General features: G+C 34.8%; 3 protein-coding genes across 4 annotated transcripts; all 3 read right to left on the reverse strand.

Moving 5' to 3' along the window:
* Nucleotides 1-3,350: 3,350 nt before the first annotated feature.
* On the reverse strand, nt 3,351-12,216 carry LOC128985945 (uncharacterized). The gene is made up of 7 exons (XM_054405951.1): nt 11,573-12,216; nt 9,134-9,778; nt 8,442-8,606; nt 6,747-6,989; nt 5,040-5,288; nt 4,200-4,392; nt 3,351-3,507 (listed from the first exon to the last, which is right to left on the reverse strand). Exons 1-7 carry the CDS (start codon nt 11,610-11,612, stop codon nt 3,468-3,470), a joined length of 1,575 nt encoding a protein of 524 aa, XP_054261926.1. The 5' UTR covers nt 11,613-12,216; the 3' UTR covers nt 3,351-3,467.
* On the reverse strand, nt 12,136-17,022 carry LOC128985322 (uncharacterized). Its single transcript, XM_054404714.1, has 2 exons — nt 16,101-17,022; nt 12,136-12,167 (listed from the first exon to the last, which is right to left on the reverse strand). Exons 1-2 carry the CDS (start codon nt 17,020-17,022, stop codon nt 12,136-12,138), a joined length of 954 nt encoding a protein of 317 aa, XP_054260689.1.
* Nucleotides 17,023-20,606: 3,584 nt separating this feature from the next.
* On the reverse strand, nt 20,607-54,340 carry LOC128986099 (uncharacterized). Of its 2 annotated transcripts, none has more exons than XM_054406228.1 (20): nt 54,139-54,340; nt 51,982-52,288; nt 51,246-51,332; nt 48,537-48,803; nt 46,426-46,663; nt 45,084-45,195; nt 44,243-44,454; nt 40,321-40,451; nt 38,804-39,032; nt 37,261-37,411; nt 35,526-35,645; nt 34,675-34,800; nt 32,937-33,046; nt 32,070-32,275; nt 29,751-29,916; nt 27,564-27,663; nt 23,828-24,022; nt 23,453-23,683; nt 21,742-21,926; nt 20,607-21,087 (listed from the first exon to the last, which is right to left on the reverse strand). In XM_054406228.1, exons 2-20 carry the CDS (start codon nt 52,250-52,252, stop codon nt 20,994-20,996), a joined length of 3,231 nt encoding a protein of 1,076 aa, XP_054262203.1. In that variant the 5' UTR covers nt 52,253-52,288; nt 54,139-54,340; the 3' UTR covers nt 20,607-20,993. The 2 variants fall into 2 exon arrangements, with proteins under 2 accessions (XP_054262203.1, XP_054262204.1); XM_054406229.1 differs by having other exon boundaries at nt 54,135-54,340.
* Between the last annotated feature and the right edge of the window lie 7,365 nt (nt 54,341-61,705).

Consider the following 61,705-nt stretch of genomic DNA (forward strand, 5'->3'; position numbering starts at 1 on the left):
TATTTAGATCTCTGTAATGTATTTCCAGGCGACATCGGCTTAATCACAGTTCACAGCCCTAGTGAAGTGCCCATGATACATAACTCTATCGAGTATTCTTTACGAGAGTGCAAATACGTCCGATTACAACTTGTACCAAAACTTATCACCACCAAGGAAGATCTAGCCGAATACCAGCCCTCTCAGAGAGGATGTTTATTTTCTTATGAAAACAATTTGACGATGTTCAAAATTTATTCAAAGAAGAATTGTGAGATAGAATGCCGTGTCTATTGTTCATTGAGAGAATGTGGCTGCGTACAACATTATCTTCCAAGACCCAATGATTCAGTCAAAGTGTGTGCAGGAATCGACTGCCACCCTTACTGTACCTGCGGCTGTCTACCTGATTGTACCTCTCTCACTTATGATGTTTTGTTTGAGGAAAATAGCAGTCTTTTTGGCAACAAGTGTGTGGAACAGTACAAATACACATTTATTGAAATTAACATAATATAATAATAAGGACAAGGAGGTGTATTCGACAATTCGCTACAGCATTCTTAGCTTTGCTGAGTTTGTTGCCTACAGTTAGGGATGATTGGGGTTGTCAACGGGTTCAGTCTCACGTTACTCTTTGAGCTCCTTTACTTGTTAACTTTGCGTCTTTGGTCCTCTGTCAAAGACATAACGGCACAACAGAATTAAAATAAAATTTCTACAACATTTAGTACAACTGCTGATAATTTGATTTATAGATTTTGAGGTACCTTACTGAAAGTGACTCTTATTGTAATCTATAACTCTTCCTTTCAATCCTCTACATTTCCTTTTATTTTTCTCCTTTACTCAAATACATTTGTACTAAGCACAATCTTTTTCATATATTTCTTATACTTTGAACCATGATCAATTTAACATGGTATAAAGATTCCGTTTTACTGTGTTTTTCAATAAAACCAGCGCTACTGATAATTATTTTGTGGTGTTTCTGTATATTTGTGGACTATTCAGTGTCATAAAAATTTACGGATTTTATATAGAAGAGCTGCACAATTCAGTACCTTTTTAATGAAATTGAACCTTGTTTAAGATGAGGAACTTTGACCATTGCCTCAAAATAGAGTAGGATAATCTACTCTATTTCACCTACCTAAAAAAGTGTAAACCTCCATTGAGTGGTACCTCAATTATAATTACCCTTCATTTGTATTAAGCTGAAAAAATGTGTATGTCACTGCTTGAGGATTACATTACATTGGTTTTGCCTATTAATACAACAATATCCAATAGTCAATAGTTTTTTGTCATATGAAAAAATAGGTAATACAATAATTGGTAGTATCAAAACATTTTGTATGACTGTTTAAAATTGTTGTATATGTCAGTAACTTAAAAAAAAGATTGTACACATCTATATATTAATTTGAAACTGTTTTTCTTTGTCATAGCTATTTTGAGAGAACGGCTGGGCGTAGAAACTCGGTAGGGGTGTCTAAAGAAAGGTCTTGGTCTGTAGATGAGCCATCAAAAGAGAAACGTGGTAAATTCCCTCGGGGCTCTGCCCCAGTGGCCTTTAAAGTCCCATCCCATGTTATTCTTATGGAGGAAAACAGAGTTTTTGTCACAGCTAATTTGAGAGAACGGCTGGGTGTAGAAACTTGGTAGGGGTGTCTAAAGACAGGTATTGGTCTGTAGGTGAGCCCTCAAAATAGAAAAGAGGTAAATTTCCTTGGGGCTCTGCCCCAGAGGCCTTTAAAGTTCACTCTGCAATTTTGTTTACATTATAATCATATGGATAATTTTACACTACTTTTAATGAACCAGCTGTTAATATTAAAATTGTATTCAAAGGTCTACTGAAACTGTCAAAATTAAATGTTTACATTATTATTTATGATTTTAAAATGATTCTCCACTGCATGGTAAGTTTTTTATAGTTTCAACAAAATGATGAATTTATGATACGTTTTAAATGTTTTGTTCAAAAATCTATGCTTTATTGCTCTTAGAAAATGTTAAATTATGAAATAAGTGTGACATATCATTTTCAAAGGAACATATAACTATTCCTTATCGGGTTAGCTTATGTATTGTAAGGTTGGCACTTGCCTTTTTTTCCTACTTTCAATCACCATTTATTTTTCAATTCAAGAGAGAACACCACAAATTCATTTATTGGTATGAAAGTTTTCGATAATCGGGTGGAAAATTGTGTCATAGATGAGTAACTTGCATTGAGGATGAGAGCTGTGTTCAAGTTTTGGAATAGACTAACTACGGAGTATGTTTCATCTATGGTTTTGGTGAAGTAGGTGAACTAATGTCAATTCAGGTATTTTTAGAAAAATGTGCAGGCCTACAGGGTTTTTACTTTGATGTACACATGTAGCTAGGTCGAACAACGCATCTGAACCTCACTACATACAACACATTCGGAAACACAACAGTGTCATCACATCTCATCGCATTTGCATAATTTGTTACCAAGGCTGGACTAGGTTATGCATTTGGTTCCACAAATGTTCAAGATTTGTGATCAAATTTCCTACAATTATGGTTCATTCCATCCACGAAAAACATGCTTTATGTGGTCGATATGGCCAGGCAAAACTACCCCCTAAGTTAATGAATTATCAAGTAAGAACAGGATGATTAAATACATGGGTCGATGTGGCAAGAGAAGGAATTAAAATTGCTTAGATTGAAGTAAGAATGTTACTGCTATCTGGAGAATCAGATATTTTTATCAAATACAGAAAAAACTTATTTAAATGATGATAAAATTCTGTATTTTTATGACTAAAGATGAAGATTTACTTATAAATCTGGATACAATCTGAATGATTTTTCTAAAGCAGTTGGAATTAGTTGTTAGTAATAAATATTGACTCTTTCCGTAAAATGATAGACTAATTATATGAACTCATTCTCCCAGATAGTGAAAGTGGCTTTGACATGAAACAAACTCATGAACAAACAATTATAACGACTCCTAAAAAACCTTTTGGGCAACATAAAGCCGATAAAAAGGTAGGAAATATTGTGTTAAACGAATTCAACAATCACGTTTTTTAGGGAACACAATCGTCATACTTATTATTATGCTTATCCTCCCTTCATTTGACTAAGATTTTAATGACTTCACTCTATCTATCGCAGTTTGCTGAATTTACATAAAACCTCAAGATTAACCGTCGATTTCGACGGGGTTCCACTAGTTGTTACTGATTGCATTCAAAAGTAGTTGACCAAAATATGTTTGGTAGTCGTCTTGTTAGTAAAAAATTAGCGTCTAGAAAGAATATTTGATCAGTGTATGGAACACAAATTCAACAATAATAACTTTTAGAATTCTTGTGTATTTTAAAATAATAGGCATGCACCATAATGTGTGATAAGATTATAATGTAAAAAGTACAAAAGAGAATGCTGCGGGTAAATATATGTCGAAGAATCCATTAATCTTGAATTTCTTCAGAGTTTCTTCACTGGGGAAACTGCTTCAACTTTTGTTGACACATCTTTCTGCAAAGAAACCAAATTTCTATGTTCACCACCCTCAAAAGATAAATCAGCAGTTGAAGAAAATCAGTTGGACTTATCACAATTAAAATACAGTAGACTCCCTCTTATCCAGACTTCTCGGTCTGGATAACGGGGTTTCCAGTGAAACCGACGTCCATAAAACTTGACGAATTAATAATTGTCTAATGCTATATAAGACAATAATGATAAATTTAAAAATTCTATGTTTTGAGGGTTAGAAATAGAAAAAAAATTATTTTTTACCCCTTAACCACATCCCCATAGTCCAATCATAATCCATACTCATTCAAATAAAGTTTATTCGAAAAAAGCTATGTTAATATTGAACTTTATTTGTACGTTTAATCAAACGTTTAACGTTTAAGCTTTATTCATTAAAATTGGATAATTTACAGGAGTTATCGTCTAAGAGACGTACACACATTTGAATGGATGATGTTGACGATGTTGTTGGCCTCTAGGGACATAAAAACAAAAAAAGCATATCGATCCCAGGCACAAGTCTTTACCATAAGACCTACAGTAATAGCTTATTTCCTATGGAAAATTCTCTAAATTGTAAACTCTCAATGTAAATATGGCAAATTAAAGTTGAATAAAAAAATAGGACAAGTCAAAAGTGACCAATTTTACCAAATAAATTATATATTTCCTTTAAAATAACAACAAACCTTAGTCCTTTCCTTGACCGATGTCCAGTGACAGAGAAATGAAAGTTTTCAAGGGGTTTTTGTACTTCATTTTGGCTCACATTGTAAAACTGTGATTGGTCATCCACTTGATTAAAGTAAAATTGTTCCAAATATTCACTTTCATCATCAGAATCGAACTCTTCGTAGGTCCCATACTGCATCGAAGGTAGGCCTGTGTAAAAACCAGACTATATTGTTCATTCTAAAACCAACTTATGTTTCATTAGAGGTGATGCAAAAACCAAAACTGATTACAGTATTTCCTTGCAAACTATTGTCCAACATAACTAAACGAAACTATCATGTTAGGTAACGTTTGTTTCTTTTAAGACATGAGCCCAATTACTTGTGATCAATATTGCATTTCAGCTAGACTACCAAACATTATGGTGCATTTTAACTTGAACCTAAATAGGAATGTAAGATGAGTACCTTTTACTTTCTCCCCCTATACATAGTATATGAAGAAAGTATTGTTTTTACTCTATCCTCCTATACTAGTATATAGAGTATATGGAAAAAGTACGGTATTGTTTTCGTCCAAATTTTCGAGTTTGAGTTTTGAGTGGATATATCCGTTTTGGGTGCCCATGAACCCAAAAAAGTGGATTTTGAAGTGAGTTGTCTGTCTGAGTGTGTGTCTGTCTGTATATGTGGATGTGTACAGAGCTACAGACCACACCTGTGGCCCTATTTTGATGGAATTTAGTATGTAGGTACTAATCCGTGGTATCCCCAGGTGTAAATTAGGATTGCCCATTATTAAATCTGACTGTAAAGACTAATCATTACTCATAGGACATTTTTATATTACTGTACTTCTTTGCCGGATCTTCCTTCTACTTTTCTCTGGCCGCAAAGGTGGAAACGAGTCTACCGAGAGAATGTTAGCTGTGTTGAATGTTGTGGCAGTGTTGAAGTTTGATGCTTGCTTTTGTTGGTTCAGCCTCATAGACTCGGAGACGGACCATCCCGGCATCTCAGGCTCTCCTCGGTTGATATGAGTTGGAGGTACAGCTTGGTTTGGAAACGTCTGTGATTGTCGCATTGTATTTGAGCCTGAATAACCTAATGGAAACAGCATTGTTGTTATAATTACTGTTAGAAATAACCTGGATAACATTTTGTTATTAAAGCTTAAATGTTTTCATAGTGCTTTACTCAGAAAATTTTAACTTGAATTGTCGCTTCAAAAAATCATGTTATTGAGAGGCTGTTTTATCAATATTTATACGTGTTATTAAGATGATTACATATGCTATTAAGGACACTCATTTCACAGAAGGGACATAATGTAATTGTAGGGATTTTGAAAGGACACAACTATTTTTGAAACCTTTGGAATTTGATAAATTTAGCTTTGTTCCAACAATTGCTCAGTACATTGAGATTAGTTATTTATTAATTGCTGCATGGGGCTTTGCCGTTTTGATAAACTAGTTTTTAAAATTTTTCCCTTTCTATTTTTCCTCTTCTGACCTAGTCTAAGAAAACATTAATATATTTTTATTCACAAACATGTTGCATTAAACATATGAAGTAGGTAACCTATGTGAATAAAGTTCCAATGTAAACTTGGGATAGATTTTTGTAAAATTTTGTTTCAAATTAACATAAAGTTTTAAAGGAAAACAATATCAATTTTTTTTATGACAAGTTAAGTGAATAATAGCTGGCTCAGAGCATAAGCTAGGTGTGGGTCCATGCAACTTGTCCAAGATTACAATATTCACCTCTTTTTGCTTGAATCGTTGCATACCTTATTCAATCACTGCATTAGGCCTTACATCTACAGTGTATTGTGTATCTGCAGTATATACAGTGTATTGAGTCGTGGTTAGGCGCTCACAATGTTTACGCGAAAAAAATGACCTTGAAAACGCCGCACGTTAAAATTGGTGCGGCGAAACGTCAGAGTAAGAGAACTTTAGTCTGGATTTTATTTTTATTTTTGTATTTTTAATCAATGTGTGTGTAAAATCATATACGAATAGAATAAATATAGACCGTTAGCTGTGCTGCTGTTAGCATAAGTTCCAGCGTCCACCGCTGATAATTGATAATTGATAAGTTTGCCGTGTGGTTACCACACACACCGATGCAGCGTCTGCTGGTTGCATACGACTCCTGCGCTTCTCGCCTGCAGCGTTGTGCGCCGTAACTACACGGCACTCCTAGCGGTGGACGCTGGAACTTTCCTCTGACAGTCTATATTTATTCTATTTCTATTTGTCTATGGTACAACGAACTCAAACTGTGGTGACAAGGACTGTTTTCCTGATTTCAAGAAGGTGAGTGATGCCAATAAATACTTATCTAACTGAATTATTGACCTCACCTAAAAACCATGTCGTTTTAGAAATATAATCTACAGTATAGTACATAATCAATTAAAGAAAGACCTTGCCCCCAAGCCGGGTGGGTGAAGGAATTCTTTTTGAGTTCCTATCCGAGGTCTCGTCAGGACGACTGTGTATAATTTTTAAAAGATAAGCTACATTTAATAAATTAAATAATTATTTTTACCAGCAGTTACAAGTTTTGTAGATGTTTTAAGAGCAGTCTCCATCTTGGGTGTTGAATATTGGCAGTTGTGCGCTGTACAGTCACAGCCATTATTTGACTGCGTCACAAGTTGTTTTGCATCACAGATACTTTTTCCCTTTAGAATAAGATTTCCTTTTTGGTCTTTGGTTCTAAATACAATACTTCCCTCCTTTTCTTCCAGGAAGAAATAGATAGTATCACTAGAAAACTCATCTGTCGAATCTGTTGACACATGAAAGTAGTTAAGTGTTTATTCAATTACTTTCAAATACAAATGATTTGTAAGGTAGATGTCTGGGTTGTCATTCATAATAGAATAACAATAGAAGAGTTTAGTACAATAGTATCAGGTTATTCTAATTCATTGTTTACTGAAGAACTACCTATTGTTATTTGAACACAGATTTTCTCTGTACCGTAATCATATTTTTTTGTGTAGTACCAAAATTTTGGAAATACAGGGTGTTTCCAAAATTGTCTTGACATATTTTGTGGACTTGTTTCTTGGGCTAAGACAAACATAAAATGCCATATAAGTATGGTTCTAAAATACCTAGATTTCTGTTTGTCGGCCTGTTTGTGATTTATAAGAATTATGTTATCTCTTTATATCTTCTTGGGCATATTTCAAGATAGAAAATTCAAAATTAGTATAAATGTGTACGGTAGTTTAGAGGGTAAAAAGTGCTTTAAAAATTTTGTTTCAATATCTCAAGCCGTTTCAATATATGGCGCCCATTTAAAAACTTTAATGCCAAATTTCATGAAAACCGTGAATATTAAGAAAATTGTTTTTGAGATCAAAAAGATAGAAAATTTAAGTTATGGTAGTCCTATTAAATTGTGTGACCGAATGTAGGAAAACACTGATAACTCGGTTGTTTGTCATCCTATTTTAACAAACAAGGTCTCGTTTGATTTGAATTTAAATTTTCTATCTTATTGATCTTAAAAACAGTTTTCTTAATATTTACAGTTTTCATGAAATTTGACATTAAAGATATGGCGGTCATATTTTAACGGCTTCAGATATTGGAACAACAATTTTAAGCTCTTTTTACCTTCTACACTACACATTTATACCAATTTTGAAATTTCTATCTTAAGAAATGTTAACGATATAAAATAATTCTTAAAAATCACAAACAGACCGATAAACAGAAATCTAGGCATTTTAGTCTCATACTTATATGGCATTTTATGTTCGTCTTAGCCCAAGGAACAAGTCCACAAAATATGTCCAGACAATTTGGAAACACCCTGTATAGGCCTACTAGTATTGACATTATTCAATGTATCACAGTTTTTAAATAAATATGAATATATTTTATTTAGAATTTATGAGGAAGGACCTTCAAACTAGAGATAATTTTATAAATTTATTTTTGTAAATATTATTAAACTATTTTTGAGGCATTTAAAAACTTAAGGTCTATTATTTAAAAAGGTAATAATTTAACTTGCAAACTAAATTCCTCTTCAATATGATAAAATAACCAACATGCTTTAACATCAACATATTTAGTCATATTATAGAACAAAACAACACTACAGTTAAAGTTTGTCCGAAGCATTAAGAGGACTTGAAATGTGAGGATATTTCTTTGACAAAGTATATTTTGACCTGACTGAATCATTGAATCTATATTCTTTGACTAAACAAACATAACTTACATTCGTCTCCTGAGTCCACACCTGAAGAAAAGGATAACTTCTTATTTACTCTTTCTGTGTTCAAATATAAGCTCATTGGTCTTTCATCCTCAGTGAAATGCAAACTGCTCGGTTCCTTTTTGCTTGACGTGGCTGTACTCTTATAAAGCTCTTTTTTCTTTGCACCTGAACAGTTTTATCTTAATGATTTCTTTGTATCTAGATTTTACCGTAGATCTAACCTACTGTACGGATTATATTAATTGTTCAAAGTTCACTTTTGGTGTTAATGTTGAGTTTATGTTTTTTAAGGATTATTGTGTAAATTTAATGTCCATCATTGAATAGTAAAACTGAAATCACACAAAGTTTCTGGATCTGGAATCTGTCCACGTCTTCAGGTAGGATGAAATCTGCTAGAACTTAACAAGAGGAGAGTAAAAACCAAGCAAACACTGGGAGACACAATAAATGGGATTTTATTCGCCCCATGGCTATCACAAACTCATTCAAGTGAAACCCTTTTAAGATATAAAAATTGTTTTCATATAACGGGACTATTCCAAGTTTAGATGCATAGGCCTAGATTCAAAATATTTAATTTCTGTGGTTGTTCAAACTCATAATATTTAATGTATGATAATCCTTGTTAAACACCCATAGTATTGTCAAAATAATTTAACTTATACTACAGTATATATTGGGAATCTTACCTGTACATCCAACCTTATTCCCAGTTGCCATCAAATTGAAATCCTCTGAAAGATCATATACGCTTGCATTTTCTCTTCCTCTAGCGTCAGACTCTTTCAGTCTTAGTATCTTCTTAGCCTCAGTTAAACTTGTGGCTCCTTCACGTAGAATAGATTTAGATACATCTTTGTCGGCTAGACCATTCACAAGCTTGAGCACCATCATTTCTTCTACAAAACCTTTACTCTTACACGTTTTACAAGACCAGTTACATTTCTCAGACAGTTTTTGAAGATCGTCTATGAACGAGTCGACTTTTTCTCCAGGCTTTTGATCTCTCCCCAAGAACAAAGCTCGGTGATAAAATTCATTCTTCCTCATTGCAAAATAATCTTCAAATGCAGCAACCACGGTGTTGAAAGATAGTCTTTTATCCTCAGTCATTCCCATGGAAGTGAGAAGTGGTTCTGCTTCTTCTCCCATGCAGTAGAGCAGCATGTTTATTTGACGTTCCTCGCTAGCAGACGACAGTGCCACTCCACTGTGAAACATCTTGTAACGTTTGATCCAGCTTTTCCAACCATTAGAGTCTTGAAAATTCAAAGGCTCGGGTGGTTTTACCTGTTTTGTCAGCAGCCATGATTTCCCTTGCTCGCTTTTGGTGTCTGAACAAAGTTACAGAACACAGAAGTATTTAGAGCTGTTATAATTTTTATTTTTTAGTCATAATATTCCAGTGAATGTTCACCAGTTTCCCGACTATCCAAACCCCCTAGCTAATCCGAATCACCTCTTGGAGGAAAAAGTTCACTGTATTTCAAATTATGTATTAAATTAAAGCTAGTATATTTGTTTTGAAACATAGACTGACTAAGAAACCAAGAAAACCAAAACCAGGAATTGTACGTACATTTTTGTGGAAACCGGAAATTTTGAAGCCTATGGGTTCTTTAACCATGATCTATGTGTGGCATGTTTGTATTGACATGGGGTGGGTGTGTTCTTTCTCATAGCAATCGCAGGAGATACTCACAAATTTTGACATGATTCAAAAGATGATTACAGTGTTATTGTGTTGCGGTGGCAATACATAGTCACTTAGACTCATAAAAATACACCATTTTAATTTTTATAATAATTCAATTTTACCATACCACCTTTCCAGCCAAATTGAACAATTTGATTATCTGATCAGGGTGGGGTCCCGGTTAATTAAGTTTAGCAGGGCTCTGGTGTATATGTCAGCCTGTTTTTTTTTTTCAAAATCAAAGCTATACGTTCTTTATCAATGTAACATTTCAATGTGCTGTAAAAGTAAATTAAAAGATGAAATATTAAAACTGTTGTTATTTTCATTACCGAGTTAAAATGTTTTTACAAATGCTTCACTTGTCCGATATTACTCAATTAGATAAAATTTATTATTTTAACATGGGAATTTTGAAGCACAATAGAGACAAGCTTGGGTAAATTTATTCTAATCTAGAGCTTCCATGACACCAAATATGTTACAGTGAAAAATTCACCCTCAAAAAAATTTATTCTAATGATATCAATATTTATACATTTTTTTGTGGTATTCTCACAACTGGTACAAAAGAGGGTTTTTCTCAAATTGTTATAAAAACATGACAAAACTGATCCCTTACTAAAATCTGTAAAATATTGTGAAGCAGGTGGATTTTGAACCATTTTTATTTTCTTAAGTTAGTGATGTGTTACTGTATGGAATGCTTAAAATTAAAAATAAATGTTAGGACCTTTTAAACAAACTTCATGATGTTTTGTGATTTATAAGTGCTACTGGAGCCAACTCCGATGATGTAGTTGCGTTGCAGCAAATAATTTAAATTATTACTTACTCTGAGTTTGCTATAGTCTAAAAAGCTATTTTCCTCCCTAATTATGTTTTTGACACACTGCAGCTGGTTTCTGGTCCCTTTGAAGACGAGAAAGTCATTGTTTACAATAAGGGTTTGGTAAAATCAGTTGTATGAAAAATCACACAAGTTGCAATAACTTTTGAACCATAATTGTTACGGAATAGTGTTTGTACCATTTTGCTCAGAATTTAAAGGACTATAACATACACAATTTTTATCAACATCGTTTGGGCCATTTTCTACAAAATCCATTTTTTTGTTATTTATGGATTTTTATGGGAAAATTGCAATCAAAAATCTAAATAAAAAAAAAACGCCTGGAGATACTATGGATTGGTACCTACGCCTACATACAAAATTTCATCAAAATCGGACTACAGGTGTGGTCTGTAGCTCTGTACACATCCACACACACACGCACAGACATCACTTCGAAAACCACTTTTTTGGGTTCAGGGGGGCCCAAAACAGATATATCCACTCGAAACTGAAACTAAAAAAATTTGACGAAAAGGGTACTTTCTCTATATACTAATGTAGGCTATAGGGGGAGAAAGTAAAACAATTTAGACATACCTTGGGATTTTCCAGAAGAGTTGCGTTTCTTCTTTCCCATGATTACCGAGAACTTTACAAACACAAAGCTTTGCAATAATCTATCAAAACTGAACCAAAACACTTTGAAGAAGTACAATTAATTTTTATTGTGTGGGGTAAATGTTATTAAGGTATCACTGTTTTACAAAGTTTTTCAGTAGCTATAGGACATGTCACTAAAGGTTTTGCAGAATTAAAAACCAGTTTCACTTATTATTGCCACTTTTGTTTAAAAAAACAAATAATAAACTAGCTGTAGAAGTTCACATCATTATCTCATAACAGTCACTGATAGCATTGATAAGGTGTTATCACCAATTAGTTAGGGTTATGTCAGGAAATTACAATAGGTAAACTAAACCTCAGGTGTTTGCCAAACTGCCAGAATGTATTATGAAATAAACCATCCACAAAAGAACCTAAAATTAACAGAACTGGTTCTATAAAATGGAAGCTATGAAACTCACAAACTACTAAGAAATATTGTCACTCAGAACGAATATGACTCGCAAGATAATGCATTCTGGTTATCTGAGAGTCTGTTACCAACTAGATGAAGCTACAGTAATGGCAGCTGCAGAACAACAAACTCAGCAGAACAATCAACCACTTCTACATGTGGTACAACCATTAATGCTTGAGAGAATAGAGAGGCTACAGTACTGCATTATGTTAATTACAGTATGTTGATTGTACAAAAATTAATATTTTCACTTTTTACAACAAAATTGTAACAAATATTTTTATTGATGTAACAGACTTAAAACAATTTACAGTAAAGACCATAAAGTATATGTTACAGAATCTAAATATATAAAATTAAAAGCACTGAGACAAGCAATTTTAATTAGTTTTACTGAGTTTTAGTAGTTTCAGTTCAGTTCTTAGAATTGAAAAGTTTCACACAACAGCATTGTTTACTTTCATAACACAGCATAGTTTTACGTTTTACTGATAACAACACGGTAATGGACCATGAGGTACAAGAATGGAGAGAAAACTAAATAAACGGTATCAGCATTCTGACACATATTAATTCTTCTTGGGCTTCTAAATAATAACTACACAAAGTAGATTTAAAAGATTTATTTTGATAATAAAATCAACAGACTACAGAGCACAAAGCTACATTATGGAGATGACACGGAAGTAGTAGTGAACAAGAAGAAGTCACATGAGCTTAGCTTAGAGTAGTTTTACATAGACCTACAGAGTAGTCTTACATAGGCCTACAATGGTAAATATAATATATAGCCTATGTATATAACATCTCCCCCCTAAAAATAAGGATTGAGAGTTCATGAAAACAAAATTGAACACACAATATTTACAAAACAAAATTAGTCTTCAAACCTTATTGGTTTTTTAATTACTCTTCCAAACCTTGTTCGGGATTGAGATGGGTTAGGGGTTGCGACAGGAGTCAAGCTAGTTTGGTTAGGTGTTGAGGCAGGAGTTAACCTAGGTGGAACAATAGGCCTATCAGTTTCATCATACAACTGAGTCATTGGATCTTCACTTGAAACTAAAGGGAATTTGTTAAAGGATTTTCTCAAAAATACCCTATTTCTTCTTAGTTCATTACCATTACTAGACTTAACTATATAGGATCTTGGTGTCTGGTGTTTTCTTATAATTAATCCTGGTTCCCAAACCTTTCCTGATTTTACCATAACATTATCACCTTTTTGAAAGGGAGGTAGCTTATGTGATCCTCTGTCATAATAAGCTTTTACAACTTTTTTGTGACTTTCTAACTTTGATTTAATCTCTTTACTGTTTACACGAATAGGTTTTAACACAGAACTAGCAGTTGGTAACGTTGTTTTGACTACCCGACCTAACATTATTTGTGCAGGTGACAATTTTGTATCTTTTAAGGGAGTATTCCTGTACAACATTAGAGCTACGTTAATGTCTTTCTTAGAGTCATTACATTTCCTCAACATATTCTTAGCTACTGAGACAAATTTTTCAGCAAGGCCATTTGACTGAGAGTGCAAAGGACTTATAGTAACCAGTTTAAAATTCCATTCATCCGCAAATTCTCTAAACACGACACTTCCAAAAGGCATGTTATCAGATACTAAAACATCTGGTGAGCCAAATCTAGCAAAAATTGGTTTAAGTACATCTATTACATTTTTTGCTGTTTTACCATTTAACAAGCACAATTCAAACCATCTACTGTATGAGTCTGCAACAACCAAATAATCATTATTACCAAATTGTAAGATATCAGCACTTATTCTTTCCCATGGCCTTGATGGAACAGGATGACTTAACATAGGTTCCTTAACATTACTTCTCCTAAACTTTTCACAAGTTTGACACTTTAGAACAAAATCCTCTATATCTGTAGACATATTAGGCCAGTACAACACTTGTCTGGCAAGAATTTTACACTTTTCTACACCTAGGTGGCTTTCATGGATTTTCTTCAACATACTCAATCTAAGTTTAGTTGGCACTATTACTTTGTCATTAAGAAACAATAAACCACCTTCATAGTTAATATCATGTTTAAGATTGAAATAAAACTGTACATTTTTAGGACACACATTTTTGAACTTGGGCCAACCCAATAAGTGATATTTTTTTAACATAGTCATAGTTTCATCTTCATCAATGGCTTTAATAAATTCTTGTTTCCTTTGTTCAGACATAGCCACATATTTACTAATAGTATGTACAACAAAAGAAAATTCTGGATCATCAGTAACAGGGTCTTTCAAATAAGACCGAGACAATGTATCGGCCATAAACATCAATTTACCAGGTACATACACGAGTTTAAACTGATACTTCAAAAGTCTTAACAATAAACGTTGTAACCTAGCTGACACTTTACAAAGATCTTTTTCAACTATAGAAACTAATGGTTTGTGATCAGTCTGTACGGTAACTAGCCTACCATACGTTAACTGATGAAAACGTTCAAAGCCAAAGACAATAGCAAGTAACTCTTTCTCGATTTGAGCATAACGGGTCTCTGTATCGGTCAATGATCTTGATGCAAAGCCTATAGGGTGACCATTTTGAAGCAAGCATGCTCCGAGGCCATCTTTTGATGCGTCAACCTGAAGGGTTACTGGTTTAGAACTATTAAAAATAGCTAATGCTGGGGCAGAGACTAACTTACTCTTTAACTCACAAAATGATTTCTCATGTTCTGGGTACCATTGCCAATCAGTATCATTTTTAGTTAAGTTGCGCAAAGGTGCTGACAAAGTCGATAGGTTAGGAATATACTGTGACAAATACTTAGTCATACCTAAAAATCTTAACAATTCTTTCTTGTTTTGGGGTCTTTCCATTTCGACAATAGCTCTCACATGTTCTGGATTAGGCCTAATGCCATCACTTGAGACTAATTGACCTAAGAACTTAACCTCAGGGACTTTGTACTGGAACTTAGACAGATTAAACTTAACATTTTTTTCCCTAGCTCGGTCAAGTACTTTTTTCAAGATCATGTCATGTTCATTTTCATCTTTAGCAAAAATAATAAGATCATCAAAATATATTTCACATCCTGAAATATCCCCAAATATTTCTTTACAATGCTTTTGAAAGATCTCTGGTGCTGAGCACAGGCCATAAGGCAAAACATTAAAATAATACCTACCAAAAGGAGTATGGAAGGTAGTTAACAATGCACTACTTTCACTTAGCCTAAGATGCCAAAATCCTTCTTTCATGTCTAACACTGAAAAAACTTTTTTACCATGTAGCTTACTTAAAATTTCATCAGATTTGGGAATCAGATAGTGCTCTCTTTTGATATTTTTGTTCATTTCCCTAGGGTCAAGACATAGACGCAAATTACCATTAGGCTTTTCAACAATCACAAGATTTTGAACCCATTCAGTTGGTTCTGAAACTTTAGAGACTATACCCTGCTTATCTAGCCTATCCAAAGTGCTTTTTAACTTTTCATTTAAACTTAAAGGTATGCGCCTAGGTGGAAAGATTCTTGGTTCAGCATTTGGCTTTAGTTTGATTTCAACTTTGCCTGGAAATTTTCCTAGACCTTCAAATACATCATGGTACTGATTTACAATTTTATCTTTAGGATTTACAAAAATACTATTTACATTTACAACAGGCTTACAACTAATAGGCACTCTTTCAATTAACTTCAGTTTTACACAGGTTTCAAGTCCTAGTAAAGGAACAGAATTGACATCAGCTACTACAAATTCAACATTACTGACATTGTTCGCATTATGAGAGGAACAGTTAAGTAGTACTTTACCAATAGGTTTAACTTGAGAGTTTTGACCAAACCCTACCAATACAGTTGGTGTACTCAGCAATTTAGGCTTAAAGAGCAAACTATTAAAAGTTTTCAAAGGTAGCACATTAGCTTCCGAGCCTGAATCTAATTTAAAAGTAACCTCATCATTTTCACTTAAAACAATAGTTTCATACCAAGCCCTATTATTTAACTTGTTAGGCTTTGTTAGACCTTGTACAGAATTAACATTCAAACTGTTATTCTCACCATTATCAGGTGACTTATTTTCTAGAGAGTTAACAAAGAGATCATCAGATTCACTGAAAAAGTCTACGCCTATTGCATATTCATCCTCAACAAGTTGATCCGCAGTCGCAGTGTCTGTTTCAACTTCATAAACTTTCTTCTTCGGTTTACCGTTAGCCTTGTTACTAAATTTAAGTCTATCTTTATTAGGGCAGCACTTAGCAAAATGATGTTTGTCCTTGCACAAAGCACAGTTCTTGTTATAGGCTGGACAGTTCCGAGCTCTATGGGTGTTTGCACACTTCTTACATAAAAAGAATTCATTGTGTTGCTTTGAGCCTACCTTAGAAGGTAACCTAGAAGTATTGTTACTAGACATAGGCCTACCTGTAACTTTGATAGACTCCACTGTATTTTGAAGTTCTCTAACCTGGTTTTGACTTGTTTCACAAGTTCGGCAGAACTCAACGGCTTTCTTGAGAGTGAGGCTTGTATCTCGCAGCAGACGTTCCTGCATCACTTTATCGCGAATCCCTAGCACCAGTCTGTCTCGAATCATATCTTCTTCGTCTTTAAATTCACAGTTGGATGCTGCTTTCTTCAGTTCTGTCACGTAAGAATCAACCGACTGACCTTCCTTCTGTCCCAATGAGTGAAACTTAAACCGTTCAAAAATTATGTTTTTTAGTGGCTGACAGTACTTATCAAATTCTCCTATAACTTCTTCGAGTTTGGGAGTTGACTCACTAAACGAGAAGGTATTATACACTTCTAGAGCCGCATCACCTATAGTGGTCAGCAATATAGCTATTTTTCGTCTCTCGGGCATCTTGTCGGATCCCAGGGCTTCCAAGTAGAGCATAAAACGTTGCTTAAATCTTTTCCAATTTTCAGCTACGTTGCCACTAAGGTCCAATGCTTGTGGAGCTTGAAACGTTGCCATCGTGTGGTTTGAGGTTAACCTAATATTCACTAAGAAAATTCACTTGATACTAAACACTTCACTGTTCAAACTAAATATCCCACTTCTGACACCATATTAATTCTTCTTGGGCTTCTAAATAATAACTACACAAAGTAGATTTAAAAGATTTATTTTGATAATAAAATCAACAGACTACAGAGCACAAAGCTACATTATGGAGATGACACGGAAGTAGTAGTGAACAAGAAGAAGTCACATAAGCTTAGCTTAGAGTAGTTTTACATAGACCTACAGAGTAGTCTTACATAGGCCTACAATGGTAAATATAATATATAGCCTATGTATATAACACTTTCTCCCATAAGTTTTTCAACAACCTTTATTATGTGTAAGCGGTGAGAGTAAATATACGGAAATGGGATTTGTTCAGAATTTAAAGGACTATAACATACAAAATTTTTATCAAAATTGTTTGGGCCATTTTTGGGAAAATCCGATTTTTCTGTTATTTTATGGGAAAATGACATAATTTACAATAACTTTTGAACCATAATTTTTACAGAAATGGGATTTGTACCATTTTGTTCAGAATATAAAGGACTATAACATACAAAAATTTTATCAAAATCGTTCGAGCCATTTTTGGGAAAATCCTACTTTTCAGTTATTTTATGGGGTTTTATGGGAAAATCCGCATAAAAAATACAAATTTCAAAAAAATTAAAAAACTATCAAAATTGTAACGACCATAACCTACTACAGTATGTTAAATCAAGACAGGATTTTTTCTAAAATCCTATTTTTTATTATTTTATGGGGTTTTTATGGGAAAATAACATATTTGACCATAACTTTTGAACCGTAATTTTTACAGAATCGGGATTTGTACCATTTTATTCCAAATTTAAAGGGCTACACTAAATTTTTATTAAAATCAACTAATCAGCTGTTCAGGCCAATTTAATTGTTGAGTGGTGCAATTAGTGTTTGGTACATGTTTCATTGCATAAACTCCCAAGTATTATGATAAACTATGTCCTTACTGGGTTTTTGCTTGATGAAACTTACATTAGGCGTATTTAAAGAAAGTCATGCTATTATTTTTAGTATTTCATGTTTGCTTATCAATGTTTTTTTAAAGTTAGGGAAAGTAAATAAAAGAAACGTCTTACAACACTTAAAACATATATTTACGCTTATACTGTTACTCACAAGACGGTAAATATACAAAAAAGATGGTGAATGTGAACATCACTTACCATCTTTTTTTATATTTAACATCTTGTGAGTAACAGTATAAGCGTAAATATATGTTTTAAGTGTTATGACGTTTCTTTTATTTACTTTCCGTAAATTTAATAACTCGTACAATGCTGATCAAGAAGTTATTTAAAGTTAGGGACGGCAACTAAATTTATTTTGGTCTTAGTGTGAGGAAGAGTGAAATTGTGACATTGACAGCAACATTAACTAAAAATGTCCACTTTGGTCGATGGTTTGGCAGTTACCAGGACCGCCTTAGCTCCTGGTAGTCGTTTCACCTCTACTCTTTGATGTTCTTTTAAGTCTCATTAGTTACCACATTTTCTAGTATCGCAGCCTTTGCGTGTTATTTTACCCTCCTTTCACAGTTGGGTTTCCCTTTAAATCTCTCTAAATTAATTTATCTCACCTACATCAGAAGTATTTTTGATGGGTTGTGATCAAGATCCTGATCCTCATTCCATGCAACCATAACCACAATTCATAAAATCTAAAGTGTGATTTGTAAGTAAGAGACTTCCGCAGACAAGATTTCCGTTCATCATTTCATCGCCTTGGCCACCATGCCTCATCTCGTTGTCTTGCCCTCTGAGGTTATCCCAGATATTCACAGTAACAGTACAAGTGCCTGGCAGCCTATCAAAAAGATAACTTATGGTTAATGTATAAAGCATATATATTGTGTGCCCATTTTCGACCAATATGAACACATTGACAACCCATCTGTAAATTAAACCTTTTTGACTATCTTTCAACAGTATCTTAGCCAACCTTAGAATGTCGTATATTTTTAGGTGGTGCTTAGCAATAGACACTGCAATCCCAATTTAGTGAATTTTTATTGTATTAGAGGTTGAAATAAGACATAACAGATGATCTGTTATGTAGCTGGGGTGCAAAGTATTAAGACCACGGCCACCTTTAACTCCAGGCCGCAGCCTGGTAGAATTGGCAACGTCACAAGTAGGGTTGTTTAGTGTGAGACTTCCCATAAGATAACATGGCAGACAGGTGACATCAGCTCATTAATTTGCACTATATTTGTTCAAATTTATGAACATAAATTTATTAAATTATTGAAAATAAAACATACAGAATTGAAAACCAAAACAATACAAATTGAAAATCTATATCTGTACATTTAAAGCAGAGTCAATATTTTCATGGTCCAGTAACCAAGCTTTCGTAAATACACAAATGCCATTAGCAGCTTCAATACAAAACAGCTGTTACGACCCTACTTGCTACTTTAACGTTGCCACTTTGAAGGTTGCGGCCTGGAGTTGGTCGTGGTTTAGACTATGAACAAAAAAAATTAAAAATCCTCGGAATAAAATAAAAGTTTGTCCGTACACGCGCTTGTTTTAGATTATAGGATATATACACATTAATTTTAATGGATAGTGTGTTTGGCCTCTGGGGACCACAAAATGAAAAATTAAATCGGTCCCGGGTCTAGGTCTTAATATGAGACCTACGGTAATAGCTTGTTCCCTATATGGGAAATTTGCTAATAAAAGTATTGCTTGAGCAATAAAAACATAACCTAATCCTCTCAAAGGGAGTTTTACCTATGAATACAAACCTTATAAGAAGCTAAATGCTTATGGAGAATAGTCAGACTCAAATTTTGCCACCAAAATGAGCTTCGCACGGCCACGCTACTCTCTCTCTCTCTCTGACTCAGTCAATTGACTTGGCAGCAAGCTCGTGATAGTAGCCCCTTCGCTACCTAGCAGGACCCACGAGAACTACCCGAAATACAAATACTCCCTGACTGAATTTTTAACATAGGCATTGCGCTTCTTATCTGGTTTGTATTAATTGGTTTTACTAATATTATCAGACACAATATCACACACAAAAGAATTGTTAAAAAAGGACATCCTAGAATTTTAGTTCCAGTAAAGCTGAACTTAAGAAAGATAGATAATATGATAAAAAAAACTATTTATCCTTCCAATTTTTCTAGTTAAATTGTAAAGTTTATTTTTAGTTAAATGTGACAAGTAATCTTGTGCTTTTATGTCTTACTGTTTAAAAACTTAAAAAAATAATCATAAAAATAATAAAATATATAATTACTACCACAAATGTTGCTTTACTTCCCACTCATATAAATTACGTAGGCCTACATAAATTAACCACTTTAATTTTTCTTAATATTTATACATCTACGATAAAGCTCAAAAGTTTCAAAAGCTTATATTTCTCATTTCTTACATTTAGAGGTCAAAATAATTTGGTATGAAAGTGAACCTGATTCCAACTTCACATTCCAAAAGCCAACTTTATCCAAGTTGTTGGTACGCAAGGGAAAAAATAATGACAATTTCTGTTAATTTTTTTTATTTCCACCACCAGAGACAGGTTAACAAGTTCAAAATGCATTTGAGATTTTTTTTTCATTATTGCTACATAAATAATACAATTTTTAACATTGCAGAACAGAAGCATTGTATTGCATTTCTTGGTCTATGTTACGATAAGACATATTTAACATACACTATTGTGTAACTAACTCATGTGTCAAGAAAAAATTTGCTGCATTTATTCAACTTATGTAAACAATATTTTAGCCAGTAATCAACAAAATAATTAACAGCTATTGAACCAAACAAATACATGAATAATGCAATACTATAAAGCAAAAACAGGACCAGGCAACTAAAAAATATATCAAATTTCCCCAAAACCACTACAAGAAACTTTCAATGAAACTGAATTCAAGTAAAAAACATAGGAGCATTGTTGACGATGTAGGGATGAATGGTTCTTTTTTCCATCTCCATAGCCAAGTTGTCCAAATTGATTCGATCCCTGCAAACCAATTGAAAGTCTAAGTAGAATACAAATAATTCAGAGTTACAGAATATCCAATGGTGAATTTGACAATATAAAATAAAAGTTTCAATTATTTATCATTATCAATTATTGAGAAGGGGACGCCAACTAGGTACGTATTTCAATTTAACCCAAATATGAGTGAAGGATGAGTGTAGAATGGATGTAGGATGATGATTATGTGTGGGGCTTTGTTACTAAGATCAGTTGTAGTTTCAGTAGCCAGGATCATTTGTTTAATATTTTCAGTTTCTTTAAGAGTTGAGTTTGATTTTAGTGGTAATAATGATATTTGATCAATAAAAACAACTAGTTTCTATGTAGATTTATCATTAACATATAATTACTCAAGAGACAGTGATGCACACCTAGGTAGATGTTTTATGCTGAATGTTAATTAATACACAGTGAAGAATGGATTAAGAAAATCTGTGTATCTTAGTTACTGTCAACAAGATACTGTTTCTTAAGTCAGAATTATAAATAAATACCCAGATTAAGGACAGCTGAGTCCAGTTTAGAAGCACCAAAAAACTGTTGACATTTCTTGGGATTGGACGGTGGACCTTTTGATTAACAGACCTGACATTTAGTTGACAGTTACTCAGTTAACTTATTGTTGTGACTCACCCCTCCAGGAAGACTTTGCCACGAGCCGCAGCCAGATGGGCTAAGTACGTGGGCGCGGGGTAGCTGACGGAGCGAGTGCACCGTGAGAACATGTGGCACAGGAAAAACGTCAACTCTTCCAAGTCATCCTCATTTATCATGTTGTCGTCCCACAGTTTGTGATACTTGGTAGGCCTGCTAGTCCCCTGTCAGACAAACCCATTCATGGAAATGTCAAATGCATAACAGCAACAGTTTACATAAGATGGCATCCACAATAACTAACACCAAGACTTTAAAAAAGCAAATATATTTTGTCTCATTGGATTTTGCCTCAAATATTTCCTGAAACTTGTCAGATTTACTCCCTATTGAAATAACACAAGGGACCCCATGCACAAATTGTGCATTTCAATTAGGTTCAAATTTGATTTGCTTAGCGAAACAAAAAATACAATGCCTTTTACCTTTCAAAGGTTGGGTTCGTTTCAGACAGTTAGTTATTAGGTGGATAAAACTAATAATTTACAAATTAAATGTAATAATTAAATCTACACCATAAAGAGTTAGGTATTTGTCCACCCCAATCTGGTTGCCCCATCACAATAAATGTAAGCTGTTTAAAATCCATGTTCATAAACCTGTTTCGTCTCTTGTTTGCAATCTAATTGTGGTTAAACATTAAACTGAAGAATGAGCGCCAGATTGCTGATATCGTTTATTATTTTGTTAAATTAATACACTTTAGATTTTTTGTTACTGTATTAACACTTGCAAAAGAATTTTGGCTATTCATAACTAAAATTTGTTCTTCTAAACAACACAGTATTTTCAAAATCGTGGGAGATGCTCTTATTTCAACCTGATCGCAGGATACAATTCTGTATTTTGCGTTTGTGGGGATTGTCAAGATGATGCTAAAATCTCCAGAGGTAATGATGATGTCCCTGCAACCATGTGAAAATGTCAAGAAATTTCTGTGATCATGGGAGACGATTTTGACGTCTTGTCGACCATGGACAAATTTCAAGATATTGCCGCGATCATAGGTGACGATGATGATGTCTTTGAGTTTGTCAAAGTGGGAGTTGTAAATTTTGCCGCGATAGTGGGAGAAAATCCTGATAGGACCGCAATCAAGGATTATTGTCATGACAACGTAATGCGTGCAGATAGAAGACCTCAGTCTCAAGAGACGACGCAGGGAGAAAAATAGTTCCATTTGCTTCAGTCCAGAAGCGGCTAACTGGTCTTGCATTTCCGTTTTTAGCGTTCAGTTTCCGATCATCTTATTTCTGGTTTGAGTGAAAAGACTTAATTCTCTTTAATGGGTATGGCAGTTTCCTCATTTCCAAAAAATATCTTGCATATCATCTATCATTTCATGTTTGTTTACAGTAACTGTTTTTTCTTTCTTTTTTGTTACTTAGGTCAATTCTTGACATTTTTTATTCAGTGTTGGAAGGGGGTAGGTACAAAAGAAAATAATTATAATAGCCTTAAGACATTTGCCTGTGTTGTGATATGTTTTTGTATGCCATTAAAATCACTTTGTTGAGTGGGTTGATTGTGAATCCATTCCTTCCTATGGTCTCTAACTCGTATGAAGCAATGAAACTGAAATAAACTGAATTTGATGGTTGAAACTGAACACAAACAAAGTATTCTAAACCACCATACAACCTAAAACAAGAGCTTTGGATATATAAACAGTAATTATAAGATGGCACACCTGAAGACTGGCATGGCTGACCAAGTAGAAGTCTGCCTGGGTCGGATGAGTGATCTCAGTGTCCACTACAGTTCCTGGAAGCACGTTGCCCTTGCGGTCCATGTCGTTCTTATTGATGGGAAAGAACCGTGTGTGATGTCTCTTCTGAACCACCAAGAAAGTGACAGGCAGTTCACGACCTAGCTCCATGCGACAAGCTGCCTTTATACAAGTCATCTCAACTTGTAGCACCTGCAAACATGTTATTAGGATCAAATTTACCATTAGGGATAGGTAGGTGAAGGGTGAATTTGTGTGGAAGGCCCTGCAGTGGTCAGTGAAGTGAGAAACACGTGATATTTGTTGAGTACCAGCACTAAGTTAGTAGGTACACACCTGCATAAACTGGCCTTCACTGACACCGTCGCGGTAGAAGATGATTCTGGTCGGCTCCCGTCCATTCTTCATCTTGTAGTACTTCAGGTGTTTGATCACAATCTTGTGCAGGTCTGCGATGATTTCTTGTTTGGGAGGTTGCAGTTGATACAACATATTGTATTGGAACTGCAGTGGGTCATGACTAGCTGTCACCTGTCCATAAACATTATTGTTATTTTACATATTTTTTTGTATACTACACAAGATTTGGTAGGTAGCTTTTGACTTAATAGATGCAGATTTACCAGCTTTTACTGGTCACTATTTTAACCGTTTGCGTCCCACCTCTAAAACCAGAAATTTACCTTGTTTTATGTCTCTTTATGTTTTATTTTCTTATACTCTCTGATTTGATTTTCTATAAAAGAAAATGGCATAAGACACTATTTTATTTTACCAGTTAGTGTTTTTATGAAAATGTATATGCTGGAAGAGTTTCCTTCTCACCCAGCGCAAGCTTGTGTTTTGGGATGTATATTTTACATGTATTCACTTATGAATGTATCACACGTATGAAAATGATTGTCAGTGTGTCCTAAATAAAAATGGAACTGTGACGTTGTGTGGTTGTCACAAAACTGATATCACATTGTATCTGTTGTACGTCAAAATCTAATTGTTTTGATTTAAAATTTGTTCTCAAATATTTTTTATTTGTACTTGGTTTTTTTTATGCCAAGTTAAAACAGTAACAGTCTGACTCAATGACCTTGCTTTTATAGGATACAGTTTTTGAGTAGGCCTATGGGTAAAATTAGAAATTCCATTTCAATGTCAAATTTATAGCCAGTTTTAGCATTAAAAATGTAGTTGAAAATTGTGCAACCGACAGTGAATGCTAACAGAGGTGCCCATCCCCCCCAAACCCAGAGGCGCAATCCCCCCCCCCCCAAGCCAAAGGAGTATTCCCCCCCCCAATTTATGCTGCCGTCTATTTAAACCTACCCTCCCCTTACCAATTTATCTGACAATTTTCCCTTTACCTCATAAAACAAGCATTTAAAGTATTTGGTAAACTTGAGGTACGAAAAACAAACTTGCTGATAATCAAAATTAAATGTTTAATATGAAACGTCATTTAAAAATACATCAATATAAATCTAACTAATGGACGAATTAGAAGTTTTTCAAATTAAATTACAATTCAGAATCTGTATTGTCAGCCAATATATGTGTGCTCAGTATTGCAATAGACAACGTCTTCAAAACGTACAACAATATAAGCCTACTCGGTGAATTACTCTACTCCAACACAGTACTGTAACTGTACAATATACTGTATTAGGTGGCGTTAATTTTTACAGGGCTTAAGAATTCAAACAGCTTTAAGTGTATTAATAATACTTTGGCAAAAAGTATATTGTTTCAAAATTATAGACAGAGTCACGAAATAAGACAGACTTGTTGCTCGCCACTCCCAGGCTGCCTTCTACAAAAATCGCCGGGCAAAATACCCACAGTATCTCTTAATAATTGCCACCAGTACAAAAGGTTTTTGTGACGAAGTTATCTTATAATTCATTTTGATAGCCCCAGGATTGCCTTTTATGACTAATAATGGTAGAAACGCATCTTGTCAGACAAATCCATTTGTACACAAAACACGAAACGATAACAGAAAGGCCTATCAATTCACGTGTGTATATTGCCGCGGGCAGGACTGGAAGTAAACTGAATCAGGTAATGACGGAAAGACGTGGTCTCTGGATTGGTGTTTGTGTTATCAAAAGCTGAAATTGGACTAATTCTAGTGACGGAGGAGAGTGTTGAAAATATAATGGGATTCATAATTGATTTTTCCATTCAAAATTATTGACAATAATAACCAATTTATATGCTGGATGGTCTCGACATTCTACATTACTGCAGAAAAGGAAATTTATTAAATACTTTGAGGAGTTTGAAATATACATAAAACTATTGACAGCACAAAATCTTTTAGTGAAAACACTCAATTAATTATGAATCCCATTTTATTTTCAATTACTCTTCTCAGTCACTACAATAGTCCAATATCAGCTGTTGGAAACGCAGACGAAAATCCAGAGACCACGTCGGTCCGTCATAACCTGAACCTGATTCAGTTTACTTTACTTACTTCCAGTCCTGCCGACGGCAATGTACGAATTGACAGGCCTATCTGTAATCGTTTCGTGTTGTGTATTAAATGTTTGTCGTATTCTGACGACACCTCCAGAAGTGGATCTTTTTTAAATCCTGACGATGGTGGAGTTAAAGATACACCAAAACATATGTAGCAAGTAAAATTCGACACTGGTATATTAAGGATTGTCTGGCAAGGTCCGTTTTTACCATTCTTAGAAGCTATCTTAATTACGAACGGCAAAATGTTGTTGGTGGTGATAGTGAGCTACTTAGAAACACTTTTTCGGGCTGCTTATACAAAATTATACATTCACTATGACAGCTAGCAAAAAAATATCCCTCCAAAAATCTCAAAATAAGTCCCCCCCCAAAAATTCCTGTGGCGCGAACGCGCCACAGTACCCCCCCTCTGGGCACCCCTGTATACAACTGTTTTTAGCGAATTTCCCTATAGGGAAGTAGCTATTACCGTAGGGGGCTTGGTAAGACCTAGGCCCGGGACCGATTTACTTTTTCATTTTGATGTCCCCAGAGGCCAAAAACACAATTCGTTCAAATTTGTATGTATGTATGTATTTTTCTCATTTTTGACCCTCAAAACACAAAATTTCCCAATTTCTCTGTAGACCTTTAAAAGAGCTTAAAACAAATAATTAAGTATAGTACAAAGTGTTTTTGTACTTTTATTGGTAACGGACAAAATTGTAAATTTAAAATTCCCATGTTATTATTATGGAGAATATTGTAAAATGTTTTAGTTTGCTTGTTTATGGATATACTAGCTGTACCTGCAGGCTTTGCCCCGTTTAACTTCTTAATTTTCAAGATGAGCTTGTTCGCATGGCTCAATCACGTCCTGGTTGAAGTTCGTTCGCTACGCTCACTCACCTTTTGGTTGCAAATTAGCTGTTGTCATAAATTAAAAAAAATATAATAGTGCTGCACCCTGTTCCTGTTGGTAATCCTTGTAACTTTAATGCTATTGCTTATCATAGAACAGAACCAACTTGTTTAATTGAAACAGCTGTTAAGATTCATTAATTCCATTTAAATATGAGTACTCATAAGGTTAACATGGGAAACTCCAGAGCCACTGGGGCGGAGCCCAAAAGCCCGATCAGAATAAAAACTACTTAGTTTTCCTATTTAATGCCCAAAGAATCAGTGTACCGAATTTCAGCCTTCTAGGTAAATGGGAAGTGGGAGAATTAGTGATGAGTGAGTGAGTGAGTGAGTCAGTGAGGGCTTTGCCTTTTATATATATAGATATTTTGATCAAACTTGGAAAATTTATTTATTTTATACTCAATTTATTTATTTTTGTTCTATTAGTTTTTAATTATACTAAAAACACACACTTTATTAGTTTCCTTGTAGCAGCAAACCTAGGAACTCGTTAAACCTAATGTTATTTAAATTGAAAAACAATTCAGACAAATGGAAATTCGCTTAGTCGGCAGGTTTGCTGCGGCAGGGGTATTTATCAAATATGCCAACTTTTTAACTAAGCCAAATTCAAAACAGAGTTTTAGACTCTAGCATATTCTGTGAGTGGCTGATAAGAGGTCTGTTGACTACGACTACGTACAGCGGCTACGGATGGAATGTGTCTCTGATCAGGCGATGGATGAGTTACGTCTGCTCCCATCAGCATTGTTCCTCTCAACAGCTCCATCACTCTGTCAGGTCTGAAACAATTACATAACCCACTGACTTTTTGACGGCACACCATTTCCAAAATTCTAAAAATTTAGAAACCACACAAGTCTTTTGCATTTAATCTTTAGGTAGATAGCTTCCAAGTGGTAAATAAATAAATCTTTATTGTCACATTTAACGTTTACAAAATACAGTACAGCATTTGCCATACAATGTGCATCTGTAAATTGTAACTTAGAAATTGCAGTGACATTGTCAATAAAAACATGATAAGACTAATAAAAGAATTAAAGTTAGAAACAAATTCATTAATACACATCCTGATCAGTTAAGAACTCATCAATACTATAATAGGGTTTTCTTAAAATAAAATTAGCAAGGCTGCTTTTGTTACTCCTAGTTCTTTAAAAATTGGTTTATGTTCTCCGTGGTGTAAATGTCATTATTCTTTTAAAAAATCTGAATATGTGTTTTAGTGGTTTAAATGTTTATGCATGTTGTGGACGGGAAGCAGATGTTTCCACCAATTCTGTAGACCCCCCCCCCACCTGGATTTTTGGTTGTCTATTTAATACAGTATTCTTATGGTGGGAATTTCCTGTGCCCTGCAGAAGCACTGTGATATTGTACGTACAGTTGTACAACCCAACTTTCTCGCACTAAATGTACTTTTTTAATAAAATAAAGTTAAAATGCCTTTCAAAATAAAATCTTGTTAAAAACACATTTTATTTCATAACCTGGTAATACGTTTGCAAATATGGGCAGCAGTTATTTCTGCCACTTTAAAATTTTTTTTTATTACCAAGGGTGGGTGGCACATTTATATACACATCTTATGCAGGGTTCTTATAGTAAAAACAAAAATAACTATCTACGCACTAAGATATTTTTTAATTTTTATTTCTAGTTGAAATCAAGAGTGCCCACCAGATTACTGTGCTGGGCGTCTTACTGGAGGGTCTAGCTAGATAGTTCAGTAGTAGGCCTAATTCATTTTTTTATAGAAAACATGCCTACATCATTAACAGCTATTTTTTGTATCCCCCTTGCCCTACTGTGATGACACTCATGGTAGGAATGTATGTATGCTCTTATTTTTTAGGGTGAATCAGTGAAATGGGCTATTTTTTTAGAACGTTGGCGAGTGGTGGGGAAGAAGGAAAGGGGTCAAGTAAGTTACCCTGCGGTCCCAACCTCTGGAAGTTTAGTTGCCATGCAGCGTTGGACCGGACCACAGCGTGGTTTCGCTGTCAAGGCATTTGATTAAAACGGTGAATGAATTATTGCACATTCATTTTGGTCTGCCCTCTCGAGTTCCATCGAGACATGCAATTCAGGGATGGAACTTGTAAGAAACAGGACAAACTACAAAAAGTAGAGGCGGGAGTATTATAACTGTGCAGAATCCGAAAAACAATTGAATCAGTTAAGCGATTGTCAGAAGTCCCTGTTGATCTATCCGACGGCTTAGCAAAGCACTTTTAACGAATAACTTTCCGTGCCAACGGTGAGACGAATTTTGTATCAAGATCTTAACATGCAAAATTAAGGTTGTGCAAGCCTTGAATATGCGTGACTCTCGATCCCGCATTACTTTTTGTGAGCATATGCTTCAACCTGTGGATGAGTGATGAGTCTCATTTCCAATTATCGGGATATGTCAAAAACAACCTTTAGATATTGGTGGGCTCCCAAGCACTTCACGAATCGCCAGTTCACTCTAATAAAGTTAGGGTTTGGTGTGCCGTTTCTTCCCGTGACATAAAACGGGGATATTGCCCCTTTAATCCTCTGACCTCAGCTCCTGCAACTTTTTTGTGGCTTGACTATAAGTTTAAGGAGTTGACCCCGATATTATTTTTAAGGCTTGACACTTTTTCTGTTGTTTTAACACAAACTACCACTCATTTAATATGTTTATAATCAATAAATCGATGTTATGATGTTTAACCTTTTTTAGTACCGTACCTACCAAAAAATCGCCCGTCTCACTGACTCACCCTGTACAAAACATGCAAGAAAAAAAAATGAATCATGATTTTTCACATTTCTGCCCATTTTAGGCCATGTAGTGGGTCCTGCCCAGGTAAGGTCACCTGAGTAATAAACTTACGCTTTCTGATTCCTGTTAACTGTGTGATTCACTCCTTCCAGCTTGGTGTTAATCTTCTGCAAAAGGTTTTTTGCAGTAGCTTGGTTCATCTTCTTTGTAGCTGTTTCCGAATACAAACAACTAGTGGGCAATCCTACTTCCGTATCACCAATCTTCTTCACGATATCTACGAATCAACAACATATGGGTCAAACTAGATCTGGTATCAATAGTTGCAAACATAAAATCAAATTAATAGTTATATAACTTACAGATAGTGAGTAAAGTGGTTTTTTTCAAACCAGAGAAAATATTCAAGCTTCAAATTTAAATAGACTCTTCAAGCTAGTATCACTAAGGCGTAAAATGACTCTTTTCAACCTGAGCTCATTTTTCTCAAGTGGGGCAAAGGCGAAGTCGGAAATAAGGGAGGGTTGAAAAGACACTTTTTGCCTGTGTGATAAACTATATTCTTTGTCATATTGCAACTTAGTTTAACAAACTAAGTAAGGAAACAAATATATTTTAAATAAAAATAACTTGTCTAAACGACTTTCAGCTTGTTTTCAATAGTGCTAATGCAAATAAGCAGCTGTTCAGTAAAGGATTTGATCATTTTGTCCATTGCGATTGTCTTGGTGTACATTATGCTATCAATATGTCAAACTATTGCTACAACCGATCAAATAAATTAATACATAATTTGATCAATTCAATACATGTGATTGCTTACAATTGCAGTTTACAACTGTTTCAACAATTTTTTGCTGTCTAGGGTCAAAAAAGGTTTTTACTCCCTAAGGATTTGTAAAAGAGCTACTTTAGACCCGCAACGCATGTATTTAAAACGGATGTTTTTACTGCAGTATAACAAAAAATACACCATTAACACAAATTGCACATTAGGGCCAATATTTTTTCTCCAATTTACAGTTTTTGTTGCAGAGCTGTTTCATAGAGGCACAAAATAATTTGCCAAATTTTGTGACGTGGGGCCCATATCCCACGCAAGACGAGAAGACTGCTGAGACCGCATCCCCGAGCCGTGGTGTCTTGGACGACGACAGAGGCAGTGAGCTGCGAGACACGGGGCCGAGAAGGTCTCCGAAGACAGAGAGTGTCAGTACATCCGCGACGCGTCGTCACGTGATCGGGTAGAGGGTCGGTCGGTACCTTGATATTTAGTTCAGGGAATTTTATTTTGATTTGTTAGTGTTAAGTTAGGGAAGTACGTATTCTTTTATTTAAATAAATAGTCCGTTGGTTAGTTGACTTGTCGAGTGTTGATTTCTACACCACCTCTCACCCAAGCGAGCCCCCCCTCGCACTCCTTGGAAGAGGAGTGGCGTGACAATTTTAAAATGTTTATAGAAAACTACTATCCATTTACATGGTTAATCATCTTCATAAATCATCCTACTTATAGTTAAACCAACCTACAGTAATTAAAATTAACATTTAAACAAAAAAGTTTATTTTCAAGTTTACTTATAGCATTTTGCATGTAAGAATTAATTCAATCCATAAATGAACCGTTTCTTGTTGATCATTGGATTTTTCCATTCATCCACTCACCGTAATTTTATGAAGTCTTGTACATGACTTGTCAGGTCTAGCAGAAATATTACTGCATATTTTTAGGTTAAGTAGGTTGACGAATTACTTGATTGATCATAAGTGAGTTTCAGATTGCAAAACTCTCAAGTAAAATACCCAAAGATGAGCAAACTGGAATTTTTTATCTGTGATTTTAAAATTTACTGTTTCTGAATGTATTATGATGTCTGTAATATAAGTTTTCACAACGATTGTGTACAGATAGTCTTTACGACACGTGTAGAAATTTAAGGCACTAGCCTAAGACTATTTATGCAAGTTGCATACACTACTTAACCTACACCCGTTTTTAACCAACTAAAAATCACTCATAACTTCTAAGAGAGGTTATGTTTTAATTTATAACCTCTCGTTGCCACTGATGATACTCAATACATCATTGTAACGACTCATTGTACAAACAACTCATTGCACCACATATTTTATAATCGATTAAATTTAACTTAACAGCTGATAAGTTGACTTTCAAAGCATTACAATTTTACTTCTCTCAATCCTTGAACCTCATTAGTCCGTTACTAGAGCTATAAAAAAAACAATGTGGTAAAGTGGATCTTTTAAATTCTGAATTAATTGAAAAGGCTAGTTTAAAGAACCGGTCGTAGGTTAAAGTTATTTCGATAAGTTGTAATTAAGTTTAGCAACAAATAACTATGACAGCTATCTTGACTGTCTGTGGAAGGTTTGTTGTAGTGTTGGGTGTGTCACGTCACGTTTACTTACTGTATACATGCTTGTCCTTGTCGGGCATAACTACAACAGCTATCTTGACATTATCCGCCTTGTATTTGCGGAAGCTTTCTCGAAGTAATCGCTGAAGCTCGCTGTGATTTATATATCTAGTGGTTACTAGACAGTCCATGTAGATGGGTTCTGCTATTTTCATTCCTGTTTCCCTGCAGCACTCTTGGAATCTCTGACTAACCCTCCTGTAATTTCACAGTTGTTTCAAAAAGTCTGAATTTTTAATTTCTTAAATTTTTCAATTGTTAACGATTTACCAATACAAACAAGTCTTAATAAAAATGCTGTTTAGTCATTCACGTCCATAAATGGATTACCGAACTTAACTAAAATTTGTAAATAGCAAGTTTAATGTTGTAAATTGTATTTCACATTCCATTATTTTGTTTCGTTGCCCTGAATTAATAATGAGAATCAAGGTTGACAAAATTATTTAACTACCTATCAGCAAGCATTTACCATAATGCATTATGTAAAAAATAGTTAACTTGTATTTATATTTTGTATTGAATCACAGAAACAAATGTTCACTTGCTATGTGTAAAGAAGTTTTTAGAATAATCAATGAGCTGACAGGTATTGGAGAGAACTGGTCTGGTCATGTCCCACACTCAAATCCAGTCAATCACTAGTGGATTATCAAAGTGATAATGCCGCAAGTTGCAAGCATCTAAACTTAGCCTGAAGTAAAGTGTAGAAATTTTCTGAGCATGAGCCTAACATCCTAGGGTGTAAAAACCCACACATGCTAACACACAAACAGCCATCCAACGGCCATTCATGATATACAAACAGGACATTCTCTGTATTATAGAAGACACAGGTTGTGAAATGATGTTGCTTTACCTGAGGTCTTCACATCTAATATAGTTGTCAGCAGACACGATGGCCCAATTGTCCAAGTTTTTGGCAGTCTTAAATGGCTGCAAGTTCCATTTTCCATCATCTGGCTGGACCTATTACAAAAATTAACATTTCTCAACTTACTGGACATAGAAAAGAGGTACTCCCATCAACTTTAGTAAAATAACTTTTATATGCGATGATCATACAACTATAGAAACACTTAACAATGTTAGTAAACACTAAAGTCTTTTAGCATTCTTGACATTGTCTCATCTAGACTTGTACATTAAGTCCATTGTATGTAGTCATTTTAAGTAGGTCTTGTTTGATTTTGTCAGTATGTGCATAGGTTTTGCCCTTGTTTTGTTTTGCTTTTTTTGCAGTTGCACAACACATTTTTTGCGTTTTTTGTGCCTTCTGTATTGCACATCTTGCTTGTTTATGTTAGAATAAGACAATTGTTTAAGTGTCCTATTGAATTTTGATTTTTCATGGAATAAAGATTTTACTTTTGACCCATAAGTTAGTTTAATGTTGAGTGAAAGAAATATTAAGTAATTGATAGTGAGTTATTTAGTAAAAATTTGGTAAGTTTACTAATATGTACAGTACAATATTAGTGCCAACAAATATTGTGTCAAAATTTTAACGATTACGCAATGTTCCCAAAGAACTATTAATATTTTAGAAATACTGTGGTAACACAATATGACACAATAACCAACATTATAGTTAAAGAAAAATTCAACATCACACAGAAATTTGTATTTTTCCAGATATTTTTATGAGCTAGTAAAATTTTTTAACAAATTGTTGAGCAATTAGCATAAGCATAACATAGTAAATGTATGAAAGTGAAAGATCTGCAAAACGTATAGAGAAAAACATTGTTGATAATGCCATTGTATAATTTGATAGTTGCTTTTTTCAGCAAATACACAGACATTCTATACACAATTTTCTCTTGATACGAGGGCTATCCAGAAAGTGAAGAACGTTTCTTCTGACGCCGCCAGGTGCACGCCGACCTTGTACATTTTGGTGCGTGTGTACTCGGCAACTCAGCCGGCATCCAGTTGTGACAACGGGAGCATTCTTGCGCTGCCTGATTTTTCACAATTTCAACTTAAGATGAGGGCTGCGATAAAAAACCCTGCCAGTTAAGAGGTGTGGTCAGTGATAAGTTGGCAAAAAACTTAAAACCGATAGACATTCATCACCAAGTGTGAGAAGTTTAAGGGAACACAATGAATAAAAGATCTGAGAAAATGGTTAAGATTAAAAATGGCCAATATGACGCTCATGAGTCATGACGAAGCAAAGGGCAGACGCCCGAACATTGTGACTGATGGAACTGGTCGCTAAAGTTGATGAAAAGGTTTGCAAAAAGCGCTGATTCTTGATAACAGAGTTTTCGCTTTGTTGTGTTACAATTTCAAACAACAAAGTCCGAGAAACTTGAGGAGTAGTTTCGGTTTTAATTTTTTTGCCAACAAAACCCGTATCACTTACAGCACCTCTTAACTGGCAGGATTTTTAATCGCAGCGCTCATCTTAAGTTGAAATTGTGAAAAAACGGGCAGTGGGAGAATGTTCCCGTTGTCAAAGCTGGTTGGCAAAATATACGAGATCGGCAAGCGCCCAGCGGCGTCAGAACAACACGTTCTTTACTTTCTCAATAGCCTTAGTATATCAAACAATTTCAAATCATGTTCTGTTAAGCTGATTTTTGACTAACCATTTTATTTCCATACTCAATGTTCGGTGGAGTAAGGATTCTTGCAGGGACTTTGGCAAACTGTTGACCCACATTTATTCCAAATTCATTGACACAACTGTCTTTGTTGTGCTGGACTTTGTTCATCTAAAACATAAAGAACAGTTAGTTATACAAGATATTTGATTACAGTTCCCTGAGTGAGTCAGCTATGAACGTTTTCGAACCAAGTACGAAACTTGTTTAAAGTTAAATAATTATACAATGATACTGTATATATGTCACAAGGACCTTCCAGAACAAGAGCATCAATAACCAAATTATCAACATACTACAAACATTATAAGACATTTAACTGAAAAAAAGCTGAAAATCATCAATTAACAACCTCTTGCTATATGTGAAAAAGTGCAACAATGTCCAAAACAATATTTTTTAATAGTTTTTAACTAGACCACTGCATATTAATGTTTGAATATTGTACAGTATGTTCAAAACAACAGTTGGAGAAAGAAATAACTGTCTCCGATCAGCTTTGAACTTTTAAACTTGAATCCAATACTGCCTGTTTGTTGTGAATAGTGATTGGATTACTGTTTAGACTGTACAATACATGCCTCCCAATAATAAGTACGGTAGGTAAGTGTTGTGTTACTCTTAAAAAACCCTAAAAATAAAAATACTATTAGTTGTACAATTTAGTCCCACAAACTCTGCACACTGTACTCATAAATATTTTATGTGATCTGAGAATTAAATACCGGTACTCTAATGTTTTTTTCAAACTGTAATTTTAGATAAAATATCAAAATAGTGTAATTTATTGAAATCTAGTAAGGTTTTAGTTTAAACTGATGTTAAGAGCTACGTACAGCATCCATGATCTTCTGTTTACGATCATGAGGTGGTTTGGCAGCCTCCCTAATCATAGCTCTAGTCTGATTTGCATCCAACTTTTTCATCATCACCTGAGCAATGACAACTGTGCACAGCTGAAAAAGATCAATCAGACACAATCAAGCTTCATCAAAGGCATTTTATTTTTGGAAACGTTAAACTAAAAAAAACTAAAAGATTTGTTAGAAAATAAACAGTTTTAAAATTTAACTCTTAACTATTTGTATACAATGCCTTAAGGAACACAAACATTAATAATCAGAAAGAACAAACTAATTTCACTTTATATAAAATTAAAATGTCAATTTTTACAAGCCAAAGAATTTTTGAATAGGGAACTTAATTTTTTAAACATGTTGTTATGTTGTAATAACCAATATTGTGATTATTATAGCGTTATTATATTATAATTTTTATAATAAGATAATTATATTATAACTAGTGTATCTGTTGCTCAAATTAGAGCAATTGCGAAGTATTACAGGCGTTATTTTAAAACAAATAACAGTCATAATTTCCGATGACTTTAAAAGAGTTGGTTCAAAGATTATGGAAATACTCACGATGTACATAACACATCGATATAATCAACATTTCTTGTAAATATCTTATCATTTTCAAAAGCTGATCCAGTTTTTTAAATGTTTTCTACAAACATTTCCCACTCACAGCCGCATTAGGTTGTCCATAATAATGATTATATATTTAAAAAAAATATTTCTTTTTTTCTCCTTGGTTGTGTTCTATTACTGTCCTATGTTTCCATAGTTTGCAAATCAGCTTTCCCATGATTGCTCAAGACATGCAAACAGTGTTAATTCAGTTTTCTTTTTAGTATATCAAAATGGCCAGGCTTTTCGCTTTTTTCTATTGTAATATTTACGCCAACCCAAATTCAAATAGTAAATATTTCATTTCAACCAAGTCAGTAAATGTTTCTTAAGCCTCGTTCACACGGTGCGAGTTTACAAGCTACTTGCCAGCGTGTAAGAAGCCAGCGAGTTGGCGAGTGTGCTTGTATTTGTTCACACAGAGCTTGTCCACTCGCCAACTCGCAGACGTGTAGAAAGACGCCGGCGAGTGCGCTTGTAGTCGTTCACACGATGCTTTTTCCACTCGCTCAGTAGCTAGCTTGAGAACCAAATCCTCCGGCATCTTTGAATAACATGCGCACAAGCACAAGCAACTGTGTTCACTCTGGGCTGTTTTACACGCCTACTTGCTCAAAAGCTGGCGAGTTGGCGTGTAAAGTAGCGGCAGCGTCAACTTTTTCCAGAGGTTTTTTACAAGCAGCTTTTGAGCGAGTACGTCGTTCACACTGAGCTATTTTACTAGCTGCGTACAAAAAATCCGGCGTGTAGCTTGTAAACTCGCCCCGTGTGAATGGGGCTTTAGCATACGTTTCCTTAAATTGCAACTCAAATATTAACAGCAATTAAATCATCCAGCTGATCATAATGTAAACAAATATGTTCTTCATAAGGATAACATGGGAACTTTAGAAGACACTGGGGCAGAGCCCAAGGGACTTATTTAAAAATGTAAGGTCAGTTTGCAAATCTACACACCTAGACGAACATTTTGGTATATGATACGTGGGGCTAAATCTAAAAAAAAGCCTTATTGTTCACAAAGTTTCATGTAGCGTATTAATAATATCATAGACTGTACACCGACTCTCTGTGTATAGTCAATGATAATATATATTACCTCTGGTGGTAAGCAAATGTCTCCCTTAGGGTCCCCAACATGAAGACAAGGCAGGTTGGGAAACTGCAGTCTGTATCCCTTTACTTGCTGGAAATACTGGTCGATTTTCATCATAGTTCCTGGATCGCTATCGTTTCTCTTGTACAGGAAACTATTTACGAAAACAGATGTTATTGTTATGTTATTGTATTTTGCAGTGTGTTAATAAGGACATAATACAGAACTGTCACTGAGACCAAAAAAGATGTGTTTGAATCTGGAATCAGCTAGTGTCTACACCAGAATCTAGGATCGCTGTTGTTCGTCGTGTGGGGGTCGTGTGGGGGTCGTGTGAGTTGGGGTCGTGTGGGACAGAACTGGCCTCACTTCACTGTTCCTATCAACTGATCAGCTATTGCTATCAGCAAGTGAAATGTATATATATTTTTAAAACCCCGGTGACAGCAGCACTCTTAGATTCTTCAGTAGGCACTAGCATATTCAAATTAAATGTTTTTGTTTGGCTCAGTAAGGGTACTGGGTTAGGTCTTTAATTGTATGGTAATAAAGGGTGACCGAAAAATACCAGACGTTTTTAAGATAAACATTAACCGGTTGCGGTACGGAGGGAGACTCAAATGAATGAAACTAAATGAATAGGCAAAATATGTCGTGAGTTTTAAAATCACTCGTTAAACTCTTGATGTTACGTATTTAATTGCCTATCTTATATACTAAAAAACTTTTGCAAAACTTATGACAGCTAGCCTGACCATACAACTGGACCAAATTACACGCGGTTGGTACAAAATGAAAGATATTTTCCTGTAGATGTGCAGAATCCCTTTATAAATCAAAATAAGCTAAAAAATTAGCACAAAAGTGAATTTTAAATTTAAAAAAATTAACATAGGCCTTATGCGTTGCCATGTTGGTGAAGAAATAACAACAAAATACAAACAGAAAATCAAAACAAATTAAAGAAATTCCAATCACATGTTTTATTTACATCGTGGATTGAAAATAGAGAAGTTTGCACAATACATACTTTTGGTCGAGTTTTCGACCACGGTGCGAGCTCTCGTAATAGTCTAATTAGTTTAGGGGCTACATAATGAATTTAAAAGCATCTAGTTGGTCGGTTGAATCATAAAAATTAGACATTAAAAATTTACCTAAAATTATAATAGAGGAAAATAGTTTTGATGTTTTTTAAAACAGATTGAAAAATTATCTCCTTTCATTATCTTTGCATTCTTTGGATGAATTTTGGAATTCAAGAGATATTTCATAAATTATGGTTTGAAAATATGATTAAAGTTAATTTAATTTTGTTTAGTCTTCTTAACACTTTAGCTACCAACTATACTCATACCTCAGTTACAGAGGCTGAGTGTGACAGTAGGTAGGGAACGTGTTAAGCTTAACATTTGTTTTATAAAGATAATAATTGGTTTATCGATAAGTAAGGCATAATTCATCTTTATATTTATTTGACACTATTATTTGTATAACAAATTGTACTGCGAATGAATAAAGAGAATTTGAATTGAATTGAATATACCTTTTCTGGTTGGGAGGCGGCTTCACTCCAACGACCGTACGCTTCCGTCTTGAATTTGGAACTCCAGGGATGAAATATAATACTCTCAGTCCTTTCATAAAGTTTTTGAAATTCTCAAGTTCGTCTTCACTATATGAAAGTTCGCTTGGGTGAGGTTTGTTATACCCTTTTACGAATTCACACATAACGTCACTCACTACTCTTTCTTCAGGGAATGCCTTGTGAGCGACTAGAACACCATGGTAACAAGATTAGGAAGGATGTTAAACAATTTCTTATTTTTATTTGCATAATAGTCTTAAACATATCTTCATTACATAAATATGACCAAATGACATTTTCATTGTGTAATAGCCTCTGGATCAATGAATATGAGGTAAATGATTACAATACCTTTTTCCGGCAAGGGAACTTTCATTTAGAAGGGCACTACCATAGCTACAGATTTTGGAAGTCCAACATCAGGTATAAAAAAATGAAAAAAAATGTCATGTAATCCACCCAATTTATTTGTATCCGTTGATACCAATTGATAAGCGCATGACAAAAATTCAAAAAATGAATAGAATTTTAAAACAACCACCATCACAGGATCATTTTGTGTATTTTATCTGTGTGTCTCCATTCTCCAACAATGTTATCAACGGATCCAACCAAATTGGACGGATGATTTGTGGTTTTTGTTACACCTATGTTGGACTCCAGAAGTCTGAAACTATAATAAGTTACCTTTTTGTTTTGTGTTGCCTTGAGTTCTTGATGATTTTGCTTCCTGATGCGCATTTCACCACAGGTTGTGGCATCTTCAGAGGTCACTATGCTATGCTTACATCCTAATATATACAAAGTTTATGTACACGAGAGTCAATTACATCCGTCATAACCAAGTGAAAATAGGTCGACAATGACTGACTGGCGGTGTATACTTATCTTTATCTAGCACTATTTTGAGATTATGGTCTTAGTTTGTAAATGCAGTGTTAAAATGGGCTAAAAATAAAGTTATAAAAAGCCCTCAGAATTTTGCAATGGATCAAGATTTTTTTTAAAGGTTTGTGGCATTGTAATCAGGGTATAAATCTAGTTTGAAATATTGGATATCAACCCCCTTTAAATTTGAAAAAAGATTTTGAAGCGAATCCAAGATGGCAGCCAGAAATTACCACTTTGTCAAAATGAAGTACTTACTAGCCAACAACGTTTGGAAGTAGTCTGGGATTGATGTTTTGAAAAATGTAGAAAAAAAGTTTGTGGGGGACAATTAAAACTCACCCTGAATATAGAAAATTATGAGAAATTACATCAACTTGTGCTTGCAGCGATGTCTACTAATAAAACTATTCAATGTCAATTTTAAATGTGGTGATAAGATCCTGAATTACTCAACATGATTTATAAAACCCAAATTACATTTATTATCATATAAATGAGGTTCTTCTTGTTTACTTTGTCCAATCACAAGATATATTTTTCAATTTGTAAAATAGATTAACTTTTATGCTAGGTGTTGAGCTTACCATCAACATTGAGAAAAGTCTTCCAACCAAGAACAACGCTTTGAAAGAATCCATGATACAATTCCATACCGTTGCCGAGAGTGATTGGTTCGCTCGGAGCCGTGAAAAAAGATCTTCCAACTTGTATGAATCTAGACACACCACAAGTGATATTATGAAAGGCACCAGACCAACAAAATCAATCAAAGTTTGTACCACAGTCACCAATTGTTTTTTAAAATTTTTTTAGAAAAACTGTAATTTTTAAATGTTTTATAGTTTCTTATACAACTAGTATACATGTTGCTCTAATTCGAGCAATTGCAAAGTATTGCAGGAGATATTTAAAAACAATTATAATTTCTGATGAGTTTAAAAGAGTCAACTCAAAGATTATGTAGAACTATTTTCTCCTTGCGTAAGCATCAATCCTGCAGAGAGTACTTTTTCAATTCAAAAATCTTGACTTTTCCCTCCATCATCTACATTTTAGAAACTTTGACCTTTTTGAAACAAAACTTTCCTGAATTTGACTTCTCTACTAAAAATCAATACACATTGCGCAATTCATTTAATTTGCCAATTCCTAAACACAAAACTTCTTTTTTTCAAAAAACACACATTGTACATTGGCATAAAGCTTTTCAACTCACTTCCATTATCCCTTAAGTTGGAACCAAGCCTTTCAAAATTCAAAAAACAATTAAAACATAAATTGCTAAGTATAACCTGTTATAGCGTCCAAGAATTCCTGAAATGTTTTGAAAGCTCTAATTTGTAATTATTATTGTAAATATTAGAAAATATTAGTAATTGATGTATAGTATAGTATATTTGTATTGACCTGGCTAATGCAAACTGTATAATTGTTAATTTGGCCCAATAAAATGGTTTGATTTGATTTGATGTATGTAACTAATATGATTTTTTTTTGTTTTCTTAAGTGTGAATAATAATCAATTAAAGTTGTTGTAAAAGTTTCTTAGATATGGTCATATTCTTTGAAAATCTCTTGACTTTTATAGAAACATATAAATGTTTATGTTCTTGACGTACCAGTTTTATTTGGCCTAAGAGGGTTCCCTCTGCAATGATCACAAGCCTAAAGCCATGTTTCCTACTAAAATGGTAGCAATTCGGCTAACAACCTCGTTTGTGGATTGTAGGAATCTTAATCTTGTAGGTATCCTTTATAGGCTTATTAACGATACTAAATTCTTTAACAAAACATTACCTAAATTCTTCTAGTTAGTGACGATCTAAGACTTTCCTGTTTCCATAGTTTAAAACTCGGTTCTTTCAATGATTTTTTAAAAAATGCATTTTTTATGTCAATTTTTTTTTATTTGGTGAAATATATCAAATTGTCCAGGCTTTCTCGCTTTTTTCCATTGTAATATGTACACAAACCGGCAAACCCAAATGCAAAATAAGGTTAATATTTAATTTCAACCAAATCAGTAAACGTTTATGGGACATGTGTTTTCCGGTTTTCTTGAATTGCAACTTAAATATTAACAGCAATGAAATCATTCAGCTGATCATAATGTAAACAAATATGTTCTTCATAAGGATAACATGAGAACTTTAAAAGTGTAATATTACATGTCATTCATTCATCATTAACATTAATTTTTCTATTATTTTGTATATTTTCTCCCATAATGTTTGTTAATGCCCCTGATAATGTGTTATCAGTTATTTAATATGTTTCCCCTTGTTAATGCATCATTTTATCCAATTTTGTTTACTGTTACTAAAGACTCAAGTTTTGTTTTAAGTTATCAAGCTTACAAAACTCTCTATAAACTCCAATTTCGTTCAATGTTACATAATATCCCATCACCCTAAAGAAATATCATCCTATTTTATGTTACAATATAATATTTATGTCAATTCTCACCATATCTATCCTGTAGGCCTACTTATCAAAAACCAACAATCATCAAATTTACTTAGAATAATATATAATTGTAAGAAAATTGCAATATGATAATAACATCTTAAATATAGTATACAGTATCACTTTTCAAAATTATCCAAAGAAAATCAAAATTACTGTTGCAAGTGTCATTTATGTGAATTAACCAGCTGTACATCATTTCAACAATGGACATGGACTTCCTGAGCTTCAACCATTGCCTCTCCCCAGATCCTGCCAACTCCTCACAGTGTGAACATCATTTTATTGGACATTGTATTTGATTTAAATTAAATTTATAATCCCAAAGTATAATCTTAATTTTAAATTTCTTATCATCCAAAAGTATTCGGGACAAGTGCCTTGAAGAGTACCAAATTTTAACCAACCCCTATTTTATTTATTACATATGATCCAAAGGTGAAGACAGACAATCCAAATTTGGTAACCATCATCCATCTTGTTTAGCTAAGGACAAATTTAATCTTCGTTGGACATTTAATCAGCATAGCCTAATAGGCCCAATTAACTTAACTCATCAAGATATACATATTTCAAATTTAACTTTTATTCAAAATTTAATCTTCAAATTTTATTTTATTTCATTAAATTCAGTGAAACCATTTGGAATCTTTCTTTGGACATTAACATATTATATTAATAGCATCACGAACCTAGCCTATTTCAGAATAATAACTTAATTAAACTATCTGCATTTTAAATAAAGCCTAATATATTATTCGAACCGGCACGACCACCCTTCCCTGAGATTAAGAGCTCATATTGAAATATTAATTAGTACTTTAGAAGAAACCAACCCAATATAAGCCTAAATGTTTACTCAGGTACCATTTACCTAAAACTTTAACTCACCTGATTAAATGATCCCAAACCATTTATACGCCATTTATACCATTTATATGCATTTACAACTTTTATGTGTAAGGTGTGTTTAAAGTAATTACTACCGTACTTTAATACTTTCTTATTACATGGCAACCATACAAAGTAGGTATTTTAAGCCAAGTATGAATGGAGATGAGTGTAGTCGATAGAACAGAAAAATCGATAGACAGAATACACTACACAGCAGAACAACATTAGAAGAGATAAAACAGGAAAGCACCAGATATATCACATTTAGCTACACGGGGACTACAACACAAAGGACTGCTAACAGATTCAAGAAATACAGAGTTTCAATAGCCTACAGGACTCAGAACACCATGAGTAAAATACTGCATCCAAAAATAGAAGATTGTAACAAATTTGACACTTCGGGCATCTATAAAATCAATTGTAACGATTGTGATAGCTTCTACATTGGACAGACTGTGAACTTCGTAAACCGCTTAAAAAACCACATATCTGCGTGGAGGAACAACAAACCGGAAAGATCAAATGTTGCACAACACCTGTTACAAAATGGGCACTCACTAGGAAAAATGGAGGATAGTCTAGATATTTTAAAGAATTGTAAGAAAGGATATGTAATGAATGCTTGGGAAGAATTGTATATTTATAAGGAAAAATGTAAAGAAAGAAATAAGTTGATTAATGAACAAATACATTTTGATTCCAGTTGTACTTATAAAAATGTATTGGCCGGTGCTTCCGGTAGCCAATAGGGTATAAGTAGGGACGCCATTCATGATTCTTGTCATTCGCCTATTGGGTCTGATGATGATTGGAGTGTCCAATCGAAATCGATCACCACTTATCATCGTTTTTGTATATTTACCGTCTTGTGAGTAACAGTATAAGCGTAAATATATGTTTTAAGTGTTATAAGACGTTTCTTTTATTTACTTTCCGTAATCCATTTAGCCACACTTTGAATACAATAACTGTCTGCTACGTTGTGTGAATATATTGAACAGTGTTGAAGGACATATTTTTTTATTATATTCCACTTTCCAATCACCAACCTGTGACCCCTCAATTACCTCAATATGCAACACTTGCCCGATAACAGTTTGTTAAAATGTATAATTCCACAGCGCAACAAGTAACAGTACTTACCCGGCTGTGACTGGTGCATTCCGCAGCGCTATCTCCATGACCTGCACCGCCTTTTGTGGATACTCCTTGGTCTTGTGCTGCAGATACTGAGAGATAACGGTAAGATCAATCCTGCCATCTACCTTGTCTCCTTCTACCATTTTGATAGTCACCTCAACTTTAAGTGACCTCGTACTTCCCTCCTCCGGTGGTAATTCCACTGTGTCATGCAGCTGTAACATTTACAGTGAAAATAGTTTAGAAACATTCAAAATTCCAAAACTTTGAAATCCAATTTTTTATGAAAATATACGCTGTAAGGGATAAATACACAGGGAAATGGTCTTTAACTGGACTATTAACCACAAGACATTCGATATGTACATACTTTAATACTTTCTTATTACATGGCAACCATACAAAGTAGGTATTTTAAGCCAAGTATGAATGGAGATGAGTGTAGGATGAGTGGCGTGATCTTGTAGTCTTGTTAGTGACTAAGGCCGATATTCCTTAGACACAGCTGTTAATTTATAGCCCATACAGCTAATGGCAACTAAGGGACCTACAGTTTATAGTGGAATCCGAACCACATTTTTGCCTTGGTATATACAAATTGGTCTAATTATCAGGATACTGCGGGATAGTCGTATTACTCACTCGTGCGGACGTTAATCCACATCAGGGAGTATGGCATCCACAGTGCATGCCTATATATATCCACAATTTGTGACCTCCCTACCTAATTATAAGCAAATATTATGAACGACAGATAAGTCTAGAAGGAATAAGGTGATAGCTCTATTACTAAATAAAAAAGCTTAGATCATTATTTTGATCACTCATCATACAGGATATTTACCACTGGTCCCGTGAACAAAGGAGTTTTTCCACAGGAGTACAAGTTTTTCTTGCCGTCAAAGGCTGGGTTTCGGGAGGGGTAATGCCGATCTTCCATTACTTTCATAATTCTCCTGCAAAAACAAAGGTTTTTTAAGTGATAACTTACTAAATTAAAAATCAAATAAAATACTTGTGAATCTTTCAAGTCAACTTATCTGGACCATCCAGACCAGAACTCCCATAGATCTTTTATGGAGTTTTCTATCTGTAAGAAAGGACAATAAGGTCCTAAATACACCTCGATAAGAGAGAATGTTCATTTAATTTCAATCTATTCTAAAGATTATCTGTACTTGTCAAACAGAAGTTTCTAAGGTGTACTACTAAAATATACAACGCATATCCTGCAACATTCACAATCCAGCAGAAACATTCTCTAGCTCTTTCCACGATAGACAATACAAAATCAAAGGACACTTCACCTGAAACTCAGAAAACCTGATTTACCAATTGGAATGCACCCAATGGCCTGCCCAATACATTGGCCTAACAACTCTAAGAAAAGGGATTGAATGGACACCGTCATGACGTTAAAACCAACAAAGGAAAACCCATAGCACAAACTGCCCTAACCCACAACCTCCAATTTGACAGTTGCTACACAACAAAAGCTATGAAATCCCTACGAAAGAGCCAATGAAATAACTCCATGCTTAGAGGATGGGAATTGGTCTATCAATTTGTTACAAATTCACGAGCTCCACCCAACTTAAACATAAGATAAACTCAAATTTCATCCAAAATATTCCTTACCCACACAACTACCACGTCGCCAACAGTAGTTCCTAACAGTAGTTTTAACAGTTAGTTCATTTTACAGTAGTAGAGTAAAATCAATGGTGTAAATGTGTATATACAGTTTATAAGTTTTAGTGTAAACAAGTTAAGTGTTGGCAAGCCTGTCAGACATTTAAAACAGTGCAAAAACTGTAACTGCCATTCTACCTTCTACCTCTGAAGAAGCCCCTGAAAGGGGCGAAATATCAGTTTCTTGTGTACTTGTGTTCAATTGACCTCCTGGGACTCTTTATTCAGGTGAGTTGGTTTTGTTTACTTCCTTTCTCATAAACAATTATTCCAAAGCCAAGTTACTTTTTGTCCCATTAAAAAACTAAAAAATACAATGGAACTTTGGAATCAAGCCAACAGAAAAGTTGTCAGCACGATTTAAAAATTTTCAAACTTCAACTTCTGACTTTTTAAAATCTAAAATGCAGAAGACCAATAAATTTCTAATTTCTATACAATGAACTGAATTTCATCAGACAACCAAAAGGATGGACCCATAATAATTTCATTACCTTAACAATTTTTTAGAGAGCTTGTCACGATCAAAAGCGCAATCATAATGGATAGCCACTGTCTTCTTGGGGTCGAACGTCAACTGCACATGGTTTACTTCGATCTGGATGTGTCGACCTCTTGTCCCTACGATAGGTCCTTTGTTGATCCTGTCTGGTATGGTCGTAAACTTGTTCTTGTCTTCCCCGGCCAAATCGGTGGGAAGATCGTTCAGCTTTTTTACCCTGGCAGCTTCAGCTAGAATAACAACAATTGTTTGATTGAAGTTCATTGTTGGTGATGGTGAGTTAATGTTGTTCAAAGGTTTATTGCGGACATTATCCATCACGATTGTAAAAAACAATACACAACGTTTCGGGATCTGGAATCTGATCCCGTCCTCAGGTGAAAAAACTTAACTAACACATTACAACTAACAATACACAAACGCCCAACCTAAGTTGGAATACACTACTGTACAGAAGGTAGCAGTAAAAAAAAAAAAATGCACTGTATAGCAGTCAAGTCATGATACAACATGCAAATAATAACCAATCACAAAACACTATAATCTATAAAAGGTCTAACGTAAAAAGCTCACACACGTTTATGAGCTCACACAATGGAACACTAATAGCACCGTTTGCAATGACTCCACCAATGAGACACCAAAACCAATTGATTTTACAGTTTAAATTAAAACAATAGAACACAATCTGTATAATATATGGCTTGAGAAAATAACAGAGATATTACTTTGAATTCGCTTAACCCCTTGAGAAGCACCATTGTCGTAGCTTGAATGCCGAGCGCCTCTTAAAGAGAGGTCCAAGATTGTGCTAGGAATGCCAGCAAATGTAGTATCAACATTTGATAAAACTGTCAGAAAAACTCGCTAAAGGCGTCAGAATGCAATTAGCAACTAATTATTTCACTTTTTACCGTACAATGGGGCTGAAAAATGTGGTGAACCAATCAAAAATAATTACAAATCATCCAATAGAAGACACACAGCTGTTTTGTGTGTTGTTCTGTCTGTTTGTGGCGTTCCAATTAAATGGCTGTGTACGATTTGTTTTGTTGTTTGAATTACACGTGTTACAGTTGTATATCATTGTTTGTTTGTGTAACTAGAGGCGAAGTGGCACCAGTCAGCTAGCATGTCATACGGCTTTTGTAGGGTTTTAATGATTCAAAACTAAAGTAGCTCTTTGAGGTGGAGCAATTTTATTTCAGGTTTGCCTCTTGGGTTGGGACTCTTTGTTACTTTTCATAGGCCTAATTTCATTTTTAAGAAAAGTTTGGCTTATAATATTGATAGAAGAGGGTTAGCATTAAGAGAAAAAATTTCCAACTTGCAGGCCAATGTGAAGTTCAAGGCCAAACTTTAACCTGAAAGATGCATAATTATGTTACAAACTCGATTGGTCTAAACTTTTTCCAACTTGTTTAGATTAAAATGTTACTGTCAGTAATGACTAACCAAATTTATTGACCAACTAACAGTGTACCAATTATGGTATATTATAACTTACCATTTCAATAAAAAAAATGCTTTGAATATAACAGTCAAAATATGATCATCCAAATCCCCTCTCAAAATATAATTATGCAACTAGGCAGGTAGTAAGTCCACACTAACCCATCATAATAATATCCACTAACTAAACAAAAAAAAACTCAGCAAACATCAGGAAAATGTACAAATATTTTTTTTCTACCTCGTCACCTGACACAGTGGCCTTCCTTGCACTGATTATAGCACAGAAAGTTGCTAATGCTGCATTTCCTTACTTTTGCCGCACTCTTTTTACTTTTGCCTCACTCATACCAACCAAACAAAACAAAACAGTGTGCTTTTATTAGGCACGTAATACGTGTACACTTGAAAATAAGTTGACAACACTTATCCAAACTATCAAAATTTTTGAATATCCGAAAGTGGCACAGTAAAGATATTACGACTACCATCAGCTGGTGCAGCGTTTCCCGTTTTGTTCAATGTTTGGCTTCAACCTAACCTAAAAAAATGTTGTACAGAAATTTGGATATCCAAATTTTTGAATATCCGAAAGTGGTACAGTTACCATTGATTTGGATAGGGCTAATTGGGATTCTACTTTTCACTCACCTTCGGGATCAGATTTTGTGGATGTCTGAGAGGCAGTTTCCATCTTCTCCTGAGCTACCCAGTCAATCTCTCTGCGACCTCCACCACCTCCACCACCACCTCGACCTCCTCTGCTCCCTTGCTGATATCCTCCTCTGCCGCCTTGCTGGTATCCTCCTCTGCCGCCTTGCTGATATCCTCCTCTGCCGCCTTGCTGATATCCTCCTCTGCCGCCTTGCTGGTTTCCTTCTCTGCCGCCTTGGTGGTATCCTCCTCTGCCCCTTCCACCTGAACAAAACAAGGTGTGCGTGATTTTGATTTTTGCCCCAGGTAACTAAAGACTCAAGTTTTGTTTTAAGTTATCAAGCTTACAAAACTCTCTATAAACTCCAATTTCGTTCAATGTTACATAATATCCCATCACCCTAAAGAAATATCATCCTATTTTATGTTACAATATAATATTTATGTAAATTCTCACCATATCTATCCTGTAGGCCTACTTATCAAAAACCAACAATCATCAAATTTACTTAGAATAATATATAATTGTAAGAAAATTGCAATATGATAATAACATCTTAAATATAGTATACAGTATCACTTTTCAAAATTATCCAAAGAAAATCAAAATTACTGTGGGAAGTGTCATTTATGTGAATTAACCAGCTGTATTTCAACAATGGACATGGACTTCCAGAGCTTCAACCATTGCCTCTCCCCAGATACTGCCAACTCTTTACAGTGTTAACATCACTTTATAGGACATTGTGCTTAACTTACATTAAATTCATCCCAAAGTGTAATCTAAATTTTAAATCACTTACTATCCAAAAGTATTAGGGACAAGTGCCTTGAAAAGTACCAAATTTTAATTAACCCCTATTTTATTTATTGCATGTGGTACAAGGTGAAGACTCCAAATTGGTAACCATCATCCATCTTGTTTAAATAACTAAGGACAAATCTTCATTGGACATTTTTAATCAGCATAGCCTAATAGGCCCAATTATAACTGAAATTCATCAAGATCTACATATTTCAAATTGAACCTTTATTCCAAATTTAGCCTATTCCTCAAATCTTATTTTATTCCATTAAACTCAGTGAAACCATTGGGTAAGATTCATAAGGTCCAAATTTCACAAAGTCCAATGGTTAAAATATTAATAAACAGAGCGTTTCACAAGGTCCAACGTTTAAAATATTAATAACAGAACGTTTCACAAGGTCCAAATTTCACAAAGTCCAACGTTAAAATATCAAATGAACAGAGCGTTTCACAAGGTCCAAATTTCATAAGGTCCAAAACTATGACATTCAAATAATCACCGTTTCACAATGTCCAAATTTCACAAAGTCCAATGTTGAAATATCAAATAAACAGAGCGTTTCACAAGGTCCAACGGTACAGTCTCGGCCAGAAGTCGCTGCAGAGGTTGACGTGGTTCGGTGTTTAGGCACTACACGATCTAGTGTTGTTGCCGCGCGTCACAAAACATCATTGTGGGTCCGTAGATACGTTGTGTAAAGAGTGTAAAATAGTGGTATTTACCCCCTCCGCAGCAAACCTGCAGACTCATCAAATTTCCATTTCCCTTATTTGATTTACACTAGAATATCTCCTTAAAATGATCACATTTATTCCCGATTTAAATAGCATTAGTTTAACAGGTACCGTACTTAGGTTTGCTGCAACAGGGAGTAATCAGTAATCAGTAATGAGTAGTTGAGCGCTGGCGGACGGTGCCTGCTATCTGACCGTGGCAACCACTGTAGAGACTTCTGGCCCAGACTGTACCGTTGGACCTTGTGAAATTTGGACCTTGTGAAACGCTCTGTTTATTTGAAATTTTAACGTTGGACTTTGTGAAATTTGGACATTATGAAACGGTGATTATTTGAATGTTATAGTTTTGGACTTTATGAAATTTGGACCTTGTGAAACGCTCTGTTTATTTAATATTTTAACCGTTGGACTTAGTGAAATTTGGACTTTATGAAACGCTCCCAAACCATTTGGCATCTTTCTTTGGACATTGACATATTACAATATAGCATCATAAACCTAGCCTATTTCAGAACAATAATTAAATTATCTGCATTTTAAAGTCAAAAGCCTAATATATCATTCGAACCGGCACGATCACCCCTCCCTGAGATCAAGAGTTTATATTATATATTTAAATGTTAATCACCTCATAAGAAACCAATCCAATGTAACTAGTATAGCCTAGATTTTTTTTAATCCACTTTGGAAGCCCCACCATTTTGTAAATTTACCATTGTTAGACCCTATAGAATTCAACCAATATCTTATATTTGTAATTTGCTAATAAATTTCATTTTTTAACTTACCAAACCTATTTATTCTTAAAGTAATTAATATATTATAAGATTAAGATAAAGTCTTAACCTCATTAGACATAAATAAAACACAAGTTAAGAATGATCTTTATTAAGAAATGACTTTGAGTTCAATGTGGGCTAATTTAATAGCCAAAGGAATTTTGTAAGTTAATAAATAGACCTATAGAAAGCTTTACTGTGCGTAGCATTAGGAAATCAGACCATCCTCAAAAAATATTTAAAGATTATTTAATGAATTATTTTAGAAGCTACAAGTTTGATTTTAAGATTATCACAACAACATGCTTTATCTGATTTAATAATAGTCTAAGCTACTAAGGCAAGAGGAGGGTACATCGGGAAAATATAAAGGTATCTTACCTTGGTCAAAGCGATTTCCAGCATCTGCATTTTGTCCAGGGAACTGCACACCACGGGATTGGTCTTCTCTTTGATATCCTCGATCATCTGCATCAGTTAGGAATAGGTCAGTCTCATTGCATATCTTTTATTAGGTTCTAAGCCATTGCACTAACAAGGTATTGGTGGTATTATTTTCTTGGACGAATTACACCTTGCGTAGTAAATGCCATCCTTAAGTAAGTTATTTCACCCTTCCAGGAGTTTGACAAGGTGGAAATACACTGTTAAGGAGTGACGAGACCTGCTCCTGGTAGCAGAGTGGCATCTGACGACAAATCAGCGAACTCTTTCTACCTAAGAAAGTATACACCACATTGTCCGATTGACTTGATGAACTCTTTAGATGTAAATATGGACCTAAAATTCCATTTCATAGCTCCCAAAATTAGTCCTAGGCCTATTAATTTTTAAATCTATTTTTATTATGAAATTATGAATTTAATCATGACTAGCACAATCACTTTATAAACAAAACCGCAAAGGGCAAAATCAATTATGATTTAGCACAATTTGGGGAAAAAAACTACTGTACCGGTCCAGCGAGTATTAAGAAAAATCCTGTCTTGATGGGTTAACTAAGGTGTAAGAACCATTAACTACAGGTTGCATTTTAGATAGTTGATATACTAGTCCAAACATAGGATTATTGATTTTTTAAATCCTACAAATTTTGTTCACATGAGTTAAATCTTACCTCTTCTTCCTCTGTCCCATCCTCCCCCTCTGCCTCCTCTATCACCTCCACTTGCTTCTCTATAGTCTCTGCCGCCTCCTCCTCCCCTGAAATCCCTTCCACCTCCAGTTCCTCTATCGCCTCCCCTTCCTTCTCCCCTTTCCCATCCTCCCCCTCTGACTCCTCTATCACCTCTTCCTCCTCCTCTGCTTCTTGTATCATCTCCACTTCCCTCTCTATAACCTCTGCCGCCTCCTCCTCCCCTTCCTCTTCCTCTTCCACGCCCGTCCATGAAAATTTTATGAAACTTTTATAACTTAAAGGCTTCCTGAAACATGTAAAATTATTATTGACTAAGTCCATAATAATACTTTCAAGAAAAAACAACAAAAATTGTCAAGTTTAGTAAGTTACCTAAACAATCGCCATAGTGTTAATACAATATAGACCATAAAAACTCAAAACCAAATAGGCTGTCTTGCTCCGAGTTTGTATACCTACCGTGAAAATAATGCTAGGCTGGGCCTAAACTTAATACCTTCTCTTTGAAGCAAATTACACCAAGTGGGATGTCTTGTTAGTTTGGACCAAAAATAGGGATTGTTGAGAGAAATGTTTTTTTTTCTTAATCAACCAACAAATTTGGGCTTAAAAATAATGTAACTTTATGATTTAATTTGAAAAGATACTGAGCTTATTTAGGCCTAAAAGTGTAGACCTTATTTTCAAAATTCTAAACATAAGCCTTAGTTTAGCAATAAAATCAATTAACTTAAGTACGTTAGGGTACTTAACATTAATGTCATAAAAAAGATGTTCGGTAGTATCTACATAAAAATCTAGGACCCAGACCTCAGCCTTATCGCACATCCTGGAGTGTGAAATTGTATTAAGCTTGTTGTACAAAATTTCATCAAAAACGGGTGTTCTTTACACCAGTTAAACTTAAGTTATTGTGCACAATATTAAGTGACTTAAAAGGCTATTGAATGTGTATTAGATATAACTTATTGAAGGTGAAAATCAGATTGTGCAATAACTTAATATTGAGTACCGTAACTTAATATACAAAAATATTATAAACAGATTGCACAATCTTCAAGTTGCTTGATTCACTTGAATTTGAAGCTCATTCAGTTGTCTTTCATGAGAAAAGTCACTCCTATTTTTCAACCAGCCTAGGCTAAGTTACTCCTTTAAATTCATATCCTTCGTCAGCAATGAGACTAGGCCTAACTTACCACACACGTTGCAGCATCCGAATTACACATGATAACTAAAATAGCCTAAACTGCCCTGAAACTAAACCAATAAGTTATTATACTTACTGATACAGTAATTACCATAATTTGCCACTGATACCTATTACGCAATGGGCTTATATTATAGGATACAATTAACCCTAAAAAATTATAGTCATAGGCTAAGTACAGTATGATTTGACATAGGCCTAGGGGAGGAATTGCATAAGTTACAGTAAAGTATCATCATAGTGTGACAGTAAACTTAAGGGTATTTAAATGTCAATTTGATGAAATGCCAGCCATATTGCTATACAGAAGGTATTGACACATGTAACTTTGATGTAAGTTAAATGCGTTCCAAGAAACCGACTAAGTTAGCAAGGACATGAAGAAATAGACTACCGGTAACTTAAGTGGGTAGACTTCCGTGTCTGTTGTCAAAAACAACGGAATGAAAATATTGATTATTTCATTCAACATAACTTAGGCCGATCGTTTGGTTGGTTCTAACTTACCAAACAATATATCGAATGAAACTATCCGTAGGCTATATTGAATCATCGATAGGCCTCTATTGATCGATATTTCCATTCGGTTGTTTTTGACAACAGATAGGGAAGTTTATACCAAACTAAGTTACAACCCAACCAAGACAGCCATCACAAGGGGCCTCCAGGGGCCATAGAAATGGATTAAGCCAAGGCCTATCGGTAGTATATGCTCTGGTTTTGTCAAAAGACCTAGGCTACTCTACAAAAATAATCTCCAACAAATTTTACATTTGTAAACTGAGCCTTTGGGTAGTAGGCCTAAGTTGTTTTAGCCTAGCAGCCTAACTTACTCAAGTTAGTCAACTTCATAGGAAGAATTATAGAATTAGTTAACCTATGGTAAATAACAGTGTTGGCTAAGTTATTAAAAATAACTCACTCACACGTCAGGTCAGAAACACAGCCTTCAGATAAGTAGAGCCAGTGGTCACAACCTCCTTACTTGAGAACTTACTTCTTTCTAGCTAGTAGACCGATAACAGTTTCCTTTTATACATTACATACGTAGGCTTAGGCTAGTCTTACTTCCAATTTTACTGGTGATGTCACTTTGGTACTTTACTTTCCAGGTCAGCTTCAGCCTTCAGCTAGAGAGAGGCTGGAGTGGAGGCTAGTAAGGCTATGCATGCAGATAATAAAAGAAAAAGACAAGTCTTCTCCATAGAGTATCAACTTTGTGAATCACTACTAAGATTATGGTGGTAAAGTCCTTTATGGTCGTATGTTTGGAAAGGCCTATTATAATTATTACTCCGATTTTTTCTTTATAATAATTAGGTTAATGTGGGTTAACAGCCTTGAGTTGCTTGAGGCATTGTGTATACTGCATTTTACGCATTATTACGACAGTCGTTTCTCTTCTATCAGATCAGACAGATTGGATTGAAATGCTGGTTACGAAATGAGCTCATTATACTCTATGCTGATATTTAGCCAATGAAATAAGTTTATGATGAAATGTTGTGAAATTCTGGAATATCGCAGAGCATTCTGGGTGTGTAAATCACATAAAACCACTGAGCTAAAAGTTAGAATTATAGCTCAGTGCATAAAACCCAAAACCACTCCCTTGTCCCTTCGAACCACTTCTTCGTGGTTCGGTTCAATGATGGCACTGGATGAAAAAAGTGAAGAATAGGTAAGGAAGAAAATGATTATTGTAATGAAACCAAATTGAATACAAAATTATAACTGACTAGCAGAGCACCCGTCCTTCGTACGGGGTTGGCATATAAGTATAAAAAATGCTTATTGCAGTTATACTCAAGCTTTGCGTTTGCAATGGGGGGAGGACACAGTTTGATCAAATTTGGTTCATAAATTTACGGTATGATATAGTATAACACATCTACCATTGCCATAATGTTCTACCATTGCACCTAAACAATAGAAAAAAATAAACTATCAAACATTCGCACAATATCACAATAATTCGTTAAATTAAGAACTCAAACCTAACTGTAAACAATCCTACTTTGACAGTTCTCGTGTATCCGTATCACAAATTTTTGTTGCTGCTTAGTTCAAATTAGTCAGCTGTGTATTGTTTTACACCATAGTTGTAAATTATTTTTCTCTTGATTATTTTTCAAAAAAAGCTCGGTTTTTATAGTTAGTTTTTGTTTTTATAGTCATAAATGAATGTGCGTTAGTATTCCGTTATGCTCAGTTACTTTCAGACTTGATTTTATGTGTAACGTGGTAACTATTTAGACTTTTGAAATTTCATAACCTGTACCGTGTGATTTGTTTACGTTTATCTATCATTTCTCTTTTGAAATGGCCGACGAAGGTGTGAATTACACCAACTCGCACCTCTCTGGCCACAACTACTCCAATACCGAGGGTTCTCTTTCATCTGAAATCATCGATGCTATGATTGATTCTCCTAGCAAGACAAACACGTCAGAAGACGATACAGACAACTGGCAAACGATTCCCAAACGCAGAAACGTTGGAGAAGTTTCTAATAGAAACCAAAAAAAGGCCAAACAAGACATGAACACGCCTATTGAAGTTAGCAACAGTTTTGAAGTATTAAATGTAGATAATGAAGACATGGACTCTAACATCCAAACAGTTTCTAAAAAATCATCAGAACCTAAGCCTCCACCTATTTTTATTCCTGATGTGGGTAATGTGAAGGCAATGATTCAAACATTTGAATCTGTCGTTGACACTACTGCTTTTGCCTACAAATGCATAAATAATAATTCAGTTAAGATTCTTCCAACATCTGCTGATATTTATAGAAAAATAGTGAGAAAACTTAACGAGAGTAATGTTAGCTTCCATACATTTCAGCTTAAACAAGATCGAGCATACAGAGTTGTATTGAAGAATATGCACTATTCAGTTGATACAGAAGAACTAAAAGAAGCACTACGACAGATGGGTCATGAGGTAAGAAATATTTCTAATGTACTTCATTCAACCACCAAACAGCCACTGTCAATGTTCTTTGTTGATTTAGAGCCGAGTTCAAATAACAAAGACATCTTCAATATTCAGTATTTGTTACATGCTAAGATAACTTTTGAACCCCCTTATAGGAAAAGGGAAATTGTTCAATGTAAAAGATGTCAACAATATGGTCACACAAAAACCTACTGTAGGCATCCATTTAGATGTGTTAAATGTGGAAAAGAACACGATACAATCAAATGCACTAAAGACAATTCTACTCCTGCAATATGCGCCTTGTGTGGAGGAGATCATCCAGCAAATTACAGGGGATGCATGGTGTTCAAAAATATCCAGAGTCGAACACATGCCCAGGCTCGAGGAAGAACTACCGTACCAAACCAAGCTGAAGTTACTCAATCATCACATTCTGCCTCTTCTGACAATCTAACACGTCCTGACACTTCGTATGCGGAGGCAGTTAGCAACTCACGAGTAAGTAACAAAACTAAACCCAGCACAAGTTCTGATAATGTGAATGCACGCACGCCAAGTAATGCTTCTAGTGATGCATCCACAGAAAAGTTAACAAATACAATAACTTCATTCTTTGATCGGTTTGAAAAACTGTTTATGCAACAATCTCAACAAATAGGTTCCTTACTTGACCTACTTACAACTGTTCTTAAAAAGCTCAATTAATGGTGAAAACCTTGAAAATAGCCTTGTGGAATGCTAACGGCTTGGCACAGCGATGCCAAGAATTAAAACTGTTCATTGCTAAACATAAGTTGGACATTATTCTTATTTCTGAAACTCACTTTACTGATTTAAACTTTTGTAAAATTCCAAATTTCAGTCTATACAACACTAACCATCCTAGCAATAGAGCTCATGGAGGTTGTGCTATCTTGATTAAAAGTCATATCAAGCACCATGAATTGCCAAAATATCAGTTCGATTTCATCCAAAGTTCATCTGTTGTAGTGGAGTTTGAGACAGGCCCACTTACTATAAGTTCTATTTACTGCCCACCTAGACACAACATTACACACCAACAGTTTAATGATTTCTTCTGCACTTTAGGCTGTAAATTTTTGTCAGGAGGAGACTACAATGCCAAACATCCTACATGGGGCTCCCGTCTGGCAACTCCTAGGGGTCGACAACTATTGCAGTCAATCCAAGAACGGAACCTTGATACTCTATCGACAGGTGAACCGACATATTGGCCCTCTGATCGTCAAAAAATACCAGACCTTCTTGATTTTTTTGTTACAAAAGGTGTATCCCGAGATTTTGTGACAATCGAGCAATCTCTGGACCTTTCCTCAGACCACTCACCTGTAATTTTAACGATCGCTTCAAATGTTATATTTAAACCTATTCCACCACATTTGTGCAACAAAAATACAGATTGGAATTATTTTCGTGAATTAATGGATCAAAATTTAAAGATTTCTGTGTGTTTGAAGAGCGAAGAAGATTTAAATCTTGCTGTTGAACATTTCAACAAAACAGTTCAAGAATCCGCTTGGAGAGCAACTCCAGACCAGAATAAACATAATTTAAAATCAGGAATACACTATCCAATTGAAATTAATAGGAAAATAGCCGAAAAACGCCGACTCCGTAGAATATGGCAAAACTCTAGAGACCAGACGGATAAAAGAAATCTAAACAGGGCCACTCAACAACTGAAAAGGTTACTGTTTAAATTAAACAATGACAGATTTCAAGATTTCACATCAAACCTTTCTCCATCTGAAGCTAGTGACTACTCCCTTTGGAAAGTTACAACTTAAAACGTCCACAAATTTGCATTCCACCTATTCTAAAAGAAGACACCTTGGGCCAAAAATAACATCGAGAAAGCAGATGTATTTGCTTCATACTTCAAGGAAGTGTTCAAGCCATATAATATTAATTCAAATGTTGAGCAAGAAATTTTGGAATTCCTCGATTCTCCAAATCAACTTGATTTACCAATAAAATTGTTCACACCATCTGAAGTAGCTAAAGTAATAAAAGACGATTTAAACGGCAAAAAAGCCCCCGGTTATGATCTGATAACAGGTAAAGTGTTGAAAGAGCTTCCTAGAAAAGGAATAGTTTTCCTTACAGTACTTTTCAATGCAGTTTTACGCCTTGAATACTTCCCAATACAGTGGAAGGTTTCACAAATTGTTGTTATTCCGAAACCTGGTAAACCTTTAAATCAAGCATCCTCGTATCGGCCTATATCCCTTCTTCCTGTGGTTTCCAAAGTTTTTGAAAAACTTTTCTTAAAAAGACTCCAAATTATAATTGATGAAAAAGAATTGTTGCCTTCCCATCAGTTTGGATTCCGCCGAAGGCATTCTACCATTGAGCAAGTGCATAGAATAGTGAATGTAATCAAGGAAGATCTAGAAAATAAACGTTTTTGTTCATCTGCTTTTTTGGACGTAGCCCAGGCGTTTGATAAAGTCTGGCACACAGGATTATTGTTCAAAATTAAAACTTTGTTGCCCCATACATACTATGGAGTGTTGAAATCGTATTTGTCCAAACGCTTTTTTCAAATTAAATATCAAGATATAGTTACAGATGTGCATGAAATTGAATCAGGTGTACCACAAGGCAGTGTTCTTGGACCTATTTTGTATATTTTGTTCACTTATGACCTTCCAAGTACTCAGGGTATTACGGTTGCAACATTTGCAGACGACACTGCTTTTTTATCATCAAATCAGGATCCTATTCTGGCATCATCAAACCTTCAGGCTGCATTAGATGATTTGTCTCAGTGGCTACAGAATTGGAAAATTAAAGTAAATGAAACCAAATCCGTTCAAGTTACATTTACTATGTCTACAAGAACTTGTCCCCCAGTAACATTGAATAATGTCATGCTTCCACAATCCAACGAAGTTAAGTACCTTGGTATGCATCTCGACAGACGGCTTACATGGCATTCACACATTTGGAACAAACGACTTCATTTAAATTTAAAAACAAACAAACTAAATTGGCTCATTGGTCGAAATTCAAAATTATCTGTTGAAAATAAATTACTTTTATACAAAATTATATTGAAACCTATTTGGACCTACGGTATCCAACTCTGGGGAACCACTTCCAACTCAAACATAGAAATAGTTCAAAGGTTTCAATCGAAAACACTGAGAAAAATTTTACAAGCACCTTGGTTTGTCACAAATAAAGTAATTCATCAAGATACGAAATTACCCTATGTTAAAGAAGAAATAAAGAAACGAAGTGAAAAATACCAAAGAAAATTAGAAACCCATCCAAATTTCCTGGCTGTTAACCTCCTCGACAATAGTGAAGCTACATATAGGCTCAAAAGAGTTAATCCAATAGACCTTCCAAATCGTTTTTAGTTAAACTTTTTAAAAGTTTTTGTATGTTAGTGCACTTGATGGAGTGTAACTAACCCATGTTAAAATGGTTATTGAATTTACTTATTATTCTAGTATTGAATAGATTGTAAATAAATACTTGTTAAAAAAAAGTTCAAATTAGCTGCTGTCATATGCATAAACAAAATAATAATAGTGCTGCACCCTGTTGGGAAACATTATAACTTTTTAATGCTATTGCATAGTAACCAACTTGTAAAGTTGAAACAGCTGACTAAATTCTTTAATTCCCTTTAAATATGAATAGGTACTCAAGGTACATGGGGAACTACAGACCCACTGGGGCGGAGCCCGAAAGGATTTTTGAGATAAGAATATGCCTAAATGTTAATAGGGAATGTGAGCTATCATCATGCCAAATTTCAGCCTTATCCGTCCAGTAGTTTATGCGTGATTGAGCAACACACAAACATACACACAAACTCACCAACTTTCAGATTTATAATACTAGCTGTACCCGCGGGCTTCGCCCCGTTTAACTTCATAAGTATTCGCATGGCTCATTCACGTCCTGGTTGAAGTTCGTTCGCTACGCTCACTCACCTTTAGGTTGGAGCTCGTTCGCTGCGCTCACTTGCATTCAGGTTAGCTCGTTCGCTACGCTAACTCGCCTCCTGGTTGAAGTTCGTTCGCTACGCTCACTCACCTTTTGGTTGGAAATTAGCTGTTGTCATATATTTAAAAAAAAATTAATAGTGCTGCACCCTGTTGGTAATCCTTTTAACTTTTATGCTATTGAAAATCATAGAACAGAACCAACTTGTTTAATTGAAACAGCTGTTAACATTCATTAATTCCTTTTAAATATGAAAAATCATAAGATTAACATGGGGAACTACAGAGCCACTGGGGCGGAGCCCGAAAGGGTTTTTGAGATAAGAATATGCTTTAATGTTAATCGGGAATGTGAGCTATTATCATGCCAAATTTCAGCCCAATCCGTCCAGTAGTTTATGCGTGATTGAGCAACACACACACAAACACACACACAAACATACACACAAACATACACACAAACTCACAAACTTTCAGATTTATAATATTAGTAAGATTAGTAAGATTGCTAGCAATATTCTTTTGTTCATTGTTCCTATATATAAGCTACATATACAATAGACTAGCAAACTGTTTGATCTATGCCTATGTACACTGTACAGTGCTATGTACCAGCTTAAGTCCATATAGTAAATATAAATAAATAAATCTTTATTGTCACAATTATTCCAAGATTTCAGTCAAAGGCACTACGAAGAATAGTTGATGCCCCCGTGGTTTGTTTCGAATCGAACAATCCATGAAGATTTCAGAATACCTACAGTAATTGAAGAAATAGCAAGAATTAGCAAGAACTATCAAGAAAACTCGAAACCCACCTGAACAATATTGCCGTTAATTTGCTGGACAATAGTGATTTTCCCAACAGACTGAAAATTGTGAAAGTTCTTGAACTCCCATACCGATTTGTATAGTTTTAGTTATGACATGACTATTTAATTTTGCAAGATCTTTCACTGGGGAGATTCTTGGTCAAGGCACTTATTTATATTACCCCTTTTGCTAATTGTTCACAGTACTAAACAGATTGTAAAATAGAATGAAGTTAAAAAAAACGTTTACATAATATAGCAATGCCATAAAACAGGCGACATTGTCAAATATCCTCGTCCAATATACATAACTTAATACCCATAGTCTCCATATAGTCGTCGTGTAAATATCCATAGTCCATAATAACTAAATTACAAAGTAAAAGAAGAGTGTGTATTTTATTCCATGGTAAAGCTCAGGACCCTCCTTAACACTCACACTTGACGGTTTTCAGTTTTCACCGTACTGTTAAAAACGGTTTTGGCGACGGCAGAAACCCGTTTAGTCTTGCAACCGCGTGAGGCATCTGTTTCACATATAGGCTACCCGGGTGTTGAGTGTTGGGTGTCGTTTAGGTTTAAACGGAAATTGGATGAAGAAACATAATATGCACGGGTGCACCCTCGAAGAAGGCCGGCTGCCGGTCAATTGTGACTGTCACAGTTTAACAATCACACAACCGGCAACTGTCGTCTGTCATCCATCGAAACAGGATGTTGATTGATTGATTCTGTAGGGGCGGACCTTGTCCTGT

The sequence above is a fragment of the Macrosteles quadrilineatus genome, unplaced genomic scaffold (assembly GCF_028750875.1).
Source record: "Macrosteles quadrilineatus isolate MER2022 unplaced genomic scaffold, UCM_ALF_1.0 Scaffold_2__2_contigs__length_208266976, whole genome shotgun sequence".
In the NCBI taxonomy this organism is placed as follows: Eukaryota; Metazoa; Arthropoda; class Insecta; order Hemiptera; family Cicadellidae; genus Macrosteles; species Macrosteles quadrilineatus.

What these genes read in the sequence shown, in the direction of transcription:
- LOC128985945 (XM_054405951.1), bottom strand. Translation starts at nt 11,612, where the DNA reads ATGGGAAAGAAGAAACGCAACTCTTCTGGAAAATCCCAAG. An exon ending in AAGGAAGATCCGGCAAAGAA is followed by an intron (nt 4,393 to 5,039) that starts GTACAGTAATAT and finishes GTTTTTACACAG; the next exon opens with GCCTACCTTCGATGCAGTAT. An exon ending in CGGTCAAGGAAAGGACTAAG is followed by an intron (nt 3,508 to 4,199) that starts GTTTGTTGTTAT and finishes GTTTCTTTGCAG; the next exon opens with AAAGATGTGTCAACAAAAGT.
- LOC128985322 (XM_054404714.1), bottom strand. Translation starts at nt 17,022, where the DNA reads ATGGCAACGTTTCAAGCTCCACAAGCATTGGACCTTAGTGGCAACGTA. An exon ending in AAATAAGTCACCTGATAATG is followed by an intron (nt 12,168 to 16,100) that starts GTGAGAATAACA and finishes GTTGTTCTGCAG; the next exon opens with CTGCCATTACTGTAGCTTCA.
- LOC128986099 (XM_054406228.1), bottom strand. Translation starts at nt 52,252, where the DNA reads ATGGACGGGCGTGGAAGAGGAAGAGGAAGGGGAGGAGGAGGCGGCAGA. An exon ending in ATGGGACAGAGGAAGAAGAG is followed by an intron (nt 51,333 to 51,981) that starts GTAAGATTTAAC and finishes TAACTGATGCAG; the next exon opens with ATGATCGAGGATATCAAAGA. An exon ending in CAAGGACAAGCATGTATACA is followed by an intron (nt 29,917 to 32,069) that starts GTAAGTAAACGT and finishes GTTGATTCGTAG; the next exon opens with ATATCGTGAAGAAGATTGGT.